Here is a 72,089-nt window from a genome sequence, read left to right on the forward strand (position 1 = left end):
AGTCCTGGTTTCTTTTATGTTTAATTATGTGTATGTGTGTGTCAGCATGTTTGTGTGAGTCCAGAAGAGGGCATCTCTCCAGCCCCTGACTAGTGCTGCTGGCAGTTCATCCCTGGTAGCCAACCAACTTGGTTGAAATGGCTGAGCAGACACTTCCTCAGGGAGGCTAGACTAAGTCTAATTCCCTGAGACCAGAATGGCTCCACTTGATGATTTCTAGCATCTTCATCTCAAATCACGAGAGTGGAAATTTCTGATAGAACATTTCTCTGTAATTCATTTCAAAAAAAGAGCAGAATATGGAAAGGCAGGTTAACATGTCCATGAGTGTAGAGGAGAGTCTCAAGAGAGGAGTTGTATCAATACACAAGACAACATTCACTAAGCAAAAAGGCAGTGCACATGAAAAGATGTTTCTCCCAAGCAATGATGATGTTCCTTCAAGGACAGGACAATCAAAATATGATCTACTTTGAAGGCATTTGAAATATCATCCTGATAGGAAGCCTTGCATAAAAAACAATTCTCATGAGTTCAGATAATCTGTTGGCTCTAATTCATGCAAATCTATAGAAAAGCAATTTGAATATAATGCCTGTGGAATGTTACTCAATTCCAAGCCACATCTGAGGATCCATAATAGAGAGAAATCCTTTAAATGTAATAAATGTGGCAGAGCATTTAAAATGCTGTGAAACCTGAGTTAGCACTAGAAAATTCATTCAGAGAGAACAGTCTGTAATTGTGATGAGTGTGGAAAAGCCTACAGGCAGAATATCAATCTCATTCAGCATCAGAAAATTCATACCAAAGAGAAATGGTATAAATGCCAAGCTTGTGAGAAAGCCTTCTTGTGGGTGTCATCTTACAGTAATCACTAGAAAATGCACAAGGATGAGAAAGCCTATGAGTGCAATGTATGTGGCAAGTCCTTCAAACAGATCTCAACCTTTAGTCAACATAGGTGGTGGCGCACACCTTTAATCCCAGAATACAGGAGGTAGAGGCAGGCGGATCTCTTTGAGTTCGAGGCCAGCCTGGTCTACAGAGTGAGATTCAGGAAAGGCACAAAACTACACAGAGAAACCCTGTCTAGAAAAACCAAAAAAAAAAAAAAAAAAACCACTCACAAGGAGCAGAAGCCTTACAGATGTAAGGACTGTATAAAATCTTTTATTTTCAGGTCTGCTCTTGTGAAGCTGCAGAGAGCACACACAGGGGAGAAACTCTACAAATGTGAACTGTGGGAAAAGGCTTTTGCCTACAAAGCAAATACCATCAATAATGAGAAAATCCATGCGGGTTCAGGGCTTATGGGTGTCATTTCTGTGACATGGCTTTTCTCCAGAGTAAAAAAACTTACTCAACAACAACTACAAAAAAAAATCCACACTGGAGAAAAATCATATGAATGTAATAGATATGGGAAAGTCTTCTCTCTGAAGTCAAACCTTCGAGTTCATCAGAAAATTCACAGTGGAGAAAAAGCCTATGCATGTAATGAATGTGGAAAATCCTTCAGCAGCAAAGGCGCCTACATAAAACGCTCCACATTAGGCAAAAACTTGAATGTGGAAAAGCCTTTGCTGAGCAGCCATATCTTGATGGACACCAGGAAAGATTTCACACTAGGTAGGGACTTTTAGCATTCAAAAATATGGGAAACTTCTTGTACAGGATGGCATGGAATAGTCATGTTAAAAATTTTGATTTCAAAATGGCTGCAATTTTGAGTCTATTACAGAGAACATGGAGAACATCAACTCACTGAGACTATTCTTTTAAGATAGGATTAGTTCATTCCTTCACAGACAATTGTTTTGTCTTTTTAAAACATGTGTCCTTGAGTGTATATGTTATGGGTTTACAAGTGCCTGGTGTGTGTGGGCCCACAGAGGCTCCTTAGTAAGACCTTTCTCAAGGTCAGAGAATCTGAGCTTGCTTTACCCAACAGGGCTGCAGATTGGGATAATTTGGCTACAGGCATAGTTTCCAGGTGTTTTGAAGGGTATACATTTGGCTGCATATTGTGCTTTGATCTTGAAAGTGGGAGGTCTTTTGCCTCTCCTTTTGGTACTGTATAAAAAACCACTTAGAATAAATCTCAAGGCAGCTGTTTATTTACCCAGGGCCCACCTGAAGCTATCATGTATCTCTGTCTTTGTCTGCATCTCTACCTATATTTTATCTAATATTTTCTCAATCCTCTCACCTCCCCACAAGAACCTTTGGATAGGTTGGAGCTATACTCCCACACCGGTGGAGCCAAATGATGACTTCAGGTCCCATGGAGATGCAGGTGGTTGTGAGCTGCCTCAGTGGAGTGCTGGGAACTGACTTCATTCCTTTGGAAGAACATCAAGTGTTCCTAAATGCTAAGTCATCTCGCTAGCCTCCTCTTTCATTTTTAAAAATTATATATGTTTATATTGTGTTCTCTTTTGCCTGCATGTATGTATGTACCACATGTGTTCCTGGTGCACATGGAGGCCAGAATAAGGTATTGGAACTCCTGGGATGGAGTTACAGATGGTTGTTACTGCCGTGTAGATAATGGAATTTGAACCCAAGTCCTTGGAAGAACAGACAATGCTATGAGCTCTTCTACCATCTCCAGCCCTTGTTTTGCCTGCCTCCCACCTCAAAGGGATCTGATGTTCTTTTCTGGTCTTAAATGTATCCACAAATAAAGCATACACAGAGGCCCACTGACACAAATAAAGAGAAAACCTTGGCTTTTTTAATCGCGGGGAAGTTGAGGAATGGGGAGGCATGATTTTCTGACTTTAAGGCTCTGGCCTACACCACCTCATTTGATTTTTCCAGAGAGAATAATTTATCTAAACTGCTGTCTTGGAGGAAAAGCAATGCATAATAGTGACCCCCAACCAATTAGAGTTTCCTGTAGATTTTTTGTTGCTGTTAGTTTATTTTCCAATCTTGCAAGATTTGTTCACTGGAACTACTCCTTGTTGGACCCCAAAATTTAGGGTCTCAATTGGGCACCCCAAGAACCTAGACTCTAGTCCAGTTGATGCAACAGCACGAGAATTTTATTGACACTTCTGTACTAAGCACTTGGGAGGCAGAGGCAGGCGGATCTATGTGAGTTCAAGGCCAGCCTGGTCTACAGAGCAAGATCCAGGAAAGGCACAAAGCTACAGAGAAACCCTGTCTTGAAAAACAAACAAACAAACAAACAAACAAACAAACAAACAAACAAGACTCTGATTCTTCTTAGTCCATCCAATAAACTGTCATTCAAATTTAAATAGCAGAGTCAGCTAAAATATTTAATGGCTGGAAAACATCTAATTAAAGGTGATTGATTATAGCAAGCTTAGACTTTTGAGCTATATCACCTAGATGGGTACAATCTTTGATGAACATATGGAATTGATATATAGAATACATGTCCCTTGTCCTTTTAAAGTCATCTATAAAAGCATTAAAAGCAGTATCTATTAGATCTTAAAATCCTGAATCTATAGGATTTTTAGATCTAATTTTAGGTAATATGCATAGTGCATCTTTACAAATTTTAAGAGAGAAAATTGTAGATAATTATCTATAGAATCCAAGTAACATGCTAATGCAACCTTTCAGTAGTTACCAGTGTGAAACAAACAATTGACCTGTAGTTTATCTAGTGGCACAAGTGTTACTATAGGCTCTCTATCAGTGATGGATTATTTTTGATTTACCACTTTAGCAACCACATTATTTGATAAATTAGTAACTTGTTCTGCTTTCAATGTTACATTTGTTGTAGAAATTAACTGAGAGCTTTCAAAAACCAACTTAAAGAAGACAGACAAATCTCTAGTAGTGATAGATAAGAGTTTTCCTAATGATATGACCCCGAAATTATAGACTGTGCTCTTACCATGAAAGTTAAGCATTTATTTCAACATTAATTAGATGATCAGGAGAAGATAACGTCCTCCATATAATATGGAGTCATATTACATATGACTAATAACTCTAGAAATTTAACTGCATTGTCTTAGTGCTTTATGCTCTGATTGCAATTGTCTCTATACTATAAGTTGGGCTTCTTTTAAATTTTTTCTCCCCTGAAGGGATCATTGTTAACCAGTTATTCCCACTATGAGAGAATAAAAAAAAAAAAACATTCTCCATAGAGGGACTTTAAACATTGAGTTATTTCTCCTATGAGGAAAAAACACAAAACATTTAACAAAAATCAAGCAAACAAATAAAAAAACAACCCTTAAGTTCTGGGGCAGTCAAGCTAGCTCATGTTGCAGTGTTGGAGTTCCACAGGTCATTCCTGGGCACTCAATCTGTTCCACAGACCCTGGCAGCCCTAAAAGCTGCAGGCTGGAGAGCTTTGAGTTCCAGCCAGGTCACTCATTAGGGTGAAAGCCCCAATATGGTTCTATGACCATGGGGAAGCCTGATTGGCTGGAGTCTCCTTTGGCCAACTATGGGCCAGAAATATTCTCATTCTCTCTCTGTCTCTGTCTCTCTCCCTCTCTTCTGCCCTCCCTCTTTCCCTCCCCCTCCCTCTTTCCCTCCTGTTTTTCCTCATGAGAGGTTCCAAGAATTTTTTTTCCAAGACAGGGTTTTTTTGTGTAGGTTTGGAGCCTTTCCTGGAACTCACTTTGCAGATCAGGCTAGCCTGGAACTCAGAGTTTCACCTGACTGTGCCTCCCAATGCTGGGATTAAAGGTGTGTGTACTACCTCCTCCTAGCCTTGTCTTGTGCTATTGATCTTAGCCTTGCTAACAGGTAAAAGATAGAATCTCAGAGTTGTTTGACTTATATTTCCCTGCTGGCTAAGAATATTTAAAGTTACTTTAAGTGTTTCTCAGCCATTTGAGTTTCCTCTTCTGCAAATTCTTTTTATATCTGTACCCCAGTTTTTAATTGGATGTTTTCTTGATGTTCAGTATTCTGGGTTGTTTATTTTTATTTTGGATATTAGCACAGTATCAGATGAGTTCTTGATAAACACCTTTTTCTACTCTGTAGGATGCCAATACTTTTTCTCTCTGTGTGTCTTTGTTTCTTCAAGACACCGTTTAACTGTACAGCCTTGGCTGTCCTGGAACTCTCTTTGTAGACCAGGGTGTCATGGAACTCATAGATCCATCTGCCTCTGCCTCTGGAGTGATAGGTTTAAAGGCATGGGCCACCACCCTGGTTTTTCTACTTCTTAGGAGCAAGGCTTGCCTGGAACTCACTGAGTTTTATGTCTGGGCTGTACCTACTGAGTGTTGGGATTAAAGGCATAGACCACACGCCCAATGGAGATTTATTTTCATTTTATACAACTCTGTGAGCACATGTCTTGTTCCTTCTAAAGGCATCAGATTCCTGAGAGCTGGAGTTGCCAACCATTGTGCACTCCCACTCACCCTGCAGAGTGGGTGCTAGGACCCAACACTGGTGTCTTTTGGAAGAGCAGCAAGTGCTCTTCAACACTGAGGATCTCTCCAGCCTCTTTTCTGTATCTTCTTTCTCACTCATCATTTTTTCTCTCCCCAATCCCTATTCTTAAGAGATGATGACGTGAGAGGTGTGCGTGGCCTTTTTTTAGTACTCTTTAAATTAAGCTACACCTTTTGCAGGAGTCTTTAGGTAGCAGCCTGCCACAGGATTGACCCTTTCATTAGCAGCGTGCAGTAGGATCATGAGTAACAGCTGTGACATTCTGAGTGGGCCTGGGTAAGTAAAGCCTTATTTCCTTGTGATTGGGTATATATTGATAATTTGTATTTCTTCTTCTGTCTGTTCTGACTGTTGAGTGCATTTGCTTATTCATTGATTGGATACCCTGTTCTGTTGTTTGCTGTTTATTTTTGAGGTCTTTATATATTCTGGATGTTGTTGATCCCTTGTTAGAGAAAATAGCTGGCAATGATTTTTCTCCCATTCTCTAGACTTTCTCTTCACTCCAATCAGTGCTCTTTCTGCTGTTCAGAAGTTTTTGAATTTGGAGCAATTTGACTCTTCAGTTCTTACAGGTATATCCTGAGTCATAAGACTCATTTCCTGATGCTTCGTGGGCATGATCTGGGTCTCATATAGTCCTTTCTGGAACTCTTGTCTCTTTGGTGGAGGATAATCTTGACATTCTGATCCTCCTGCCTCCACTTCCTAGAGTTAAATGACAGGTGCAGACTACTAAGCTCCATTTTGTAGTGCTGGGGATCAAACCCAGGTCTTTATACAAGGTGAGCAATCACAGGACTGACTGGGCTATACCTGTAGCTCCTGTGGTGCTTGTTTTTGAAACTTGGTCTACTGTGCAACTCTGGCTGGCCTGGAACTCAAGAGATGAGCCTGTATCAGGTCCTCTCCTACTAAAATTAAGGGTATGAGCCACCATGTTAACACTGAGAAGTTTTCTTTTTTTTCTTTTTTATTTTTTTTCTTCGAGACAGGGTTTCTCTGTGTAGCTTTGCAGCCTGTACTGGAACTCACTCTGTAGCCCAGGCTGGCCTCAAACTCACAGAGATGCGCCTGCCTCTGCCTCCCGAGTGCTGGGATTAAAGGAGTGCGCTACCACCGCCTGGCGCCTGAGAAGTTTTTTGTTTGTTTTTGACAGGGCTTCTCTGTGTAACAGCCATGGCTGTCCTGGAATTTGCTTTGTAGATCAGGCATGCCTCAAACTCAAGTCTTTTTGTTTTGTTTTGTTTTTTTGTTTTTTGTTTTGTTTATTTAGACATGTTTTCTCTGTGTAGCGTTGCGCCTTTCCTGGATCTTGCTCTGTAGACCAGGCTGAACTGGAACTCACAAAGATCCATCTGCCTCTGCCTCCCGAGTGCTGGGATTAAAGGCGTGCACCACCACTGCCCGGCCAAACTCAAGTCTTAAACTCACAGAGATTCTCCTGTCTCTGCATGTTGAGTCCTAGCATTAAAGACATGCTCTAGGACACGTGGCTTGAGAAATCTCTCTCTCTCTCTCTCTCTCTCTCTCTCTCTCTCTCTCTCTCTCTCTCTTCTTCTCTTTTGCTTTTAGTAATTTTGAGACACGGTTTCTCTGTGTAGTCTAGGCAGCCCTGGAACTCTCACTGTAGACCAGGCTGGCCTCAAACTCAGATCTTTGTGCCTCTACCTCCCAAGTGCTGGGATTAAAGGCATGTACCACCATGCCTGGCTTAAAGTATTCTTGTCTTTCCTTTTTAAAATAATTATTTATTAGTATTTTATGTACGTTGGTGTTCTGTCTGTGTGAAGGTGTCAGGTCCCCTGGAACAGGAATTATAGACCATTGTGAGCTGCCATGTGGTTGCTCAGACATGGACTTGGGTCCTCTGGAAGAGCAGCCATCAATCCCAACCACTGAGCCATCTCTCCAGCCCCAAGGTTTTTCTTTTTAATGGAAGCCTTAATGTCACTAATTTACTGTGTCCTAAAGGTTCTGGAAAGCAGTGGTTTGTTCTCTCTAGTATTTGGAATTGAGCCTATGGCATACTTGGCTCCAGCTTTCTGAACTATACCCCAACTCCTCACAGTACTCTTTATTTCCCAGGTTAGCCCAGAAGCTGCTCTGCAGACTAGGAAAGCTTTGAATTTGTATTTTCCACCAACATAACATTTTTATTGACTATTTAGAGTTCACATAATGCATTCTGTTCACAGTCACTTCCCCCAGCCCTGGTGACCTCCCCCAAAGAAAACAAGAGTATAGAAATGAAACCAAGCCCAATTTGTGTTACTCATGTATTCACTGGAGCATAGTCCAATGCTCAGTGTCCAGTACCTTCAAGAAAACAGTCCTTGCCCACCCCCACCAGAAGTCATTAACTGTAAAGAGTTACACTTCAGGATCCCTATCCCAATTTTAAGAGTTCTTTTAAGTGGCTTACTGTCTAGACTGTTTTCTTTTTAGGGTGGGTGGGGCAGGGGAGAGGTTGTCACAGAAGTCTTCTATGTTTCTTATTTTCAACTGAGTCTGCAGTCATCAATACCACAGCAAAAGAAGCTTCCTTGCCCCTCCCCTCTTTTTGGGACAACCCTGGCTCTCTGGAACTTACAATAGAAACCAGGCTGGTGAACTCAGGCCTCTGCCTCTTGCCCACCAGTCTTTGAATTTTGGATTTTCCTGCTTCATCCTCCCAATTAGCTGAAATTACAGGCATGAACCACTAGGTCCAGATATATTTTTGTTTTTGTTTGATTTTAGAAATAATATTTAATTTTGTTAAGTTTTTAAGTTTTTATTTTATATGTATAGTTGTTTTGTCTACATGATTTGCATTTGCCCTGCTGGATTTCAGTGTTTCTTTGTTCTGATAATTCCTTACTATCACTTCCTTCTTCATTTTGGAATTTGGAATGTTTATTCTGTGGTGGGGCTGTGTGACAGAAATATGTAACTTGTTTGGTTTTCTTTTTTTTCTTTTTTTTTTTTTCCTTTGGAGAAAGGGTTTGTCTGAGTAGCCCTAGCTATCTTGGAATCAATATGTAGACAGGCTGATCTTGAATTCAAAGATCTGCCTGCTTCTACCTCTCCTGCTGAGTGCTGGGATTAAAGGCATGCACCACCACCATGTGGCAGAAATATGTGACTTTACCAGGAGCTGCCAATGTAAGTACTGCCTAGAGTCTCAGTGTTTGAATGGACTTTGGACTCATTATTATTACATTTACTTGGTGTGTGTGTGTCTAACACACATGGGTGTTGTCATCAGAGGACCACTTACAAGTGTAGCACCCTAATAAACTTATCTGGAGTCAGAGAACAGAACAGCCACTAGATACTGAGGCCAGGAAAATGGTGCCACACATGCCTTTAAATCTTAGTGTTCCAGAGGCAGAGATCCCCCAGGATCTCTGAGTTCAAGGCCACACTGGAAACAGCCAGGCTTGGTAAAAGAGCATTTAATCCTAGGAAGTGATGGCAGGAGACAGACAAGTATTTAAGGCATGAGGACCAGGAACTAGAGCTGGTTAAGCTTTGAGGCTTTTGAGAGGGAGTTCAGCTGAGATCCATTCAGATGAGGACACAGAGGCTTCCAGCTTGAGGAAACAGGATCAGCTGAGGAACTGGCGAGGTGAGGTGGCTGTGGCTGGTTCTGTCTCTCTTATCATTCAGTATTCACCCCAATATCTGGCCCTGGGTTTGTTTGTTTGTTTTTGTCTCTTTTATATTTTATTTATTTATTTATTTATTTTTCTATTATCAGCTTGATACAGTGCAAATTATTATCCAAATAGTGAAATGTTTCACTATATCTTACCCAGTGATTGGGTAAAACCAAAACTTATTATAAGCCACAGTCATCCTAGGGTCCCCCCTGCTAGGTAGCCTCTCTGGTTCTGTGGGTTGCAGTCTGATTGTTCTTTGCTTTATATCTAGAATCCACTTATGAGTGAGTACATACTATGTTTGTCCTTCTGGGTCTAGGATACCTCACTCAGGATGATATTTTCTAGTTCCATCCATTTGCCTACAAATTTCATGCTGTCATTGTTTTTCTCTGCTGAGTAGTACTCCATTGTGTATATGTACCACATTTTCTTAATCCATTCTTCAGTTGATGTGCATCTAGGTTGTTTCCAGGTTCTGGCTATTTCAAATAATCCTGCTATGAACATAGCTGAGCATGTATCTTTGTGGTATGATTGAGCATTCCTTGGGTATATGCCCAAGAGTGGTATGGCTGGGTCTTGAGGTAGATCTGATTCCCAATTTTCTGAGAAACCACCATACTGAATTCCACAGTGGTTGAACAAGTTTGCACTCCCACCAACAGTGGAGGAGTGTTCCCTTTGCTCCACATCCTCTCCAACATAGACTGTCATTAGTGTTTTTGATCATAGCCATTCTGACAGGTGGTGTAAGATGGTATCTCAGAGTCATTTTGATTTGCATTTCTCTCATGACTAGAGATGTTGAGCATTTACTTAAATGTCCTTCAGCCATTTAAGGTTCTTCTTTTGAGAATTCTCTGTTTAGCTCCATAGCCCATTTTTTAATTGGATTGTTCAGTATTTTGATGTCTAGTTTCTTTATATACTTTGGAGATCAGTCCTCTGTGAGATGTGGGGTTGGTGAAAGTTCTTTCCCATTCATGTCTTATTGACCATGTCTTTTGCTCTACAAAAGCTTCTCAGTTTCAAGAGGTCCATTTATTAATTGTTGCTCTCAGTGTCTGTGCTACTAGTGTTATATTAGGAAGTGATCTCCTGTGCCAGTGCGTTCAAGAGTACTTCCTACTTTCTCTTCTATCAAGTTCAGTGTAACTGGATTTATGTTGAGGTCTTTGATCCCCTTGGACTTGAATTTTGTGCATGGTGACAGATATGGATCTATTTGTAATCTTTTACATATTGACATCCAGTTATGCCAGCACCATTTGTTGAAGATACTTTCTTTTTTCCAATGTATAGTTTTGGCTTCTTTGTCAAATCAGGTGTTCATATGCATGTGAATTAATGTCAGGGTCTTCAATTCGATTCCATTGGTCTGTATGTCGGTTTTTATACAAGTACCAAGCTGTTTTTATTACTATAGCTCTATAGTAGAGCTTGATGTCAGGGATGGTGATGCCTCCAGAAGTTGCTTTATTATACAGGATTCTTTTAGCTATCCTCGGTGAGTTTGTTTTCATTAATAAGAACTTTTAAGATTGGTGCTACATACAAGAGTTGGTTCTCTCTCTCCATCACATGAGTCCCAGGGATGGAACTCAGGTCCTCAGACTTGGTGGCAAGTGTGTTCACCTGCTGAGGCATCTTGACAGGTAGGAATTTGTGCCTTTAGTCAGTGTGGGAATAGTTAATGGCTACAGAACTTTTGCAATTGGACTGAATGCATTTTGTGTTACTAAGTGTCTGAACATATGAGAAAGAGGAAAGGAAACTTAAAGCTTCAAGGTGATGGTTTGGGTGTCAGATTGACAAGAGGTAGAGCTGGGATAATTAATATTGCTAACTCTAACATTAAGCAGGAGACCAGTCTCTGAGGAGAACCATGAGGATTTGTTAGATAAGTAAACCTCTCTGCTAGTCCATGATTGTCTATGCTATTTAAAATGGGAAGACCCACCTTAATTGTGGGTGACATCATATCATGGAAGAGGTCCTGGACTGAATAAAAAAGGAGATGTATTTACTATTCATTTTTCTGTAGTCTTAGAATCCTACCAACATTGCATTGTGGGAATTCTTTTCTGCTCATTCCTATTTAGGCTTCTAAATGCCTCCTGTGTTTGGATATTAGTATTTATCCTTAGTTCTGGAGATTTGCTGGTATAACTGAGGGTCAGTTTGCACTACAGAACCAAAAGAGCAAAAAGAAACATGAAGGTGATAAAATGCCAAAGGCTTTGGCATGCTAATACATACTTGTAATTCCAGCATTAAGGAGGCAGATAAAAGAACTGCCTCCAGGTCAAGGTCAGTCTGGTCAATGTAGTGAGTTCTTGGCAATCAGGGGTATACCAGGACTGTGTCTCAATGAGATAAGAGAGAAGAAAAGGAGCAAGTAAGATAGGCCTGGGAAAAAGAATGTGAATCAACATACAAGAAATACCAGGGGCTAGAGGAGAAAACTAACAAGTCATGGTGGTGCCCTGCACTTTAACCCAGTACTCAGGAGGCCCAGGCAAACAGATCTCTGTCAGTCTGAGGCCAACCCTGAGATACACAGTGTGATCCTTTCTAAAAGGTAAATGAAGGAAACAGCAATAAAAACCAACAAATACTATTATAGTAATTGACCACTCCCTTGATGAGATATGCATGGATTTTCACCCCACCAGTAGGTTTCCTGTCTTTTCAAGCATTACATATATATGTATCTTATTACAAAGAGGAGCATGAACTTTGAGGAATAAGAATACATAAGGAGGGTAGTGGTGGCCCACACCTTTAATCTCAGCATTCTGGAGTCAGAGGCAGGCAGATCTCTGAATCAAGGCCAGCCTGGTCTACTACCAATTTAAAGGACAACCAGGGATACACAGGGAAACCCAGCCTCAGGGCTGGAGAGATGGCTCAGATGTTAAGAGCACTGGCTGTTCTTCCAGATGTCCTGAATTCAATTCCCAGTAACCACAGGTGGCTCACAACCATCTGTAATAATATCTGGGCTCTCTTCTGTCCTGCAGGTGTACATGAACACAGCACTCTCAAGTTAAAAAGAAAGAAAGAAAAAGAAACCCTGTGTAGAAAAATATAAACAAACTAAAGTGTCTAAGCTGCTTGGGAATTCCAAGGACATGAAATGGCCTCTCCTGTGAGAGACTCGTTTTGGGTTTTATGTGACTGGAGGGAAGATGGTAGACAGCTTCCAAAGAAGTATGCTGCCTTTAGGTCCCAGTGGTTCTTTTCTATTTGGACCCAAGGTCCAAATGAATGTGATCATGTCCACTGTAGATGCTTTGTTTTATTTTTGAGATAGAATACCATAGTACATAGAACTGGTTCACCTGGAACTCACCATGTAGGCCAGGCTAAGCCTCAAACTCACAGAGCTCCACTGTCCTCTGTAGCCTAGTCTCCTGCAAGAATTTAAAGAAAGGTCTATATGAAATGAAACCTTCTGAATGAACTATGTGGATCAGATTTAGTGTGGACAGAATGAGAACCAGTATGGTGGTGCATGCTTTTCTTCCCAGCACACAGAAGGAGTCAGATCTCTTTGATTTGGAGGCCAGTGTGGTCTACATAGTACTATGTCAGTCAGGGAAAAAAGATTTCTTGGGAAAGTTCCATTTCTTGGGCTTCATTGTCTCAACACTGTGATAGGAAGATGAAGGGCCTCAAGTGCCTCTTTAGAACATCTCATCAGGAATTTCCTTTATCTCAGCACTCAGGAGCCAGAAACCGTGAATCTCCGAGTTCAAGGTCATCCTGGTCTATAGAATGAGTTTCAGGACAGCCAGGACTACAAAGAGAAAGCCTGTCCTGGAAAAAAAAAATCCAAAAAAACAAAAAACAAACAAACAAATTAAAGCAAGCAAATAAAAAAGAGAACATATCTCCATTCTTGCTAGGATATTTGTAAAATCTTAGGTTTGAGCGAAGTTATCTCCTGCACTACTGTCCACAGAAGTTTTGGATGTGAACTCGTGTGTACCAGTGGAGGAGCAGGGCTTTGAGCGTTGGCCATAACTGCCACACCTTCACTCTATGCAAGTGTTTGATTAGTTTCAATCCCCAAACTCAAGCTAGACCTGAGAGTTTGTACTCAGATGTCCACTTGCATGCTCTGCCAATCTTAAGAATCTCTTTTTGAAGCAGGGTGTGGTGGTGCCTAAAACCTGTCTTTCTATTGTCAGTTGTTGGATCTGTGGATCTCAAGGCTTTCCTCTGCTCTTTGCTTGAGGTCTCACTGAGGATAAGTCTGTGTGTTCCCTAAACCTTTCCTCACTGTTCTATAATAGGGTTTTTAGTTTCCTTTATGAATTCTGGGTTCAGGGGCCAGAGAGAGGGCTAATTTGATCCTAGCCCCTAAATGCTAACTCACAACCCTCTCTGGCTACAGTTCCAAGGGATCTGACACCCCCTTGTGGTCTCTGTGGGCACTGCATGCAAGTGGTGCACAGACAACCAGGCAGGCATCACCCACACACATGAAATTAAAAATAATTTTGAAGTTGAGTTTATTTGTAGCTTTCCTATCATGTACCTTCTTTTTCTCCTGGCGATGCAGCCCAGTATAACCTCCAAGTCACAGATCCTGCTGCCTCTCCAGTACTGAGATCAAAGATGTATGTGTCACTACAGGCAGACTAAAAATAAATCTTAAAAAGTCTTGGTTCAGCCTCTCTAGTGCTGAAATTATAATCATATATGCTGTGGAATAATCACTTTGTACACTGTGAAGATCTGTCACTGTGATTGGTTTAATAAAGAAGCTGACTGGCCAATAGCTGACCAGAATCAGGTTAGGCAGGAGAGCCACACTAGGAGAACGCTGGGAGGAACATGAACAGAGTCTGGAGTCACCAGCCACACAGAGATGGAGTCCATGAACCTGCCATGTTAATAAAGGTACCATCACAAGGCAGAGCTTAAATAAGGAATATGGGTTAACTTAAAATGTAAGAGGTAGTTAGCAGTGAGCCTGAACTATTGGCCAAGCATTTATAATTAATATAAGTCTTAGTGTGTTTATTTGAGAGTGTCTGTAGGACAGAAAACCTCTACCTACATATACACAGTCACATAGAGCAGAATTGTTTGTGTTTGTTTCTAGGGATTGAATTCACAGTCTTGTGTATACCTGGTCTTTTAATTTCTAAACTCTATATTCAGTCCTTCTATACATTAACATTTGTACTCCTTGATTTTATCATGACCACGGCAGGTCGGTATATCTGGATCTGGAGCCTGCAATCAAAAAGGCCAGCACCAGAGGTGACCACTCAGGCTCATCTTCCTAACTGTTGCATTTGCATGAGAGACTAGAATTTGACCAGAACTTCACTGTCTCAGCATCATCAGAGGGACAGAGAAGAGCAGAGGCACCAGTGAGACCAGACGTGCACTGTCACCACAGTTTACTTAAGGTACTTGCAGTTTTCATTTCTTTTGCTATGATAAAAACACTCTGGAAAACCAAACTAAGGGAAACTTAGGATGGTGGGGGTGGGGGTGGGGTTATTTCAGTTCACAGTCACATGTTACAGTCCATCACTTTGGGGAGTCACAGCTGCATGAACTTGAAACAGCTGGTCACATGACAGCCGCTGCTAGGAGCAGAGGGAAAATGAATGCATGCAGACAATTTCTCTACCCTTATATACTTTAGTCCCCCAAGCAGTGAAAAGTACCATACACTAAAGCAGGGAATAGTGCCACAGACTCTCATTTTGGGTCTTTCCATGCTAATTAAGGCAACCAAGACAATCCACCAGGCCAACCCAATCTAAAAAAACTTCATGAAGCTCAATTTCTAGGTGCTGGTAGCTTGTGACATGTTGACAAATAGAACAAATCATCACAATTAATCATTGGGACAGAAAAAGAGAAAGCAAACACTCTGAGCATGTCTTCCAGAGAATGGACACAGCTTCAATAGCTCAATGGTTGAAGCGTGTACTTGAGAATGTAATGGAACAACTCAGTGGTTAACAGCATACATTGCTCTTACAGAGGACCTGAGCTCAGTTTCTAGCCTCTCCACTGGGTGGATCAAAACTGCCTGTAATGGTAGTTCTAGGGACTCTGATCCCCTCTTCTGGACTCTGAGGTCACTGCACTCACATGTGCAAAAATACACACACTTATACATAATTAAATAATTTTTATTTAAAGGATATAAGTAACTCCAGTTTCTGCTAATTGTAATTGATAAATCATAATTGTAAATATTTAAAGAAAATGTAAGCTTTCCCATATTGTTGTACTTGAGGCATGAAGAGAGAAATAAAAGCCAATTTTGGTCAGTTAGAGTTTTACATAAACATTGTGATCAATACATTTTGACTCACAACCTCTGTAATGTGTTTTTAGTTTGTTTTTAGATTATATGAGTTTTGTTTGTGAAAAAGAATGGCTCCTCCAAAGCTAAATGGTTTTGTCCAAATCTGAAGCAAGAATGGCAGCAAGCACATCCGGGCTTCTCAGTGGAAGAAGCAGTCATCCAAATAGTAGAAAGAAAACAGAAGGTTAATCTGGTGATTTCCTTTCAGTTGGATGGAAGGAGCAGGGTTTTTCAGCTGGGTGATAATGTTGCAGGTGTAGTGGTTAGTTGTTTTGAGACAGGAGTGCATCATCTGCATTAACTCTGAAAGATGACACTTTCTTACACATTGACAAGTTATCTTCCATAGATGTTGAAAGGTTGAAGTATTTCCTGGATTCTTTACATGTATCTGAATCCCAACAACTCGAGGAACCCAAGAGTAATCAGCATATTCCTAAAAGCAGTGATCCATTTTGCAGGAAGCACCAGGAGCTAGTTTGTGGATCCATGAATACTACAGAAGAAAGTGGGACTCCACTCCCCATGAAGATGCCAGTTTCAGAGACAAACTCCAGCAGCAGTCATGTTGAAAAAGAGAGTGGAGAAACACAGAGCAAAAACAGGAGGAGAAAATCAACATCCACTGTAGAAGTGAATGAGGACATTCTTGAAGAAAGTAATCCTGATCCAGAAAAGAAATCCAAGATTTATGACTCCAGGAATGAAAGAAACGAAGAAGAGAAACCAATGGCTTTAAGAGATCAGGAAAAGCTTGACATTTGGCAATTTGTACCTTCATTCAATCCCAACACCTGCTTGGGTCCTAACCTAGATAACATTGTTCTTCCAGCACTAATATGGTCTGAAAGTGGATTAAAGTTTAGCCAGGAGACCCAAATACATACATATAATGAAGTCCAGCCTCCTCTTGAGACTTATGCAAAGCGACTGAACCGTGAAGGCTTTCCCAATTTGGGAAATACCTGTTACATGAATTCCATTTTACAATCTGTCTTTGGGATTCCAACCTTTGCAAAGGACTTGCTCACACAAGGTATCCCATGGGAGAAAGTTTCAGATGATGATCTTATTAAGCTCTTAAGGCAACTGCTTGCCTTGAAAGATATTGAGGATATAGAGATGAAAGGAATGTTACTCATGGATGTGAAGAAATCCATTTCGACGGTTGCAAAAACATTCTTGGGCAATGAACAGAATGATGCCCTTGAATTTCTAAGTCACTGTTTAGACCAGTTGAAAGTGAACATGGAAAAACTGAACACCACGTGGGTCACTGAGAAGGATAATGAAGCTGAGAGATCATCTCCATCAACATATGCTGGGACTGCCATCCCCAAAAGGTTTGTTTGTCCTGTCAGTGCTAATTTTGAGTTAGAGCTGCAGAGCTCTATTGTTTGTGAAGCCTGTGGTGAGGCTACACTCAACACTGAAGTGAATAATTACCTCTCTGTTGACCTGCACCAAGGGATAAGAGAAGAGCCTCTGTCTATTCAAAAGTCTCTTGATCTTTTCTTTACACCAGAAAAAATTGAGCATAATTGTGCGAAGTGCAAGAACAAGAATTCTGTTCTCATGTACACTTTGAAGAGGCTCCCCAGGGTCCTCATTGTTCATCTGAAACGCTACCACTTGACCGCTAATGGGTTGTTGGTGAAGAGTCAACAGCCAGTTGAGATTTCTCAGTATCTAAATGTATCTTCCCACTACAATGAAAACAAGAAACCACCATTTCCCTTGACTGATAAGGTCCCACTTGACGACTGTGATGTCCCAAATGTCCCTGAAGAGATGATGCCTCTCAACCAGTCAATACCATCTAGTGATGTGAAGAACTATGAGAAAATTAATGCAGATGGAATGTCAGATCATCACATTACCACTAAGGATGTCAATTATTGTGATCTTAATGAAGAAAAGATTCTTGAAGGATCTCAAAAAATGGTGGAACAGCTGCTCCCTAATTATGGGAATAGATTCGACAAGGAATTCCTTCCTCAGGCATCACCTCAAAGTGTTGGGGGTACTCAGGAGGACACAGAGAAGGATCTGAATAAGTCTTCAGAATTGAGAGATCAGAAAGATGATGAAAATTCCCTTGGTGCATCAGAGAATCCTAGAAATAACAATGTTCCAGGAAGTTACAACACAGTAGATGCTGTTGATGAGTCAAAAAATGTATTGGGAGGTGATCCTCAGAATTACAGACTGGTCAGTCTTGTCAGCCATGTTGGGAGCTCCCAAGATTCAGGTCATTATGTAAGCAATGTGTATGACTTTGAAAAGCAAGCATGGCTCCTGTACAGTGATGTCCAAGTATTCGAGATTCCAGAGGCCTTGATTCAAGAGACTGATCTTCACACTGGATACATTTTTTTTTACATGCATAAGGAGATATTTGAGTGGCTGTTGAAAAAGGCATCAGAGTACTAGTTACTTGGAACATCTAAAGAGCAAAAGACGAATGTGGATCTTTTCTCACCATTGCTTAATGGCTATACACACGTCCTAGAAGAATCCATTTTGAAGACTCATTTAGGTCAATTGAGAACTCAGCAAGCAAAACAAAACAAACAACATATTAGGACAGAAACCCATACATCCGTGATGCAGGCTATATACCATTTTCTCCTACAAGACTATAATGATGCTTTTTACATTTTGTTTGTTTGTTTTTGTTTTTTTGAAACAGTATTTCTCTGTGTGGCTCTGGGTGTTGTGGAAATCACTCTGTAGAGCAAGCTGGCCCCAAACTCAGAGATGTAACTTATTTAGCCTTCCAATTGCTGCTCTCTAAGGTGTGTGCCACCACTCCCCCAGGATGGGAGGATATTTTAAAAAATATTTTTTATTATTATTTAATGTGTTTTTCCTGCATGTATGTCTGTGTGAAGGTGTTGGGTTTCCTGAAACAGGAGTTAAAGGCAGTTGTGAACTGCACATGGGTGCTGGGAATTGAATCCAGACCCTCTGGAAAAGCAGCCAGTGCTCTTACCCACTGAGCCTTTTTCTCCAGACCTAACACAATGGTTTTTTAGATGTCATTCTGTAACAACACAACATAGCAAGGAACTGACTAAATGTCCCAATGTTAGTATCCTACATCATAATGGGTTCAGAACAAGTACTGATGGACTTAAATGTTTGAGAAGTGGTGTATAAAATGTCTTATTTTATTAGTGTGTATATGATTTGCTCATGTCATCTGGAGAGTTTTCATGATATTGTTTGCTTTCCCTAAATTCTTGTACACCATTCTATTGTGAATTTATTAAAACCATTGTTTTCTGTATGTGTTCGTGACTCATTTCTGATGAAATTATCTAGCTGCCCACCAACTGGTTTTGGGCTTCCTTCTCAGAATTGCAGGGCATAACACCAGGGTTGCACAAGAAAAGAATTAGATAGAAATGTAAATTTTCTAAATTCAAAAGCTCTCTAAGGGCTCAGTGGATGAAAACACCTGCCACCAAGGCTGATGACACCAGTCCTGCAAGCTGTCCTCTGACCTCTAGAGGAGCTAGCACGTGTGCACATATATGAGTAAATCAACGAGTGAAAAATCTAATACGTTTTTGAATCTCACTATGTAATTTTCTCTGGCTTGGTACTGTATTTAGATCTTGTATTCTACAAGACAGATGTGCCCTTGCTTTGCCATCTGAGTGCTGGTTTTTAAATGTCTGGACCACAATGCCTAGCATAATAACATTTTAAAAGCACTTAAAAGAATTTTTTTTCAGGGCTTAGGACCAAACCCAGGGCCTTGCGCTTGCTAGGCAAGTGCTCTACCACTGAGCTACATCCCCAACCCCTAAAACATTTTTGAAGTGCCAAATATACTTGTTATATTCAAATCCTAATGATATGAGAAAATGGAGGGGTTCAAGGGACAGGGGGTCTGAGACAGTCCTTTAGGTGAGAGCCCCATATATTAACACAAACAGCATGGTGAGGTTTTAAAGAGAACATTTCAGTTCACAAGACAAAGCACGGTTCCCCTTAGTTCCCAAGAGATAGAAGAGACCCAGCGCCAAAAGGCAGCAGACTTCCTTAATACATAGCCCAAAGGGCGTGCTTGTTTTCAGCCTGTTAACCTGACACCTGGGTAGCAAGGGGAAAGGAAAACCAGCTGGTGTTGCTGGCTATGAGGTGTGCAGCCTGATCTGAGATGCCCACACCACATCTGTTTCAGACGCACAAAAAAATAGTACTGATCCTCTGAAGGGTCTGGGGAGATGGTTCAGTAGGTCAGAGCACTTGCTGTGTCAGCAGGAGGATTCGAGTTCAAATCCCCAGCACCCACATAACAAGCTCCTCATTGCTGTGTATGCTTGTGACTCAGCACTGGGGAGTAGACAAGGGTGGATTCTACAGCTCACTAACCAATCAACATAGCCAATGGGAAGTGTAAGGTTCAGGTGTGGGACATTTACCAGAGAAAACTGCTGGGGCGATGTGCTAAGGTCTGGGGCCCTGTTCCACAGTTAGATTGTATTTCAAAAAGGAAACATGTGGAAAGTGATAGAAAACACTCCATGTCCTCTGGCCTTCACATGTGAATGCTCACAGGTGGAAACACCACACAAATGGTATTTTCCGAATTCCACTTTTTGGCTGCAGAAATGGTTAAGATCACTTGCTACACTTTCAGAGGACCAAGCTTCTCTTCTCAGTATCCACATGGTGGTTTCCACCCTCTGTAACTGCGGATACAGAGGATCAAATGCCCTCTTCTGGTTTTGTTGTATGCAGACAAAACACTTCTACATTATAGCACTGCCTACTTCCACCATCAAAAATTCACAACACAGCTTTGTGGCTAATTTAAAGATCTTATACAATTCCCAGTAATATACTGTGTAAGAACATATACATAAGTTAGCAATTTGAGGGTAGAAAAAAATTCTAAAAGCCTGGTAATGTATAAAATATGGGGCAAAATTAAGTGAGGGTTACAGGCGAAAGAAGAGATTAGTTAAGAACAGTGGTTCAAAATACCCAATTTTCGAATTAAAAAACTGGGTGCAGATCTAAACAGAGACTTTTCAACAGAAGAATATCAAATGGCCAAGATATACTTAAGGAATTGTTCAACACCCTTTGTCATCAGGAAATGCAATTATTTATTTCACCTTGGTTTTTTTTGTGTGTGTGCTTCTGTCTCTGTACAACATGCATGCAGTGCCCACAGGGACCACAAGATCGAGGCAGATACCTTGGAATCGTAGCCAGAGAGAATTGTGAGCCACATTTAGGTGCTGGAGCTTAACAGCCATCAATCTGGACCCTGAATTTAGAATTCATAAAAGAAACTAAAGATCCTAATGTAGAACAGATAGGAAAGCTTTAAGGAATAGACGCTTTAGCTGGAACACAGTACTCGACTCCTTGGCTTCCGTGAAGATGGTGGTCATGGGGCCCCGGCCTTGCCCTGTTAACTCCCTTATCATCTACCCCCCCCAAACTCAGCCCTGAGCCCCTCACACCTGTCATAAACTTTGATTTTAAGCAAACTTTGTTTTTACTTATTTGTCCTAGGCTTAACCGTGAAAATAAATATAGAAGGTCAATGCTGCTTTTTAAATGGTTCATATTTGTATTTAGAATGACTATAAACTTAGTTTTGAGCACATTAAAAATATGATCATTTATAAAGTGATTGACCATTAATTTGTATGTTTTAACTATTTTAACCATTTACAGCAAGTTAATTGCTTTCATATGATTAGGATTTTACAGTTTTATACATACATTTCCAAATTAATTATTGTTAACCTGAGTATACCTTTACAACCTCAGGAATTTATCATACAAAAATAGATTCTAAGCCAAAATATCTTGGAGACTGGTCATTGTTTCTTTAGTCTAAAAGGCAGATAGTATGATTAAGTTTTTTTGGTTTGTTAATATTTTTTTTTTTTGTATTTTGAGACAGGGTTTCTCTGTGTAGTTTTGGTGCCTGTCCTGGATCTCACTCTGTAGACCAGACTGGCCTCTTACTCACAGAGATCCCCCTGGCTCTTCCTCCCCAGTGCTGGGAATAAAGGCGAGCATAACCACCGCCCGGCAAGACTAACTTTTAACAGTGTTATCTTAGTTGGTTTATATCACATGGTCATCTTAAGGTAGTGATGAAATTATGTGGCATGTATTTTAACCTTAGTAAAGATGGCTACCATGCACACTATCTTTTTATCCTCAGGAGGCATCAGCTAAGATGAAGAAAAACTATATGGCTGCTATATAAAACTATCCATTTTATATAATGTTATAGCAGATGTAATTTTTTATATAAGACTAGAATCATAGATATGTGATATATAATCATATATATATGCTATAGTAAATTAAAATCACATATGTGTAGCTCATTTTCTCTTCAGCCTTTTATTACAAGTTTTAAGTTAAATTAAAAAAAATGTGTAACAGGAGACTTTACAGACTTTTTAACCATATCCAATGATCTTATAAATCTTGAGATAAGGAGTATATTGAACAGAGAGATACCTCTATTCTCTATTTAATAATTTATACATGACTTCAGTTAATATTGAGCCATGATGTTTTTCAGGATACCTATTTTGGGTGAGGGTGTGCAAACTGGGCATCCAAAGCTGTCCATTTATGATCAGACAACTCTGATTCTTCTAAATCCATGCAATAAACTCTCATCCAAATTTAAACAATGAGCAAAGTCAGTAAAAATATTTAATGGCTGAGAAGCATCTAATTAAAGCTGATTGATTCTAGCAAGTGTGACTTCTAAGCTATATCACCTGGGATGGGTACAAGCTTGAGGAGCATGTGGAATTTGTATATAGCATACATATTCTTGTCCTTTTTATGTCATCTCTAAAAACATTAAACACAATCTCTATTGTTCCAGAGAGGGTTTCTCTGTGTTATCCTGACTGTGCTGGATCTCCCTGTAGGCCAGACTGGCTTCAAACACACAAAGATTCGCCTGTCTTAATTAAAGGCCAGCATCACCACCACCAGGTTGCTAAAAAATTTTATTTCTGAAATCTGTGGATTTTTAGATGTAATTTTAGGCATGACACAGAAGGTAATTTTAAAATTCTTAAGAGGGAAAATTGTGGGTAATTATCTCTAGAATCCAACTAACATGCTACTGTTATTGTAGGTGTAAAACAAATAATTGACCTGTATTTTATTTAGAGGCACAATAACTTCTATAGGCTCTTTAGCAGTAAGGGATTTACCACTTTAGCAACCATATTATTTGATAATATGGTTTAAATGTTACATGTTGTTGTAAAATTTAACTGAGAGATTTTAGAAAGCTAGTTAAAAAGCACAGACAGGTCTCTAGTAGTGATAAGCAGATTAGAGAGTTCCTATTGATATAACCCCAAAATTTTAAATTTTGCTCTTAGCCTGAAAGTTAAGCATTTATATAAACATTAATTAGATGATCAGGAGAAGATAACATCCTCTGTATAACGTATGACTAATACCTCTAGAAGTTTATACCTCATTGCCTTAGTGCTTTATGCCCTGATTGCAATTGTCTCTATACTCTAAGTTGGGCTTGTTTGAATATATTTTTCCCCTGAAGGGAACATTGATAATGAGTTATTCCCATCATGAGGGAATAACTAAAACCTTCTCCGTAAAGGGGGTTTACTTTTGAGTCATTCCACTATGAGTGAAACACACACACACACACACACACACACACACACACACACACACAAAACATTTAAACAAAAATCAAGCCAGCAAACAAACAAACAAACAAAAAAACCCCTAAGTTTTGGGGTAGTCGAACTAGCTCATGTTGCAGTGTTGGATTTCCACAGGTCATTCCTTGGAACTCACTCTGCTCCACAAGACCATGGCAGTCCCAAAAGCTGCAGCCTGGAGGGCTTTGAGTTCCAGCCAGGTCACTCATGAGGGTGAAACCCCCAATATGATTCTGTGACCATGGTGAAGCCTTGTAGGTGGAGTTACCTTTCACCCACCCTGACAAGACCTGTGAAGATGTGTGGCAGAAAAATTATTTTCTCTCTCACCCTCTTCCTCTTTTTCCCCCCTGAGATGTCCCAAGCAGTACATTACTATACTCCAGCTTGTAAAATGATTAACATGGAGTTTACCTCCTTTTTCATGGGCTAAGCATATGAAGTTGTAGAGCTGTTGCTCTGAATATTTTGTTCCTTTACATCTTAACAAATCTCTCAATAATTGTGCAAATGCTTTTTCTCAGAGGACTGAGCAGAACCCATGTTAACTTTCACTCTGACCTACAGTCGTGACCCCTTGGGTGAGAAGACCGAGTTTCCCAATCACCTAAGTCCATTTAAAGAAAACTTTAATTCCCTTCTCTGATAGTTGTGAGTCCCGCTTTGCAGAGCCAGCTCTGGTGCTTTCCCTGAAGGCTTTACAGGAGCCAGGGGAAAAAGGAGCCGTTCTTTCTTCAAAGACAGCTCCTGTAATCTAAACACATGAAAGGAAAAGCACAATACACACTTTAACTATTGACCTGTTGAAGCTGTGCCCATTCTTTGGAAGACACATTCAGATACACTTTGCTTTCTCTTTTGCTGTCCTAATATGTAATTGTGATAGTTAGTTCTATTTATTAACTTCCAACCACCTACCATCACCCGGAAATTTAGTCTCAATGCCTTTTTCCTTGATCAGTTTGGCCTTGGTGACTGTCTTTGTTGCCTTATTTAGTATGGAAAGACCCACAATGAAAGTGTGTGGCACAATTCCCTGCTGTAGGGTACAAAAGTACATAAGAGGAGAAAAAGATGTATCTAATGGTAGAGAAAATGTCTGCATGCATTCATTTTCCCTCTGCTCCTAGCTGTGGCTGTTATGTGACCAGCTGTTTGAAGTTCCTGCAATTGTGACTCCCCAAAGGGATGGACTGTAACATGTGACTGTGAACTGAAATAAACCTTCCCTCTCCCAAGTTTCCCTAATATTTTTTCCAGAATGTTTTATCATAGCAAGAGAAATGAAAACTACAATTATCTCAAGTGAAATGTGTGACAGTGCACATCTGGTCTCACTGGTGCCTCTGTTCTTCTCTATCCCTCTTATGATGCTGAGACAATGAAATTCTGGTCAAATTCTAGTCTCTCATGCAAATGCAACAGTTAGGAAGATAAGTCTGAGTGGTCACCTCTGGTGCTGGCCTTTTTGATTGCAGGCTCCAGATCCAGATATTCAGATCTGCAGTGGTCAGATGATAAAAATCAAGGAGTACAAATGTGAATATATGAAAGGTTGATGACACAGCTCAGTGGTTAAAGCATCCGGTATGCACAAGATCCTAAATTCAATCCCTAGAAACACAGACAAACAATTCTGAGCTTTGTGACTGGATATCTATAGGCAGAGATTTCCTGTCCTATGGCTGCTCTCAAACACAATGAGGCTTATATTACTTATAAATGCTTGGCCAATTGCTCAGGCTTATTGCTAACTAGCTCTTACAATTCTAAGATAAACCATAATCCTTATTTACTCTCTGCCATGTGAAGGCACCTTTATTAATTAACATGGCAGTTTCATAGTCTCAATCTCCATCTAGATGGTGTCTCCAGAGTCCACCCTTCTTTCATCTAGCTTTCTCCTAGTGTGGCTCTCCAGCCTAACCTTATTCTGTTCAGCTACTGGCCAGTCAGCTTCTTTTATTAAACCAATCACAGCAATCCATCTTCACAATGTCCAAAATGATTATAACTCCAGCACTGGAGAGGTTAAACCAAGACATGGAAGTGTGAGACAAGAATGAAGTATGTAGTAGACCAAAATCTCAACAAAAGAAAAAAAAAAAGAAAAAGGGAGTAAGAAACAGTACCCAAACCAAAGTAGGAAGAGAAGGGAGTTAACCTGAAGCTAACCAAGGCTACAGTAGACCAGTGTCAGAAACTAAACACTGCTGGCAAAAGGGTTAATGGTGCTTGCTGCCAAGCCTGACACCCCGAGGTTCATCCCTTGCACCCACATGTGGAAGCAGAGACCAACTCTTACAAATGGTTCTCTGATATACACACTTCAGCTATGGTGTGCAAGAACACAAGCATATACCAATAAATAGAATTTAAAAACTCGAACTCCATAGGCAAGGCATGACACACACCATTAAACCAGGAATCGGGATGCAGGCTGAAGGATCTCTTGAGTTTGAAGGCAGCTTTGTAGACACACAGAATTCCAAGACAGCCAGGTCTACAGAGAAAGACCCTGACTCAAAACCACAAAAGTATAGGGGAAAAAACACAAGGAACAAACTCTAGTGGAGAAGAGACAACCAAAACTCTTTGATTCTCTATGAATCTGAAATAAAACATGGACATATGTTTTCAAGGAGAGGTGACATGTGGAGAGGACAGTTAGATACCAGATGAGAACTAGAAATATGGAACTTTAATTGTTTTTAAGATTTATTTTCATGCTTGCTGTGGTGACACACACACACAAACCTTTGATTTCAGTACTGGAGAGGGAGGAAGATCTTTGACTTGGAGCTTAACATGGTCTACATAGACAGTAGAAAAAAGCAGCATAACAGGATAGCTACATAATAAACTCAACCTCAGAATTATTTTCAATTTCATGTGTGTGAGTTTTGCCTGCCTGCCTGTACATCACTTATATGCAGTGCTCAAGGAGGCCACAAGAGGGTGACAGATCCCTTGGAAGTGTAGACAGAGAAGGTTGTGAACCACCATTTTTTTTTAAGGTGCTGGGACCTTAAAAGCCATTTCTCTGGCCCCTGAACTTAGAATTTCTAAAGGAAACTAAAGACTCTAATATAGAACAGTAAAAAAAGCTTTAAGAGGCAGACACTTTTATCGTCACGGAGACCTCAAGCAAAGAGCAGAGCGAGGCCTTGAGATCCACAGATCCAACAACTTACAATGTAAAAACAGGTTTAATGTACCACCACATTCTGCTGCAAAAATATCTTCTTAAAATTTGCAGAGCTCCGCCTATGGTAGTGACACATGCCTATAAACCCAGCACTCTGGAGGCAGAGCCTGGTGGATCTCTGTGAGTTCGAGGTCACCCTGGTCTACAGAGTGAGATCCACCACAGGAAATAAAACTACAGAGAGAAAACTTATCTCAACAAAACAAAACAAAACAAAACAAAAAACAAACAAAATAAGATTGGCAGACCATGCAAGCAGACATCTGAGAAGAAACATGCATATCTCTGCCTTGAGTTTGGGGATTAAAATAAATCAAACACATATATGGAGGGCAGAATGGCAGTTATCTCCAATTCTCAACCTCCCATACCTCCACTAGCCACCGATGAGGCCACCATGACTTGGCTCCGGCCTAGGATTTCCACAACTATATTGGCAGAAATGGAGTTATTCTCTTATTTGTTTGCTTGGGTTGTTTTGTTGAGTAGGTTTTGTTTTGTTTTTTTTCAGCACAATGTTTCTCTGTGTGGCTCCGGCTGTCCTGGATCTCACTCTGTAGCTGGCCTTGAGTCCCCTGTTTCTGGCTCCTGTGTGCTTAAAGGAAAGCCCTGATGAGATATTCTAAAGAGATGTTTGTGGGCCTTCATTGGCTATCACAGAGTTGAGACAATAGACCCAAGAAATGGGACTTTCTCGAGAAATCTTTTTTTCATGACTGGCATAGTACAATAGAAACCACACTGGCCTCAAATTCAAAGAGATCTGACTCCTTGGGTATGCTGGAAAGAAAGACATGCACCACCATACTGGTTCTTATTTTTGCCATGCTAAGTCTGACCCTCATAGTTCATTCAGAAGGTTTCATTTCACATAGGTCTTTCTTTAAATTCTTGCAGAGGACTAGGCTTAAGGGAAAAGTGGAGTTCTGTGAGTTTGAGGCTTAGCCTGGTCCACAGGTGAGCCACTTCTACGTAATATTGGTATTCTATCTAAAAATCAAAACAAAACAAAACAACACAAAACAGTCAGAAATCTACAGTGGACATGATCATATTCATTTGGACCTTGAATCCAACCAAATAGAAAAGAATCATTGGGACCTAAAGCCAGCATACTTCTTTGGAAGACTCTTTCAATCTTCCCTACAGTCACATAAAAGTCAAAACGAGTCTCTTACAGGAGAGTCCGTTGCATGTCTTGGAATTCCCAAGCTGCTTAGACAGTTTTGTTCATTTTTGTTTTTCAAGACAGGGTTTCATCCTTCCTTTCGTTCTTTCTTTCGTCCTTCCTTCCTTCCTTCCTTCTTTCTTTCTTTCTTTCTTTCTTTCTTTCTTTCTTTCTTTTCTTTCTTTCATCTTCTGTCTTCATGTACACCTGCACAACAAGAAGAGAGCACTAGATATCTTTCAGATGGTTGAGAGCCACCATGTGGTTGCTGCAAGTTGAATTTAGGACCTCTGGGAGAGTTTCCAGTGCTCTTAATCTCTGAGACATGTCACTATAGTCTACGCATGGTTTTTCTATGTAGCACGGGGTGTCCTTTAACTTGGACTGTAACCTTAACCAGGCTGGCCATGATTCAGAGATTTGCCTGGCTCTGCTCCCCAGTGCTGTGATTAAAGGTGTGAGCAACCACCACCTTCCCTTCCTTAGCTGTTCCTATCCCTCAGAGTTTAAGTTCTTTTATAATAAGATACACACACATCTATAGACACACGTATATATAAGTATTTATCTGAACATACTTGAAAAGACTGGAAATCTACCGATGGAGGTGAAAATCCATACATATCTCAATAAGGGAGTGATATGGATTAATGGAATAGTGTTTGTGGGTTTTTATGGCTGTTTGCATTATTTACTTATCTGTTTTTTTTAAAGAACCTGACTGTATATCCATGTCTGTCCTCAAACTTGTAGAGATCCACCAGCCTTTCTGCCTTATGATTGGTGGGATTAAAGGTTTGCACTATCACTGTCCAGCCCTTAAAATTTTTGAATGTTGATTCATATTCTTTTTCTCAGTCCTATCTTACTTGCTCCTTTTCTTCTCCCTTATCTCATTGAGACACAGACTTGGTGTGTATCCCCAATTCCCAAGAACTCACTAGATTGACCAGACTGATCTTGAACTGGAAGCAGTTCTTCACTCTGCTCCCTTAGTGCTGGAATTACAGGTGTGCAATAGCATGCCAAAGCCTTTGGCATTTTATCACCTTAATGTTTCTTTTTCCTTTTTTGGTTATGTAGTGCAAAAAGACCCTCAGTAATCCCCAGACCTAAGGACACATACTAACATCCAAGTACAGGAGTCATTTAGAACCCCAAATAGACATGAACAGTAAAGAACTTTCCTACAGTGCAATATAGGTAGGATTCTAAGACCATGGAGAAATGAATCAGCAGTAAATCCATCACTTTATTCAGTGTAGGTCATCTTCCATGGCACGGTGTCCCCACAATTAAAGTAGGTCTTCACACCTTAAGTAACCTAGGATAGATAATCATGGACTTGCCTGGAGGTTTATTTATCTAAATAAAAATCCTCATTGCTGTGGTCTGTAGCTGGAGAATTTCTCTCCAGCTCCCGCCACCAAGTCCCGCCAGTCCCAGAGCCCACTTATAAAATAAACATACAGACTCTTACATTATTTAAACTGCTTGGCCATTAGCTCAGGCCTGTTATTGTCTAGCTCTTACTCTTATATTTAGCCCATTTCTATTAATCTTTACTTTGCCACATGGCTCATGGCTTACTGGTACCTTACATCTTCCTTGTCCTGATGGCGGCTGGCAGTGTCTCCCTCTCAGCCTTCCACTTCCCAGAATTCTTTTCCTTGTCCCGCCTATACTTCCTGCCTAGCCAATGGCCAATCAGTGATTTATTTACTGACCAATCAGCAACACACTTGACATACAGACCATCCCACAGCAGTGGTCAGAGACTGGTCTCCTACTTGATCCTAGATTTGGCAATATTAGTCATCCCAACTCTACCTCTTGTGAACTTGACACCAAAGCACATTGCTTTGAATCTATAATTTTCCTTCTTTTGTTTTCCTGTGTTCAGAGACTTAATTATACAGAATGCATTCAGTCCAATTGCAAAAGATCTGTACTCATTAACTATTCCAACACTATCTAAAAGCCCAAAGCCCAAGCTGACCAGATGGCTCAGGAGGTGAAGGTACTTGCCACCAAACCTGTGGACCTGAGTTCCAATCCTAGGACCCATGTGATGGAAGGAGAGAAAAAACTCTTGTAAGTGGTCCTCTGATGACAACACCCATATATGTTACACACACACACACACCAAGTAAATGTAATTATAATGAGTCCAAAGTCCATTCAAACACTGAGACTCTAGGCAGTCCTTACATTGGCAGCTCCTGGTAAAGTCACATATTTCTACCAGGTGGTGGTGGTGCAAGCACTCAGCACCTGAGGCAGAAGCATGCAAGTCTCTGAATTCCAGGCCAACCTGTCTATATAGTGAGTTCCAGGATAGCCAGGGTGACTTAGAGAAACACTTTCTCCAAAAAAGAAAACCATACAGGTGACATTTTTCTGACATATAACCTCACCACAGAATGAACATTTCAAATTCTGGGATAGTAAGGAATTATCAGAAAAATGACACACTGAGATCTACCAGGGCAGATGCAAAATCAGGTAGACAAAACCACTATACAAACAAATTAAAATAAAAAAATAAAATTAACAATCATTTCTAAAATCAAATGAAAACAAAAATATATCTGGACCTAGGGTCAGGTCTGTAATTCCAACTACTTGTGAGGCTGAGGCAGGAAGGTCCACAATTCCAAACCAAGTGGGCAAATTCAGAGGCAGGCTCAAAAAGAGGGGGAGGGGCAAGGACGCTTCTTTTGCAGTGGTATTGATGACTGCAGACCCACAAGTGAAAATAAGAAACATAGAAGGCTTCTAAGGCAACCTCTCCCCCACCCCTCACCCTAAAAAGAAAACAGACTAGAGAGAATGATAGAATTTCTAGTGAGACTTTCAGTGCCTTAATTCCTACCTAATTCCTGGGCCTCTTGGTCTCATAATATGTGTGCAGCATGATCACATAGGCCTAAGCATCCTCTTCTGTCTCCTTCCACAAGGAAACTATTTTTTTTTTTACAGGATTTCTCTGTGTAGCTTTGCCCCTTTCCTGGAACTTACTTTGTAGCCCAGGCAGACTTGGAACTCAGAGGCCTCCTGGAGTGCTGGGATTAAAGGCTTGCTCAACCACCACCAGGCTAATAAACTCTTACTGAGTACAGCAGGCAGTCTAAGATGGTGGCCCTTTCCCTAAGATGGAGCCTGTAAGGTGTGGTCTAAGTTGGTGGACTTTTCCCTAGGTTGGAGCTTGTAAAGTTAAATCTAGACCTGCCCGGTAAAGAGAGCACCTTTGGGGAACCCATCTTTCAAAGACTCTGGAATCCCATTGAAACAGTTAACTGGGCCTTTTTGTGTGTGTTGAGAAAGGAGCCTCAGTGGCTCCTGGAAGTGGCCAGAGATTCCCAGTGAAACTGTGGCGTTTCTTCTCTGAGTTTTCCCAGGGTGGTCCCCCATCCCTCCTCCTTGATCAGCCTTTGGTGAAGCCACAGCCCCTAGAGATCTGGGGAGCACGGCCCAGGTGTTAGAAGGGAGGCATGGTGTGGAGCAGCTTCAGCTTTGGCAGCACTGACTGCAGAGAGAGGCCACCTGGCCTAGGTGCCATGTCAGAGCAGACTCTGGCTGAGGCCAGGGCTCTGGGGACAAGGGAGGACACCTGTCAGGTTTATCATTCCATGATGGAAGACCTGACCTTCAATACCAACCACACATCAATATGCTGACCATGGTAGCCTAGGAGAACCTCCTGTGTGCCAAGAAGATCCTCTCTCATTGAGGCCCAAACTGCCAAGTTTCTTTCCTCAGAGAAGCTTCCTCTTATGTACGTTATGGATTCTATTGGGAAAAACAATGGAAGAGAGTATCTCACTGCCTTCACTGAAGATCTAGTTGCAACATTTATTTGTGTGTTTGAAAAGGTGGATGAAAATACTAGAAAAAAATTTTATTTAAATTACATTCCACATGGGATGAAATATTCCCTTTGAAGAAACTTTGTGCCTTGGATGTCAGAGTCAATTCATTAGATCCTGCTTGGCCTATTAAACCTCTGACCCCAATGTGCAGACATCTAGCATCTACCTAAAGCCCACGTTTTTAAATAAATCACCTGAGGAGCCTTCAGCACCTGGCACAGTGGTCAGCTCCCCCAGTATCTCCACTCTGATTGTCCCTGACGTACAAAAGAATCTTACTGAAGAACAACTAATAAGGCAAAAGTTGTGGTGACATTTTATTTGTGCTGAAATGTGATATTTTATTTGCATATTAATCAAAAAAGGTTTGTCTAGAGACCGGAGGTCACAAAATGAGCCATAAAAGAGCAGTCAGTCAGTGGTAGACACGCCCTTAATCCCGATCACATGATAGGCAGGGTCTCTGTGACACACCCTTATTTCCAGTACCAACCATAGAGTCCTGAAGGTCTGTATAGATAGGCAGTGACGAGGAAGTGATGTGGCTGGGCTTAGAGCCAATGAGAAGGCAGAACAGGAAGCTTATAAAAACAGAGGTTAGACAGGAAGAAGCTCTCTTTGTGAAAGCTACAGCGTGCAGGTAAGGTAAAGCTGCTCATGGCTTTTTGTTATTTCTCTATCTCTTCGGCTATTACCCCTGTATTTGGCTCTGTGTTACTTATTTAATAAGACTAAGTATTTCTTAGTGATCAGAAGGAGACAGCCAACTTGTGTGTCACCTAAGGTCACCTAAGTCAATTAAACGCAGGAAACAAAAAACTAACAACAGCATATTAGGACAGAATCCCAAACATTTAGAAGCAGGGTGTGCACCATTCTCTCCTCCAAGGTTATAGTGATGCTCTTCATGGTTCCATGTTTGTTTTCTGTGTGTAGCCCTGGTTCTGGAAGTCACTCCATAGAGCTGGCTGGCCTCAAACTCAGAGATACACCTTCCTTTGTCTCCCAAATGTGGGGATGAAAGGTGTGTGATATGACCTCTCACCAATTTTTAAAAATTTATTTATTGTTATTTACTGTGCACTGCTGTTTTGCATGCGTGTATGTCTGTGTGAGGGTCTAGACTTAACTTCACAGGCTCCATTCTAGGGAAAGGGCCATCATCTCAGGATCCAGTGCTCCTGGAGAGCTGGAAGTGGACAGAGATTCCCGGTGAGGCTGTGACTTCCCTTCCCTGAGGTTCCACCGGTGTCATTCCCCACCCTTAATCCAAGGTCTGCATGCAGTGAAACCCCAGCCTCAGGAGAACCAGGGAGCAAGGCCTAGGCTTAAAAAGGGAGGGGGTGTCCAGCACTTCACCTTAGGTAGTAGCAGACCTTGGAGAGGGGCTTCGGCACAATGTCAGGGCAGATGCCGGCCAAGGCTGGGGCTGCCGGAGCCCTGGAAGACATCTGTCGGGATTATCAGTCATCACTGGAAGACCCGACTTTCAATAGCAAACCACACATCAATATGCTGACCATTGTAGCTGAGGAGAACCTGCCCTTCACCAAGGAGATCGTCTCTCTCATTGAGGCCCAAATGGCAAAGGCTCCTTCCTCAGAGAAGCTTCCTCTTCTGTACCTTATGGATTCTATTGTGAAAAACATTGGAAAAGAGTATCTCACTGCCTTTACTAAAAATCTAGTTGCAACATTTATTTGTGTGTTTGAAAAGGTGCATTGAAATACAAGAAAAAGTTTATTTAAATTATGTTCCACATAGGATAAAATATTCCCTTTGAAGAAACTTTATGCCTTAGATGTCAGAGTCAATTCATTAGATCCTGCTTGGCCCATTAAACATCTGCCCCCTAATGTGAAGACATCTAGAATCCATGTGACTCCCAAATTTTTGAAGAAATCGCCTGAGGAGCCTTCAGAACCTGGTACAGTGGTCAGCTCCCCCAGTATTTTCACTCCTCCAAATGTACCTCATGTACAAAAGAATCTTACTCAAGAACAACTAATAAGGCAAGAGATACTTGAAAAACAAAAACAGTTGTTAGAACTTCAGCAGAAAAACTTGGAGCTTCAGAAGGCTAAAGATGAGCACATAAAATCATCTGAACACAGGCTGATTGGAAGTAGAAGTGAAATCATAAATGGCATTGTGCAAAAACAGGGCATAGTTAAAGAAGAATTAGAAAAACAGGAGACAAAACCAGGGAGATCAAGTCCTCAAAAGAGATCAAGATCGAGGTCACCTAAGTCTTGGTCACCCAAAGGAAAGCAAAGAAGTATGTTTTCAACAATGGCCCCCAAAGCTGGAAAGACGGTCAGTCAGGACTTACACAATCACATATGGAAGAGTTCCCAGCACCTTCTAGGGAAGAAAGAAATGTTAAGAGAAGTACTAAGCAGGGTGTTCGAGATCCCAGACTGCTGAAAAAGATGCATGAAGATCAGCCTCAAGAAACTGCAAGTAAACATTCTATGAAGTCAGATGCTGAGCCAAAAGAGAATATAGAGAATTGGCAAAGCTCCAAGTCTGCCAAAAGAGGGAAATCTGGTTGGGAAGAAAGTCAAAGCTTCCAACAGTGTGATGAACATAGTAAAGCACCTCATCTAAGGCATAGGGAGGGCCAGTCAAGCACTAAAGGAATCTTGTCACCTCGAACCCCAAAGCAGCACCATCAACCAAGGGTAGATGCCAATCTTCAAATTCCTAAAGAGTTAACACTTGCAAGCCAAAGAGAATTCCTTCAAAAGGCGAGTGAACATTTAGCTTCTGGTGAAATTACACAGGAAGAATTCCTTGGTGTTGTGCATCAAATTCGACAACTTTTTCAGGATCAAGAATGTGGAGGAGAGGAGCAGAGATCTCCATTCAATGGTCATTTTCCACTTAAGTGACCTAGATGTGAAGATTCAGATAAACCATTTGTAGATGGCCCAGCATCAAGATTTGCTGGCCTTCAAACAAATCAGCAGCTTACAGCTTTAGCTGTAGACCGACCATTATTTGATGGGCCTGGTAGGCCATCTGTGAGGAGAGATGGCCCAGCCAAGATGATTTTTGAAGGCCCAAATAAATTAAGTCCTAGAATGGATGGACCTCCTACACCAGGTTCTGTTTGGTTTGATGGGTCACCAGGACAAATGAGGGGAGGAGGCCCTATGAGATTCGAAGGACCACAAGGTCAGTTAGGAGGTGGGGGCCCTTTGAAATTTGAAGTTCCTCTAGGACCAGTAGGAACAACTCTGCGGTGTGAAGGGATAATTGGTCAATGAGGAGAAAGAGACAGTGTTCAATCTGAAGGTTCACCTAGTGTGAGTTTTGTGGGATCTACAGGTGATATGGCATTTGAAGGACCCGGGAGGTAAGCCTGTGGGTGGTCTGAGGTCTGAGGGCCCTCATGGACAACCTGTGGACAGTTCAAGATTTGATAATCCTCGATGTCAGCCTGTAGGTGGACTTAGATTTGAGGGGGGTCATGGTCTATCGGGGAAGAAATTAGGTTTGATGTGGTTCATGGTCAGCCAGGTGGTGCTATCAGATTTGAGGGCCCTTTGCTACAGCAAGGAGTTGAAATGAGTTTTGAGGGTCCCCATGGTCAGATTGTAGCTGGTCTAAGATTGGAAGGACATAATCAACTAGGTGGGAACCTTATGTTGGAGGGACCACATTGCCAACCAGGGCTTGGGATCAGGTTTGAAGGACCTTTAGTTCAACAGAAAGTTGGATTGAGGTTTAAGCGTCCTGTACCAGGAGGTGGCCTGAGAATTGAAGCACCTCTGGGTCAAGGTGGTCCAAGATTTGAAGGTTGTCACTCTCTAAGGTTTGATGGACAGCCAGGTCAGCCATCACTTTAGAACAAGATTTGATGGATTACATGGCCAGCCAGGTCCTAGATTTGAAAGAACTGGTCTGCCAGGTCCACAGAGATTTTCTGGGCCACCTGGACAGCAGGTTCCACCGAGATTTGACACTGTACCTCAAAGATTTGATGGGCCACAACAGCAGCAAGCATTAAGATCTGACATTCCTCTTGGTCTGCAAGGTCCCCAATATGACAGTCATCCTTCACAAAAGCTTGAATCTTTCAATCAGACTGGCCCATATAATGACCCACCTGGCAATGCTTTGAATGTTCCATCGCCAGGACTACAATTCCATAGACATGAACAAATATTTGATACACCTCGAGGACCCAATTTTAATGGATCTCAACGACCTGGAAACCAGTATTTCCCAAATGCCCTTAACAGAGCTTCAGGACACTATTTTGATGAAAAGAATCTTCAGAGTTCTCAGTTGGGAAACTTGGGCAATTTACCTAGTCCAATGTCAGTAGGAGATATTCAGACATCTCAACAGGTTCTGACTGGTGTTGCTCAGGCAATAGCATTTGGCCACAGACAACAGTTTTTACCAGTTCATCCACAGAATGCTGGAGCTTTTATTCAAAATCCTTCAGGAGGTCTTCCTAAGGCATATCCTAATCATCATCTCAGTGAGGTGGATGTACATGAATTGTTTTCAAAACTGCTAAAAGCAGGACTACTCAAATTGTCACAGCTTGATTCAACTGCAATACAGGAAAAGGAGGCTGATGCTCAGCCTCCCTCTGAAGAGGCAAAGGATCAGAATGAAGATCAAGATGTTCCAGATCTCACTAATTTTAAAACTGAAGAATTGAAACATCGTTATGACAGTATTATAAACCGGCTATACATGGGGAATCAGTGTTCTTGTGGAATGAGGTTTCTGACATCCCAGAGAGACGTTCATGCAGAACACTTGGACTGGCATTATCAGCAAAACAGAACTGAGAAAGATGTTAGCAGAAAGGTCACTCATAGACGTTGGTACTGCAGTTTAAAGGACTGGATAGAATTTGAAGAGATAGCTGATCTGGAAGAACGTGCAGAACACCAGTGTTTTGAAAAGGTTCATGAACAGGTTGTCCTCAAAACTCAGGAGCCTGCTAAAGCAAAGGAGTTCCAAAGTGTCCCTGCTTGACCATTTGGAGCACTTGAGTGTTGTGAAATCTGTCAAGAACAATTTGAACAGTACTGGGATGAAGAGGAGGAGGAACGGCACTTAAAGTATGGTATTGGAGTAGACGGAAAGATTTACCATCCATCGTGTTATGCAGATGACCAAAGTACATCTTCTTTTGATTGTACACCATCTCCAATCAAGACTTCAGTTGAAAATCCTTGGAACCTTGGGTTGAACCTTGTCAAAAACGAACCTTGTGAAATTCCCAAAGTTAAGGTAGAGCAAACTGATGCCCTACCAGCCTGTTCAGAAGAAAGTATAGCAACACCCACTGACATTAAAACAGAAAATAATACAGTTGAGTCAGTTTAAATAAATTGAGAAAGCATGGTTTTGTTTTTGTAACAAAAGCTGCTGTTGGATCTTGAAAGTAAAGATTTTTATATGTATATATAGAAATCTATCTGTATGAATGTCTAGCTGAGGCAGGGCCTTCAGCTATCATTTGGTTTATAAATAGGATTTAGTATTTGCATTTCCTAATGCCTGCACAGTTTCAGGTACTGGTTGTGTGAAAGTTCTGTAGATGAGTGCAAATTTAACAAAATGAAATTGTATGTGTAAAAATGTACGATTTTCACTTGTGAATTGTAAATTATAAATAAAAATATTTTGTTATAATAAAACAGTTGAGTTTATGTCCTCATCCTTGAGAAGCTCCAACATTCCCCAATCCCAGCCCTCTGAAGAAGCTGTGACACTACATTCTCACATAAGTGTTTGGTACAAGTCTCATCTGTGCTGTGAGCTCACACACATCTCCCTCCAGAGGCTGAGGCAGTGTTCATCCTGAGGACAGGCCACTGTCCCTGTCCACACAGGGCAGACCAGTCTCTCGGGTCCACCCATCCCTCAGGTGGCCAGACACATCCAAGTTTGGGATGACAATTGTCTGCATTGACTGCCTCTGCACTGTGTTGTCCCTGAACAGTGGGGACTGTGTGGGGATACTTCCTGCTAGACACAGCCATGTTTCTGCCCCTTGGCCTGGACCTTGTCTGCTGACACCAATGTGTCTTCTGGTATCTGGAGGGTAGAATCTGGGGCAGATCTAAAATGCACAGAATAGCTCACAACAGCAGATTCTCCTACGCAATGTCTATGGCCAAGGTGAAGGCCAAGAAGCCTTGACCTGGACAAAATGAGATCAAATAACCATCAGATTTCCCTTGGTCTCTGGAGAATTCTTTGTTTGATCCAAAGTTTATTTTAAATTATTTAAGTCACAACAACAGCAACAACAAAAAAACAGTAATAGGATAGAGTAGATTTTCTTGATCATTGAATCTTGGATGCAGAAAGCAGCATCCAGAACTGAGTAGCCCCTGTGGACTTAGCAGTCCCAGAATGAGCAGAACTTTAAAAGCTCCCACTGGGAGCAGCAACAGCTGGAGAATCAGAACTGGTGAGACAGGCAGGGCATCATTACATCACAGGTAGCAGATACCCCAGAGGGCCAGCTTGAGCACCAAGGGTCTGTGCATTGTCTGCTGTGAAGAAGCCACAATGAGGAGATCACAATCAGTCAGAGTGTGTGTGGGAGCTGGACCGAAATGGTTTGAGGCTATGTTCTACAACCTTGAGGGCAAAGTGGAGATGCCATGGGAGAGGTGAATGACAGGCAGTGATGGTGGCTTGGAGATTGCTGCCAGAAGCTTTGGACCATAGCACCAGAGTATGTCTGTCAGCAGCCAGGGGAAGGTGATGCCAGAGGGTGCACCCCACATGGGCCAGGGAGCAGGTACCTTCCAATCTGAGTGTGTATGCATTTAGGGAACACCAAGTTCCTTGTGGAGATGAGGCAGCATCCCCAAGAATGGAAGCCTGGTGGAAGCAGTGCTGTAGATGGAAGGCAGACTGCTGGTGAAGGGTCCAGGTATGGAGAGAAAAGCAAAGCTTTTGTGCTCAGAGTCTGATTCCCAGCAGCAGCACATGAACTGGTAAATGACATTACTCCAGGATGAATGTCAGATGACCATAAGGCAGCACACAGAGGATGCAAGGCCACCAGCAGTGCAGGTAACAGGACCAGCATGCAAATGGAAGGCTCATAGGGACAGGGAGGCAACTTGAGCCCATGCAGCAAAGGAGATTGAAGACCCTCAGGCCCAAGGGATGGTACTGTAAAACCAAAAGGGTTGGAGTCAGTAGCCAAAGCCATGCAGCCTGTGTTTCCTGTCTGTGAACAAATACATGGCTCCCTTAAGAGACAGCTTCCTGGTTCATTCTGGCCGCACAGAGAGCCATTTGGAAGAGGTCTGTAGCTACTCAGCTATGGTGACTCAATCTTTGTCCCATTGGGAAAAATTTCTTTAGGGCATCGCTAGCAGGCCATAAAGTGCCTCTGAAGCTGAGAGCAAAAATTTTAGAGACTCTTGTGTGAACTGGGTTGTTGCATTCAAGGGAACTGCAACAAATTTTTGGTTGTGGGTCTCTTTATATTTAGAACTTTTTGCTTCAGATTCATTATGACTTGGACAGCTCTACAGAAATTTCACGGCAGCAGAGGAGCCAGGCCCATTTCTTGAGATTTCAGTGGAAATTTTACGGTAGTATGAAAACTGACTGTTTGAACTTTTCAGAGTTAAGAAATGGATTGAAAAAGAGTGGTTCATTGCAATGGGACAGTTTTGACTTCACACACACACACACACACACAACACACACAAAATCAACTGTGATGACTTACAAACTGTTTTGTGTAGAAATGTAACTGTTTGTGTAAAAATAAATCTGTTTTTTGTAACAATAGAGAAGTTTGTTTTTTCTGCCCAGGCTCAAGATGAAGCTTCAGAAAATATAATGTAAAAGAGATTTGTTCTATTCTTCAGTCTATTTAATTTTAGAAAATGTACTGATGAGTAGAAGTTGGGATATAAAATATTTGCTCTTGGATTAGAGCAGCTCAAATGCAAAAACACTTTCTTGTTCTTTGTATGGATAATGTTAGCCTGTATTAATGTACCCTATGTTTTGTTTGCAAGAAATACAAAAAGTTCTGTTCGATGTTTGGTATATTTATGAAGTGTAAATAGTTCTATTAAGAGTTTCCTTCTGGATGTAAGTTTGTGAGAATTGTATTTGTGTATAGTAATATTCATATGAGAATTGTAATGTCAACCTGTTAATGTGAATGGTGATGCCAAGGATTCCTTAGATTTGATGTGGTTACATCAGGGGTTTACTGATTTTAAAAAGTGCTTGATGTAGGTAAAACTGCTATAGACATCCTAGACCTGTTGAAAACAGCCATTCTATCTTGATCATCCTCTACTCCTTTATTAGGAGGCATAGCAGCCCTAAAGGAACAGGTGTATTGCTGTGATTATTCCAGCTACTTATAAGCTCTTAGGGAATGCTGACTAGAGTCGAGTTCTGCACCCTCACTTAAGATCTTTGTATTATTAAGAAGGGGGAATTTGTAGGGGCTACTGAGGCTCCCTTGGTGAGACTTTACTCAAGGTCAGAAAATCTGAGCTTGCTTTAACCAGCAGGTCTGTAGAATGAGATGCTTTGCCCACATGGGAGGTTACCAGGTATTTTGCAGGGTCTACACTTGGCTGTACATTGTGCTTTGATCTTTAAAGTGGAAGGATTTTGCCTCTCCCCTTGGTAGTCTATAAATTACCAGTATAATAAAACTTGAGGAGACATGGTATTGACTCTGGCCCACCCAAAGCTATTCTGTATCTCTGTCTTTCTCTGCATCTCTGCCTATATTTCTATCTAATATTTTCTCATTGCGCTACCTCTCCCAAGAACCCTTCAACAGGGTGGAACTATCCTCCCACATTGGTGGAGCCAATGATGACTTCAGGTGCCATGGAGTTGCAGGTGGTTGTGAGCTGCCTCAGTGGAGTGCTGAGAACTGACTTCATTCCTCTGAAAGAACATCAAGTGTTCCTAAATGCTGAGACATCTCTCCACCTCCTGTTTCATTTATACATTGTGTGTGTGTGTGTGTGTGTGTGTGTGTGTGTGTGTTCTGTTTTGCCTGCATGTATGTATGTACCACATGTGTGCCTGGTGCATATGAAGGCCAGAAGAAGGCATTGGAACTTCTGGGATGGAGGTATAGATTTTTGTGCCTGCCATGTAGATAATGGAATTTGAACCCAAGTACATAGAAGAACAGAAAATGCTATGAGCTCTTCTATCATCTCCAGCCCTAGTTTTGCCAAACTCCCACCTCAAAGGGATCTGATGTTCTTTCTGGCCTTAAATGCATCCACAAATAAAGAATACACAGAGGCCCACTGACACAAATATATAGAAAGCCTTGTTTTTTTTAATGGAAGGGAAGTAGAGGAATGGGTAGGCATGTTTTCATGACTTTAAGGCTCTGGCCTTCACACCTCATTTAATTTTTCCAGAGAGAATAATTTATCTCAACTGCTGTCTTGGATGAAAAGCAATCAGTAATAGTGATCCACAACCAATTAGATTTTCCTGTAGACTTTTTGTTGTTGTTAGTTTATTTTAGATTATTTTCCAATCTTGCAAGATTTGTTGACCTTAGTTACTCCTGAATGTTTTTTCTTCTGACAAGTCTCTTACCCGACTAAGCCATCGTCAGAAAGTCTGGAATGTAAGATAGCCAACAGATGCCATTTGACTTAGTCTTGTCTAGGGCTGGAGGTAGAGATGAGGGTCTCACACTAACACAGGTTATCCTGGAACCTGCCTCCTGAGAGCTGGGGTTACAGGCATGGACTACAACATCTGGCTAAGGCATTCAGAAAACAAAGATTAGCAGATGGTTAAAATAGGTGTTTAGTATACTAAAGAAGGGTAAAGTGCTAACTACCCAAATAAGAGGCCTTGCATTATAATCTCATATATGTAACTGCACCCATATAGAAATCTGGGCACACTCCTGTGTACTTGTAATTCCTGAGCTGAGGAAAGGGAGACAACAGGATCTAGTAATTTTCTGGTCAAGGAGTCTGGCTGATTCAGAGAGATCCAGATTCACTGAGAGACCTTGTCTCCAAAAGATTAAGGTGGGGGGAGAGAGAGAGGAAGATACAAAACATCAACCCAACCTCACACACACACACACACACACACACACACACACACACACACACACACACACGAACATGCATACATTATACACAGATTGCTCAAAAAGTTCTGGGAACTGAAAATAATATCCATTTCAAGTACAGTATTTGATTTTCAGTTCATAAAAGTCCTAGATAAATAAAATCATGGGTTATTTTGTGTGGATTCATTTTGCTTATATATACATACACATGAACAAGCATATCATAATCTTTTTTTTTTTTTTGACACAGAGTTTCTCTGTATAGCCCTGGCTTCCATCAACCTCACTGTGTAGAAGAGGGTGGCCCCAAACTAAGATCCACCTTCCCCTGCTTCCCTAATACTGGGATTAGAATTTTAACACACCACCCTCAGCCAACCTTTTTTATTTTTCATTTTACATTTTTATTTGGGGTGGTGGCATGTGGAGGTCAGAGTAAGGACTACTTGTGGGCTACTTGTGGGAGTGAGTTCTGTTCTTCCCCCATATGGGTACCTGGGATGAAACTCAGATCCTTGGTAGCAGATAGATTTACCTACTGAACCACTTGAAAATGCAGCAAACAAAACAAAACAAAAAAACCCAACATATTAGGACAGAAACCCATACATCCGTGATGCAGGCTATGAATCATTTTCTCCTACAAGATTATAGTGATGCTTTTCATGTATTTTTTTGTTTTTTGGTTTGTTTTGTTTTTTTGAGACAGCATTTCTCTGTGTGGCTCAGGGTTTTGTGGAAGTCACTCTGTAGAGCAGGCTGGCCCCAAACTCAGAGATATAACTTCTTTGCTTTCCATCTGCTGCAATCTAAGGTATGTGCCACCACTCCCCAGGGATGGGAGGATTTTTTAAAAACTAATTTTTTTTTATTTAATGTGTTTTTCCTGCATGTATGTCTGTGTGAAGGTACTGGGTGTCCTGAAACTGAGTTACAGGCAGTAGTGACCTGCTTGTTGGTGCTAGGAATTCAATCCAGAACCTCTGGAAAAGCAGCCAGTGCTCTTACCCACTGAGCCTTTTCTCCAGCCCTAACACAGTGGTTTTAGATGTCATTCTCTTCCAACACAACACAGCAAGGAACTGACTAAATGTCCCAATGTTAGTATCCTACATCATAATGGGTTCAGAACAAGTACTGGTGGACTTAAATGTTTAAGAATTATTATATAAAATGTCTTATTTTGTTAATGTATATATGTATTGCTCTTGTGATCTGGAGGATTTTCATGTTATTGTTTGCTTTCCCTAAATTCATGTATACCATTCTATTGTCAATTTATTAAAACCGTTGTTTTCTGTATGTGTTCGTGACTCATTTCTGATGAAATTATCTAGCTGCCCACCAACTGGTTTTGTGCTTCCTACTCAGAATTGCATGGCATAGCATCAGGGTTACATGGGAAACGAAATAGATAGAAATGTAAATTTTGCAAATTCAAAAGCTCTCTAAGGGCTCAGTGGATGAAAACACCTGCCACCAAGCCTGATGACACCAGTCCTGCAAGCTGTCCTCTGACCTCTAGAGGAGCTAGCACACACATAGTTCATATATATGTATAAATCAATTAACGAAAAATCCAATATTTTTTTGAATTTTACTATGTAGTTCTCTCTGGCTTGGAAATCCATTTAGATCATGTAGTGTAAAACATAGATATCCTCTGGCTTTGCCACCTGAGTGATTTTTTTTAAATTTTTAATTTTTTTTTATTTTTATTTTGCAATACAATTCAGTTCTACATATCAGCCATGGATTCCCTTGTTCTCCCCCCAGCCCTCCCCCCCATTCCCACCTCCTCCAGGGCAAAGCCTCCCCCGAGGACTGAGATCAACCTGGTAGACTCAGTCCAGGTAGGTCCAGTCCCCTCCTCCCAGGCCGAGCCAAGCAACCCTGTATAAGCCCCAGGTTTCAAACAGCCAACTCATGCAATGAGCACAGGACCCGGTCCCACTGCCTGGATGCCTCCCAAACAGATCAAGCCAGTCAACTGTCTCACCCATTCAGAGGGCCTGATCCAGTTGGTGACCCCTCAGCCATTGGTTCGTAGTTCATGTGTTTCCGTTTGTTTGGCTATTTATCCCTGTGCTTTATCCAACCTTGGTCTCAACAATTCTTGCTCATATAAACCCTCCTCATTCTCGCTAATTGGACTCCCAGAGATCCACCCGGGGCCTAGCCATGGATCTCTGCATCAATTCCCTCAGTAGTTGGATGAGGTTTCTAGCACGACAATTAGGGTGTTTGGCCATCCCATCACCAGAATAGGTCAGTTCGGGCTGTGTCTCAACCATTGCCAGCAGCCTGTTGAGTGCTGGTTTTTAAATGTCTGGACCACAATGCCTAGCATAATAACATTTTTAAAGCACTCTTTTAAAAATGTTTGAAGTGTAAAATATACTTGTTATATTCAAATCCTGATGATATGAGAAAATGTAGGGGCTTAAGGGACAGATGTTCTGAAACAGAGAGTCCTTTAGGTGAGAGCCTCATATATTAAAACAAACAGCATGGTGGGGTTCTAAAGAGAATATTTCAGTTCATAAGACAAAGCAAGGTTTCCCTTAGTTCCCAAGAGATAGAAGAGACCCAGTGCCAAAAGGCAGCATACTTCCTTAATACATAGCCCAAAGGACAGACTTGTTTTCAGCCTGTTAACCTGATACCTGGGTAGCAAGGGGAAAGGGAAACCAGCTGGGGTTGCTGGCTATGAGGTGTGCAGCCTGATCTGAGATACTCACACCACATCAGTTTCAAATATGCCAGAAAATAGTACTGATCCTCTGAAGGGACTGGGGAGATAGTTCAGTAGGTCAGAGCACTTTCTTTGTCAGCAGGAGGATTCGAGTTCAAATCCCCAGCACCCACATAACAAGCTTCTCACTGCCATGTATGCTTGTGACTCAGCACTGTGGAGTAGACAAGGGTGGATTCCACAGCTTACTAACCATTCAATATAGCCAATGGGAAGTGTAAGTTTCAGGTGTGGGACATTCACCAGAGAATCTGCTGGGCCGATGTGCTAAGGTCTGGGGCCTTGTTCCACAGATTGTATTTCAAAATAGAAATGTGGAAAGAGATAGCATACACTCAATGTCCTCTGGCCTTCACATGTGCATGCTCACAGGTGGAAACACCACACAAATGATATTTTCCAAATCCTCATTTTGGTTGCAGAAATGGTTAAGATCACTTGCTACACTTCCAGAAGACCAAGGTTAAATTCCAGGTATCCACATGGTGGTTTCCACCCTCTGTAACTCCAGATACAGAGGATCAAATGTCCTCTTCTGGTTTTGTGGTATGCAGACAAAACACCTCTACATTATAGCACTGCCTACTTCCACCATCAAAAATTCACAACACAGCTTTGTGGCTAAATTTAAAGAGGTTATACAATTTCCAGTAATATATTGTGTAAGAATATATACATAAGTTAACAATTCGAGGGTAGAAAACTTCTAAAAGCCTGGTAATGTATAAAATATGGGGCAAAATTAAGTGAGGGTTGTAGGCGAAAGAAGAGATTAGTTAAGAACAGTGGTTCAAAATACCCAATTATTCAATTAAAAAACTGGGTGCAGATCTAAACAGAGACATCTCAACAAAAGAATCTCAAATGGCCAAGATATACTTAAGGAATTGTTCAACATCATTTGTCATCAGGAAATGCAATTATTTATTTCACTGTGTTTTTTTTTTTTTTTTTGTGTGTGTGTGTGTGTGTGTGTGTGTGTGCTGCTGTCGCTGCACAACATGCATGCAGTGCCCACGGTGACCACAAGATGGGGGTAGATACCTGGAATCATGGCCAGAGAGAATTGTGAGCCACATTTAGGTGCTGGAGCTTAACAGCCATCTCTCTGGACCCTGAGTTTAGAATTCATAAGAGAAACTAAAGACTCTAATGTAGAACAGATAGGAAAGCTTTGGGGAACAGACAGATTTATCCTCAGTGAGACCTCAAGCAGAGCAAAGGGAAGCCTTCAGATCCACAGATCCAACCATTGACAATGTAAAAACAGGTTTTAGGCATGACCACACCCTGCTGCAAAAAGAGATTCTTAAGTATGGTACAGCATGCAAGTGAACATCTGAGAAGGAACCAGCACATCTCTGCCTTGAGTTTGGGGATTGCAATTGATCAAATCCTTGTATGGAGAGAAGGTGTGACAGTTATATCCAATGTCAAATACCCACCCCTCCACAGGCTAAGAATGAGGCCACCTCCAAAACCTCTATGGACAAGAGGGCAGGAGATGACTTGGCTCAGATCTAAGATTTTACAACTATCCCGGCAGGAAGAGAGATTCTCTTTTTTTTTTTTTTTTTTTTTATTGGCTGGCTTTTTGAGAAAGGGTTTCTCTATGTAGCCCTGGCTCTTCTGGCATTGGCTCCATAGACCAGGTTAGCCTTCAATTAAGAGAGTTGCCTGTCGCTGCCTCCCAAGTACTAGGATTAAAGGCATACACCACCATTACCCTGCCTTATATCTCCTTATTCTTTAATGTACATGTTCTTCTCTGTAATAAGCCCCTAATATACATGAACATGTTAAAAAAGAGAGGAAACCTACTGGTGTGGGTGTGGATAAACACACCAGCATGTCCAGACAAGGTGGACACTTTTTGGTCCCTGAACCCATCCACCTTGTCTAGAGTTGGTCTCCAGATGTATCACTGAAACATAAAATTCCTGGAGTCTTTTCTTTTACCATGACTCAGTAAGATGGTTGCATGAATTAGCCTCAGGGTTTTGATTAGATTGCATAATATTTAAAGGTTCAATTTGTTTTCTGCAAGAGTATAGTATTCAGTGATCCCTGCACACAAGGCCATGGAATACATTTTATTTTTCTAGGCTTTAGAATCCATTGGAATCTTTTTGTTAAGAGTTTTGTTAGTTTTGTCTAGTTTTTTTTTTTTTTTGTTTCAGTTTTTGTTTTTTGAGACAGGGTCTCCCTGACTAGTCCTGGCTGACCTGAAACTCACAATATAGATTCCCAGGCTGGCCTCAACCTCACAGAGATCCACCTGCTTCTTCCTCCCGAGTGCTGGGATTACAGGTGTGCACCACAAGCCCAGCCTTGTTATTATTTTGAGACAGAGTCTCACACTGCACTGGAACTTAGTATCTAGCCCTGTTTGGCTTCTAACTCACAGCAATCCTCCTTCCTCAGCCTTCTGAACACTGAGTTTATAGACATTAGGCACCACACCTGCCTTCAGTGATGGATTCCTACAGATGGGGATTTGCTGTTACAGGGGAGAGTGACCTTTGAGGACATCACTGTGAACTTCACCCCAGAGGAGTGGCAGGGTTTGAACCCTGAGCACAGAAACTTGCATAGGGTCACAACCCTCATGTCCTGTGTTGTGGAGTCTTGTGAGCTGACTCCTGAGCACCTAGGTAGGCCCAACATGGTGCCCTAAGTGTAAGATGGAGTCACCCTTCTGTAGCCAACACTTTGCACAGGACAGGACCCAGGGTTATGGAACACCTATGGGAGGTGCCAGCTCTTAGGGAAGACACCCACTTTGGAGGCAGACAATTATTTGTGGCTTGGATAAGCTCCTTTCTATTAGCTTAATGCTCAGTAAAATGGCCAAAGGAATCCAGAAGTTCTAGACAGCCAGGATGAGTTACCAGAAGAGTTACAGACCCTTAAAACTAGAAGGCAGGAGAAGGGAGGCAACCTGAAGTCAGGTGGGTGTTCACATATGTAACACCAGAAGATGGCGCTAGTCAGCCTGGACTACATAGTGAACCCCTTGCTCAAAAGCAAAATCAAAGGCCATCAAGATAATTCATGTGAGGAAGGTGCTTGCTGCCAAGCCTGACAACCTGAGTTCAATCCCAGGGACCCACATGCTGGAAGAATTTCGGTGACTCCCACGGTTGTCCCTAACCTCCACACATGTGCACATAATAAATATAGTATATATTTTTAAAAATACACAAATGAGCTGGGTGGTGGTGGTGCACGCCTGTAATCCCAGCACTTGGGAGGCAGAGGCAGGTGGATCTTTGAGTTCCAGGCCAGCAGTTCTACAGAGCTAGTCCGGGACAGGCTCCAAAGCTACAGAGAAACCCTGTCTCGAAACCCCTCCCTAAAAAAAATACATAAATGAAAATCTGCAACCTGGTACCTGGGCCAGGTAAAAAAGAAGATTTGTCCTCAACCCTCCCATTCCCCAAGCCATCTGATAAACAACCTACACACTGCTTTTATTGGTGACATTCAAAGCCAAGGTGTAGGAGGGAGAAAGACAAGGGGAATGGAAGGAATGAAGTGACCTAAGGCCACACATTCCCATGATGGGCGGCAATGCTTCATGACCAACACTGAGGGTGTGTTTCTGGGCTGCTTGGGAGGTCTCCCACAGACTGTGCTATCAGCAGGCAAAAATGCCATGTAACAATTCATGGGGATAGAGGAGAGGAGAATTGGTACCTACCTCTCCCCTTCCTCCCCTCCACTGAAGTTCTCCCCATGAATATTAATTTCCTCACAAGGCTTGATTTTGGTGGCCCTATTGAATGTCAAATGCCCTGTCCTACAGTGGGGCACACCATAGAAGACTTGGGTAGAGAAACTCTGGGTGTCTGAGTGGTGAAGGCTTTTTCTCAAAAGCAAAACCAAACCAAAGCCATTATGATGGTTCATGAGAAAAAGGTGCTTGCTGCCAAGCCTGACACCCTGAGTTCAATCCCAGGGACCCACATGCTGGAAGAATATCAGTGACTCCCACGGTTGTCCCTGACTTCCACACATGTGCACATAATAAATATTATATATTTTTTTAAAAATACATGAATGAAAATCTGCAACCTGGTACCTGGGCCAGGTAAGGAAGAAGTTATGGTGAGATTTGTCCTCAGCTCTCCCATTCCCCAAGCCATCTGATAAACAGCCTACACACTGCCTTTATTGGGGACATTCAAAGCCAGGTATAGGAGGGAGAATATCAAGGGAAATGGAAGGAATGAAGTCACCCAAGGCCACACATTTCTGTGATGGGCATTGCTTGATGACCAACAATGAAGGGTGTGTCTGTGGGCTGCTTGGGAGGTCTTCCACAGTCTATCAGGGGGCAAAAATGCCTTGCAACAATTCCCGGGGATAGAGAAGAGAATTGCTACCTGCCTCTCCCCTACCTCCCCTCCACTGAAGTTCTCCCCATGAATACTAATCTCCTCACAAGGTTTGATTTTGGTGACCCATGGAATGCCAGATGCCATGTCCTGCAGAGAGGCATTCTGTAGAAAACTTTGGAAGAGAGATTCTGGGTGCATGAGTGGTGAAGGCCAGAGAGAGTCTGATGTAGAGCATGATGTGTCTAGTACCTTCTAGCACTAAGATATCTTTCCCATGGTCTGGCCCTGGAAACTGTGGAATACCCTGGGAGAGAGCATGGGTTGCATAGTGTAGGTATGACAGTGTTTCCTGCTAGGGATTGACAAGAGAAAAGAACTTCTAATTAATCCAGTCTATGGCTCCATCTTCTCATCTGGCTAAATGGCGGAAGTGAGTAATCCCTGAGAAGCGAGGGCACCAGAGTTTGAGGAATTCACGATGGTGTCAAAAGCTTCATGTGGGCTTCCCCATCACTTCCTGTCTCCATCTGAACTTTTACCTACCCCAGAGATGACCCAGTCTTGGGCAACAGGGTTTTGGGTTTGAGAATCCAGGAAAGGGAGCTAAAGCCACTGACCAGAAGCAAGAGGACCACCTCTCTGTCCATCTGTCGGTCCACTGTTGGTCTTAGGTGTTGGGAAATCTGGCACGCGCTGATGAGTGTGAAGAGTTTTTTGGTGTTGCTTGAGATGGTAAGATCTCATGAACTGCTGGCCACAATCCTTGAATTTATGTGGTCGATATCTGGTGTGGATCCATCCATGTCGTCCAAGCTCATCAGAGCGGAAGAAAGACCATGTATAGCCCACCCCCCAGTCAAATATGTAGGGCTGTGAAATTTACTTCACTCCTTTCCTGTATCACAGAAATCACCATTGATCCAGGAACCCAGAACATGAAGATCAGATAGGAGAAAAAGATTAGCATCACAAGAAGTAGTTATATGGAGGAGACTGTGACATGTGCATGCCATAAAGCATGACCTTGGGACATGTAGGCATTTCTGCCTTGGTCCTCTAGAGGCACGCACAGCAGAAGATCCGGAGGGGAATGCAAGGAGGGTTGGTGGTCCACAATCTTGGGTCCTTCATCTCCTGTTTCTGCTGGCAGCATGTCAGGCATCTTATATGCCATCCCTGGCAAGGAGGAGTACCCCTCACAATGCGCAGGTAGTGACATAATGAACTGTGACACCCCTTCACCCTCGTTCTGCCTGGATTCCTCAGCAGATAAGATAAAAGGCCTTGACATCCTTGATAAATGTTGAGTGGCCTGTGACTGATGAACTCCACTGTTTCCAGGAGACACATGCAATGCTGGTGTTGACTGCTCATTATCCATGGAAGACTGATGCATAGCTGGCCACCTATTTTCTTGCTCCATGTAAGCCCAGACCTCACTTCAGACCAAAGGGGAGGCTGACCCGGCTTGTGCTATCATAAACGAGTGTGCCAACACCACCACTATCCCCTTTGACTGTATTGGGGACCAGGTCTCTCATTCACTCCTGAATACAACTGACCAGCTGGTCCACAAGCCTTTGGGAATTCTCCAGTCTCTGCTTTGCTGACAATACAGATGTGTCCCTGCCATGTCAGTTTATACCTGAGTTCTGCAGATTCAACTTAGTTTTAACACTCTCACAGCCAGGACTTTACCCACTGATCCATCACCACACAACCCATTTATTGTTGTTTTTGTTTAAGGGTAATTTTTCTAAATTTAGTGTGTGTGTGTGTGTGTGTGTGTGTGTGTGTGTGAGTATAGGTCATGTGTATTCATGTGGTCATTAAAGTCTTAAGAGGGCATTAGATCCCTGGGATCTGGGATTGTAAGAAATTATGACTAAGAGGAAAATTCATAGCATTAAATGCACACATAAAGAAGTTGTAGAAATCTCATACAAGTGACTGACTTAACAGCACACCTAAAATCTCTAGAACAAAAAGAAACAAATATATCCAGGAGGAATAGACACCAGGAAATAATCAAATTGAAGGCTGAAATCAACGAAATAGGAACAAAGAGAACAATACAAAGAATCAATGAAACAAAGAGTTGGTTCTTTAAAAATCAACAAGATAGACAAACCTCTATTCAAATTAACCAAAAGGCAAAGAGAGAACATCCAAATTAGTAAAATCGGAAATGAAAAGGGGGACATAACAACAGACAATGAGGAAATCCAGAGAAGCATCAGGACATACTTCAAAAACCAGTACTCCACAAAATTAGAAAATCTGAAAGAAATGGACAATTTTCTGGATAGGTACTACATACCAAAGTTAAATCAAGACCAGATAAACTATTTAAATAGACCAATAACCCCTAAGGAAATAGAAACAGTCATTAAAAGTCTCCCAACCAAAAAAAGCCCAGGACCAGATGGTTTCAGTGCAGAATTCTACCAGATTTTCAAAGAAGACCTAATTCTAATATGCTGTGGGATGTTCTGTATGGCAAATGTGTTGCTAATTAGTCAATAAATAAAACACTGATTGGCCATTGGCTAGGCAGGAAGTGTAGGCGGGACAAGGAGGAGAATAAAGCTGGGAAGTGGAAGGCTGAGAGAGAGAGAGACACTGCCAGCCTCCACGATAAAAAACAGCATGTGAAGATGCCGGTAAGCCACGAGCCATGTGGCAAGGTATAGATTTATGGAAATGGATTAATTTAAGCTGTAAGAACAGTTAGCAAGAAGCCTGCCACGGCCATACAGTTTGTGAGCAATATAAGTCTCTGTGTTTACTTGGTCGGGTCTGAGGCTGTGGGACTGGCAGGTGATAGAGATTTGTCCTGACTGTGGGCCAGGCAGGAAAACTCCAGCTACAAATGGCGTCCAACGTGGTGGCAAGAGTTTCCACCTAAAAACTGAGAAAAAGGTTCTAAAATGGAGCTAAAAACAGTTCCTAATTGTCTCTCTCAAATGAGCAGCAGCTGCAGATTTGAGCTACTTGTGGGTTCCTAGCGTGCATGCTCGACCTGCAGTATGGCAGGAATGAGTCCTCTGCAAGTGGCACATTAAGCTGCATGGTGGATTTAGACTTTGCTAGTACAAAAAAAAAAAAGAGGTTTCTGGACTACACGCTGCTTGGATAAAAGCATAGACCCACGAAAGCTCCCAGAGCCGGTAGTAAATGTAGCCATGTTGGGAAGCTGAGGTGGGCAGAGCCAGCAGCCACAGCTGCTGCAGTTTAAAGCAATAGATTCACAATAAGACAGTTTCAGATGTAATAGTTTACAATGTGTGTAAAAATGTACGTAGTTTTGAAAGAGAAAGAAAAAGGAATATATACAGTTATATAAAGAAATAGTTTTTAAAAAATAAAGTCTTTAAAGAGACAGTAAAATTAATATAAAAAATAAGCCACATGAAGATGAATATTACACAGAGAATCTGGATTGTGTTGTCTTTGGGATTTTTAACTGCAGAAAAACATTTGATTGTAAAAGCTGTTGAGTTATGCCAATATGTATATTTTAAAGATATCTTGACTTCAAAGTTTGGATGTAAAGATGTGTTGCTTTGGAAAGGAGACTCTGCTTTTGTTTCCACAGAAAGCCAGAGACTATGGATTTGTTCCAGATTAAGATACATCAGGTTTGACCAGCCAAGACCCCCTGAAAGGTCTCCGATGACACCATGGCCCAGATGATCCAACATCCAGAACCGTTTCAAGGTGACTGGCTCAGATGATACACCCTCATGGACTATTCCATAATTCTAAAATTTTCTTTGTATCCCCATAAGATACAGCGCCCCCCTCCAGCAGGAAGTAGTAAGAGAAGCTACGCCCAAATTCCCAAATTATATGTAATTTTACTGTGTTAAGGTTAAAACCTTCCTTTTTGAAAAAAAAAAGGGTGGGGGAGTGCTGTGGGATGTTCTGTATAGCAAATGTGTTGCTGATTAGTAAATAAAGCACTGATTGGCCATTGGCTAGGCAGGAAGTGTAGGCGGGACAAGGAGGAGAATAAAGCTGGGAAGTGGAAGGCTGAGTCAGAGAGACACTGCCAGCCGCCAGGATGAGAAACAGCACGTGAAGATGCCGGTAAGCCACGAGCCACGTGGCAAAGTATAGATTAATGGAAATGGATTAATTTAAGCTGTAAGAACAGTTAGCAAGAAGCCTGCCACAGCCATACGGTTTGTAACCAATATAAGTCTCTGTGTTTACTTGGTTGGGTCTGAGTGGCTGTGGGACTGGCAGGTGAGAGAGATTTGCCCTGACTGTGGGCAAGGCAGGAAAACTCAAGCAACACTAATACTCTTCAAATTGTTCTACACAATAGAAAAAGAAGGAACATTACCAAACTCTTTTTATGGCTACAGTTACCCTGATACGCAAACCATACAAAGATACAACAGAAAGAGAATTACAGACCAATCTCCTTCATGAACATTCATGCAAAAATACTCAACAAAATATTGGCAAACCGAATCCAAGAATACATCAAAAAAATTATCCACCATGACCAAGTAGGTTTCATCCCAGGGATGCAAGGATGGTTAAGCATATAAAAATCTGTCAATGTAATATACCATATAAACAAACTGAAAGAAAAAACCTAGGTTGGGGATTTAGCTCAGTGGTAGAGCACTTGCCTAGCAAGCACAAGGCCCTGGGTTCGGTCCTCAGCTCCAGAAAAAGAAAACAGAAAAAAAACCAACAACAAAAAACCACGATCATCTCATTAGATGCTGAACAAGCCTTAGACAAAATCCAACATCCCTTCATGATAAAGGTCTTAGAGAGATCAGCAATACAAGGAATGTACCTAAACATAATAAAGGCAATTTACAACAAGCCAACAGCCACCATCAAATAAAAAAAAGAAAAACTCAAAGTGATTTCACTAAAATCAGGAACAAGACAAGGCTGTCCATTCTCCCCATATTTATTGAATATAGTACTTGAAGTTCTAGCTAGAGCAATAAGACAACAAAAAGGAGATCAAGGGGATACAAATTGGAAAGGAAGAAGTCAAACTTTCACTATTTGCAGATGATATGATAGTATACATAAGTGACCCCAAAAATTCTCTTAGAGAACACCTACAGCTGATAAACTTCTTCAGTAAAGTGGAAGGATACAAGATCAACTCAAAAAAATCAACAGCCCTCCTCTACACAAATGATAAAAGGGCTGAGAAAGAAATCAGAGAAACATCACTCTTTATAATAGCCACAAATAATATAAAATACCTTGGGATAACACTAACTAAATAAGTGAAGAACCTGTATGATAAGAACTTTAAGTCTCTAAAGAAAGAAATTGAAGAAGATATCAGAAAATGGAAAGATCTCCCATGCTCATGAATAGGTAGGATTAACACAGTAAAAATGGCAATATTACCAAAAGTAATATACAGATTCAATGCAATCCCCATCAAAATCCCAATACAATTATCCACAGCCTTGGAAAGAGCAATACTCAACTTCATAAGGAAAAACAAAAAAATCCAGGATAGCTAAAAGAATCCTATACAATAAAGCAACCTCTGGAGGCATCACCATCCCTGACTTCAAGCTCTACTATACAGCTATAGTAATAAAAAAGCTTGGTACTGGCATAAAAACCAACATACAGACCAATTTGAAGACCCTGACATTAATCCACACACATATGAACACCTGATTTTTGACAAAGATGCCAAAATGGTACAATGGAAAAAAGAAAGCATCGTCAAGAAATACTGCTGGCATAACTGGATGTCAACATGTAAAAGATTACAAATAGATCCATATCTGTCACCATTCACAAAACTCAAGTCCAAGTGGATCAAAGACCTCAACATAAATCCAGCTACACTGAACTTGATAAAAGAGAAAGTAGGAAGTAGTCTTGAACGCATTGTCACTGTAGATCACTTCCTAAATATAACACCAGCAGCACAGACACTGAGAGCAACAATTAATAAATGGGACCTCTTGAAACTGAGAAGCTTTTGCAGGGTAAAAGACATGGTCAATAAGACAAAAAGACAGCCTACAGAGTGGGAAAAGACCTTCACCAACCCCACATCTGACAGAGGACTGATCTCCAAAGTATATAAAGAAGTCAAGAAACTAGACATCAAAATACTGAACAATCCAGTTAAAAATGGGCTATAGATCTAAACAGAGAATTCTTAAAAGAATAATCTCAAATGGCTGAAAGACATTAAAGGAAATGCTCACCATTTCTAGTCATGAGAGAAATGCAAATAAAAATGACTCTGAGATACCACCTCACATCTGTCAGAATGGCTATGATCAAAAACACTAACGGCAGTCTATGTTGGAGAGGCTGCAGAGCAAGGGGAAATTCCTCCACTTTTGGTGGGAATGCAAACTTGTACAACTACTGTGGAAATCAGTATGGTAGTTTCTCAGAAAATTGGGAATCTATTTACCTCAAGACCCAGCCATATCATATAACCAAGGAACGTTCATTTATACCACAAAGATACATGCTCAACTATGTTCATAGCAGCATTATTTGTAATAGCCAGAACTTGGAAACAACCTAGATGCACATCAACTGAAGAATGGATTAAGAAAATGTAGTACATATACACGATGGAGTACTACTCAGCAGAGAAAAACAATGACAGCATGAAATTTGCACGCAAATGGATGGAACTAGAAAATATCATCCTGAGTGAGGTAATCCAGACTTAGGACAAATATGGTATGTACTCAATCGTAAGTGGATACTAGTTAAAAAGCAAAGGACAATCAGACTGCAACCCACGGATCCAGGGAGGCTACCTAGCAGCGGGGACCCTAGGATGACTGTGGCTTATAATAAGTTTTGGTTTTACCTAATCACTGGGCAAGATATGGTGAAACATTTCATTATTAGGATAATAATTTGTACTGTATCAAGCTGATGAAAGAAAATACTGGCTGTACTTTTAGGAGGGGAGGCTAAAATATTTTTAGAACATGGATTAGCGTATAGAAAAATGTCTACCATAAATCAAACAGTGGAGGGGAAGATGAATAGAAATCTCACACAACTTAAGTAAAACATAGCTCTTTGAACAGATGAAGATAGGTTTATTCTGTATCTCAGAATCTAAGCAATATTTATATGTATAATTCAGCTCTCATTTGGCTTAAAAGGGCTTATTGGGAAATGTTATCATTTTTAGTATTTTTCTACAGAGAAAATATTTCAATGTTTAAAGTAACCCTGGAATTTAAATTATAGCCTATGTTTATGATCAAACTATCTGAGTATTATTTCTCCTGTAGTTGTACATAAAATGTTTTTATGTTAAAAAAGGACAAATACTATAGAATTGTATTACATGAAATATATAGAATATACAAATTCATAGGGACAGAAAGATTAGACATTATCTCAAGACAGAGAAGAAAGGAATATAGAGCAATGATTTCCTAAGTACAGAAGCTCTGATCAGTGTGATGGAAAAACCCCACAAATGGACAGTAATATCAGGACACAATATCATGAATGTAATAAATCAAAAAAATTAATGTAATTAATAAATATCATAAATACAATTACTGAATGAATACTGCAAATGTAATCAATGAATATGACAAATGTAATTAATATCACTAGTGTAATTAATGAATATCATGAATGTAATTTTAAAAAATTAATTAAAATTAAAAAAAAATTAAAAAATTATGAGTGACCAGAAGTGGGTGCTTAGAGTCTAACTGGGGTCCTCTGGAAGGGTAACAAGTGTTCTTAACTGCTGAACCTCCTCTCCGGTCCTGGTTTCTTTTATGTTTAATTATGTGTATGTGTGTGTCAGCATGTTTGTGTGAGTCCAGAAGAGGGCATCTCTCCAGCCCCTGACTAGTGCTGCTAGCTGTTCATCCCTGGTAGCCAACCAACTTGGTTGAAATGGCTGATCAGACACTTCCTCAGGAGGATAAACTAAGTCTAATTCCCTGAGACCAGAATGGCTCCACTTGGTGATTTCTAGCATCTTCATCTCAAATCACAAGAGTGGAAATTTCTGATAGAACATTTCTCTGTAATTCATTTCAGAAAAAGAGCAGAATATGGAAAGGCAGGTTAACATGTCCATGAGTGTAGAGGAGAGTCTCAAGAAAGGAGTTGTATCAATACACAAGACAACATTCACTAAGCAAAAAGGCAGTGCAGCGCACATGAAAAGATGTTTCTCCCAAGCAATGATGATGTTCCTTCAAGGACAGGGCTCTCAGAATATGATCTACTTTGAAGGCATTTGAAATATCATCTCGATAGGAAGCCTTGCATAAAAAACAATTCTCATGAGTACAGATAATCTGTTGGCTCTAATTCATGCAAATCTATAGAAAAGCAATTTGAATATAATGCCTGTGGAATGTTACTCAATTCCAAGCCACACCTCATAGGCATCTGAGGATCCATAATAGAGAGAAATCCTTTAAATGTAATAAATGTGGCAGAGCATTTAAAATGCTGTGAAACCTGAGTTAGCTCTAGAAAATTCATTCAGAGAGAACAGTCTGTAAATGTGAGTGTGGAAAAGCCTACAGACAGAAGATCAATCTCATTCAGCATCAGAAAATTCATACCGAAGAGAAACGGTATAAATGCCAAGCTTGTGAGAAAGACTTCTCGTGGGTGTCATCTTACAGCAATCACTAGAAAATGCACAAGGATGAGAAAGCCTATGAGTGCAATGTATGTGGCAAGTCCTTCAAACAGATCTCAACCTTTAGTCAACATAGGTGGTGGCGCACACCTTTAATCCCAGCATACAGGAGGTAGAGGCAGGCGGATCTCTTTGAGTTCGAGGCCAGCCTGGTCTACAGAGTGAGATTCAGGAAAGGCACAAAACTACACAGAGAAACCCTGTCTAGAAAAACAAAACAAAACAAAACAAAACAAAAAACAAAAAAAACAAAAACAAAAACAAAAAAAAACCACTCACAAGGAGCAGAAGCCTTACAGATGTAAGGACTGTATGAAATCTTTTATTTTCAGGTCTGCTCTTGTGAAACAGCAGAGAGCACACACAGGGGAGAAACTCTACAAATGGGAACTGTGGGAAAAGGCTTTTGCCTACAAAGCAAATGCCATCAATAATGAGAAAATCCATGCGGGTTCAGGGCTTATGGGTGTCATCTCTGTGACAGGGCTTTTCTCCAGAGCAAAAGACCTTACTCAACAACAACTACAAAAAAAATCCACACTGGAGAAAAATCATATGAATGTAATAGATATGGGAAAGTCTTCTCTCTGAAGTCAAACCTTTGAGTTCACCAGAAAATTCACAGTGGAGAAAAAGCCTATGCATGTAATGAATGTGGAAAATCCTTCAGCAGCAAAGGTGCCTACATAAAAAACTCCACATTGGGAGAAAACTTGAATGTGGAAAAGCCTTTGCTGAGCAGCCATATCTTGATGGACACCAGGAAAGATTTCACAGTAGGTAGGGACTTTTAGCATTCAAAAATATGGGAAACTTCTTGTACAGGATGGCATGGAATAGTCATGTTAAAAATTGATTTCAAAATGGCTACAATTTTGAGTCTATTACAGAAAACATGGAGGACTTCAACTCACTGAGACTATTCTTTTAAGATAGGATTAGTTCATTCATTCACAGATATTTGTTTTGTCTTTTTAAAACATGTGTCCTTGTGTATGTATGTTATGGGTTTACAAGTGCCTGGTGTGTGTGGGCCCACAGAGGCTTCCTAGTAAGACCTTCCTCAAGGTCAGAGAATCTGAGCTTGCTTTACCTAACAGGGCTGCAGATTGGGATAATTTGGCTACAGGCATGGTTACCAGGTGTTTTCAAGGGTGTACATTTGGCTGTATATTGTGCTCTGATCTTGAAAGTGGGAGGTATTTTGCCTCTCCTTTTGGTACTGTATAAAAAACCACTTAGAATAAATCTCAAGGCAGCTGGATATTGACCCAGGGCCCCCCTGAAGCTATCATGTATCTCTGTCTTTGACTGCATCTCTACCTATATTTTTATCTAATATTTTCTCATTCCTCTCACCTCCCCCCAAGAACCTTTGGATAGGTTGGAGCTATCCTCCCACACCGGTGGAGCCAAATGATGACTTCAGGTCCCATGGAGTTGCAGGTGGTTGTGAGCTGCCTCAGTGGAGTGCTGGGAACTGAGTTCATTCCTTTGGAAGAACATCAAGTGTTCCTCAACGCTGAGTCATCTATCTCTCTAGCCTCATTTTTCATTTTTAAAAATTATATATGTTTATATTGTGTTCTCTTTAGCCTGCATGTATGTATGTACCACATGTGTGCCTGGTGCACATGGAGGCCAGAATAAGGCATTGGAACTCCTGGGATGGAGTTACAGATGATTGTTACTGCCGTGTAGATAATGGAATTTGAACCCAAGTCCTTGGAAGAACAGACAATGCTATGAGCTCTTCTACCATCTCCAGCCCTTGTTTTGCCCGACTCCCACATCGAAGGGATCTGATGTTCTCTTCTGGCCTTAAATGCATCCACAAATAAAGATTACACAGAGGCCCACGGACACAAATAAAGAGAAAACCTTGGCTTTTTTAATCGCGGGGAAGTTGAGGAATGGGGAGGCATGATTTTCTAACTTTAAGGCTCTGGCCTTCACCACCTCATTTGATTTTTCAAGAGAGAATAATTTATCTAAACTGCTGTTTTGGAGGAAAATCAATGTATATATAATAGTGTCCCCCAGCCAATTAGAGTTTCCTGTAGATTTTTTTGTTGCTGTTAGTTTATTTTCCAATCTTGCAAGATTTGTTCACTGGAACTACTCCTAAATGTTTCTTCATCATCCAGGTCTCCCATGAATGGACCTACCTGGCCAAGCCAGGGTCACAAAGTCTGGAATGTAAGCTAGTCAGCAGATACCATCTAGTCTAGTCTAGAACTGGTGGTAGAGATTAGGATCTCACTAACCCAGGTAAGCCTGAAACCTGCCTCCAGAGAGCTGAAATTACAGGCGTGAACTACAACATCTGGCTAACGCAATCAGAAAGGCAAACTTAACAGATGGTTAAAAATAGGTGTTTAGTATACTAGGGGAGGGTAAAGTGCTTACCACCCAAATATGAAGCCTTTAGTTATAATCCCATATCTGTAACTACACCATATAGAAATCTGGGTACACTCCTGTGTATTTGTGATTCCTGAGCTGAGGAAGGGGAGACAAGGGGATCCAGGAATTTGCTTGTTAAGGAGTCTGGCTGATGCAGTGAGCTCTAGATTCAATGAGATACCTTGTCTCCAAAATATTAAGGTGGGGAGAGAGAGGGTCGGATACCAAACATCAACCCAACATCACTACACATACATATGTCACATACACGTACGCAGACACATGTACATGCATCCATAATAAACTAATTGCTGAAGAAGTTCTTGGGAACTGAAGGTAATATCCATTTCAAGTACATTATTTGGTTTTAAGTTCATTAAAATCCTGGCTAATTAAAATTGTGAGAGGCCGGGCTGTGGTGGCACACACCTTTAATCTCAGCACTCGGGAGGCCGAGGCAGGCAGATCTCTGAGTTCAAGGCCAGCCTGGTCTACAAAACAGGTTCCAGGAAAGGCACAAAGCTACACAGAGAAATCCTGTCTCGAAAAACTGAAAAAAAAAAAAAAAAACCAAAAGGAAAGGCACTCACACCTTTAATCCTAGCATTCCAGAGGTAGAAATCCCTCTGGACCTCTGAGTTCAAGGCCACATTGGAAACAGCCATGCATGGTGACACATGCCTTTAATACCAAGAAACGAGCCTTTAATCCCAGGGAGTGATGGTAGAAAGGAAAGATATATAAGGCATGAAGACCAGACACTAGAAGCGTTTGGCTGGTTAAGCTTTGGCTGGTTAAGCTTTGGCTGGTTAAGCTTTGGCTGGTTAAGCTTTCAGGCTTTGGAGTAGCTCAGTTCAACTGAGAGCCATTTGGACACAGAGGCATACAGTCTGAGGAAACAAGATCAGCTGAGAAGTTGGTCAGGTGAGGTAACTGTGGCCTGTTCTGTCTCTGATCTCCCAGTGTTCACCCCAATACTTGGCTCTGGGTTTGTTTTATTAATAAGACTCTTTAAGATTCATGCTACACATAATCTTTTTTTAGGATAGCCATTTTGGGTGAGGGTGTGCAAACTTGGAATCCAAAGCAATCCATTATGACTATAAGACTGATTCTTGCGGGCGGTGGTGGTGACACCTTTAATCCTAGCACTTGGGAGGCAGAGGCAGGCGGATTTCTGTGAGTTCAAGGCCAGCCTGGTCTACAGAGCAAGATCCAGGAAAGGCACAAAGCTACACAGAGAAACACTGTCTAGAAAAACAAACAAAAAAACAAACAAAAAATCCAAAAACAAAACAAAACAAAACAAAAAAAAGACTCTGATTCTTCTTAGTCCGTCCAATAAACTGTCATTCAAATTTAAATAGCAGAGTCAGCTAAAATATTTAATGGCTGGAAAACATCTAATTAAAGGTGATTGATCATAGCAAGCTTAGGCTTTTGAGCTATATCACCTAGATGAGTACAATCTTTGATGAACATGTGGAATTGATATATAGAATACATGTCCCTTGTCCTTTTAAAGTCATCTATAAAAGCATTAAAAGCAGTATCTATTAGATTTTAAAATCCTGAATCTATAGGATTTTTAGATGAAATTTTAGGTAATATGCATAGTGCATCTTTACAAATTTGAAGAGGGAAAATTGTGGATAATTATCTATAGAATCCAAGTAACATGCTAAGGTAACATTTCAGTAGTTACCAGTGTGAAACAAACAATTGACCTGTAGTTTATCTAGTGGCACAAGAGTTACTATAGGCTCTCTATCAGTAATGGATTATTTTTGAGTTACCACTTTAGCAACCACATTATTTGATAAATTAATAACTTGTTCTGTTTTCAATGTTACCTTTGTGGTAGAAATTAACTGAGAGCTTTCAAAAAGCAGCTTAAAGAAGACAGACAAATCTCTAGTAGTGATAGATAAGAAATTTCCTAATGATATGATTTTAGATTGTGCTCCTACCATGTGAGTTAAGCATTTATTTCAATATTAATTAGATGATCAGGAGAAGATAACATCCTCCATATAATGTATGACTAATACCTCTAGAAATTTAACTGCATTGTCCTAGTGCTTTATGACTTGATTGCAGTTGTCTCTATAAGTTGGACTTCTTTTAAATTTTTTCTCCCATGAAGGGATCATTGATAATCAGTTATTCCCACTATGAGAGAATAACAAAAAAAATTCTCCAAAGAGGGACTTTAAACATAGAGGTATTTCTCCTATGAGGAAAAAACACAAAACATTTAACAGAAATCAAGCAAACAAATTAAAAAAAAAAACAACCCTTAAGTTTTGGGGCAGTCAAGCTAGCTCATGTTGCAGTGTTGGAGTTCCACAGGTCATTCCTTGGAACTCACTCTGTTCCACAAGACCCTGGCAGCCCTAAAAGCTGCCTCTGCCTCTCAAGTGCTGGGACTAAAAGCGTGCACCACCACCGCCCGGCTAGAATTTCATACTCCATTTCGTACAATGATTAATATGGATTTTAATTTCCCTTTTTCTGGGCCATGCATATAAAGTTGAGTTGTTGTTCTGAATATTTTGCTCCTTTACATCTTTCAAATCTCTCAATAATTGTACAAAATGCTTTGTCTCAAAGGACTGAGCAGAACCCATGTTAATTTTTCACACTCTCACTTATGGTCGTGACACCCTGGGTGAGATTATCGAGTTTCCAAAACCCCACTTTTTATTTAAAAGAAACTTATCTTACATTCTCTAAGGGTTGTGAGTCCCATATTGCAGAGGTAGCTGTAGTGGTTCCTCTGCAGGCTTTACAGTAGGCAGGGGAAAAAGGTCCATTTTTAAGTTCACAATTCAGTGGCATGAATTACATTCAAGATATTAATTACACTCATGATATTCATTAATTACACTCATAATATTAATTACACTTGTGGCATTCATTGAGCACATTCAAAATATTCATTCAATAACTATATTTTTGATATTCATTAATTACATTAATTGTATTGATATAGTACATTCATGACATTATGTCCTGATACTACTGTCCATTTGTGGGGCTTTTCCATCACACAAAACAGAAATTCTGTACTTAGGAAATCATTGCTCTATATTCCTTTCTTCTCTGTCTTGAGATAATGTCTAATCTTTCTGTCCCTATGAATTTGTATATTCTATATATTTCATGGAATACAATTCTATAGCATTTGTTCTTTTGTTGAATATAAAAACATTTTATGTACAACCGCAGGAGAAATAATACACAGATAGCTTGAACATAAAAACAGGTTATAATTCAAAATCCAGGGTTATTTGAAAGTGTAAAATAATTTCTCTGTAGAAAATAGTAAAAATGATAACATTTCCCAATGAGCCCCTTTAAGCCAAATGATAGCTGAATTATACGTATAAATATTGCTTAGATTCTGGGATACAGAATAAACTTATCTTCATCTGTTCAGAGAGCTATGTTTTACTTAAGTTGTGGAAGTGAGATTTCTATTCATCTTCCCCTTTACTGTTTGATTTACAGCAGACATTTTTCTCTAGGCTAATCTCTAATCTAAAAAGATTTTAGCTTCCCCTCCTGAAAGTACAGCCAGCATCTTCTTTTATAAGAACTTCTTTTATACACCAAGCTGGCCTTGAATTTACTGATCACCAGCTCTGCATCCCAAGTGCTGCGATTAAAGCATGTACCTCCATTGTCCCACTGATGTTATTTTCGTTCTAATTTTTAACAGTTGAATAATTCTCCACTGTGTAAATGTCCCACATTTCCTTCCTTCCTTCCTTCCTTCCTTCCTTCCTTCCTTCCTTCCTTCCTTCCTTCCTCCCTCCCTCCCTTCCTTTTTTTTTGGTTTTTCAAGACAGTGTTTCTCTGTGTAGCTTTTGCCTTTCCTGGATCTCGCTCTGTAGACCAGGCTGGCCTCGAACTCACAGAGATGCACCTGTCTCTGCCTCCCAGATGCTGGATTTAAAGGTGTCCACCACCACGGTCCAGCTCTTTTTTTGTTTTTTCGAGACAGGGTTTTTCCGTGTAGCCCTGGTTTTCCCACAACTCACTTTGTAGGACAAGCTGTCCTTCAACTCAGATCTACCTACCTTCCTCTATCTCCCGAATACTGGCATTAAAGGCTAAAGGCGTTTGCTACCAACGCCCAGTACTATCATGTTTTCTTTATCTATTCTTCTGTTAAGGAACATCTAGGTTGTTTCCATTTTGTGGATATTTTGAATAGAGCAGTGATGAAGGTGTCTCTGTGGTAGGATGAAGTGTCCTTTGGATATGTGCCCAAGGGTGGTAGAGCTGAAATTGAGGTCCATCAATTTCAATTTTCCTGAGGAACCACTGCCACTGATTTCCATAGTGGCTGTACCAGCAGCAATATTCGAGTGTTTCTTCACATCCTCTCCAGCATGAGCTATCTTGTGTGGTGTTTTTTTTGTGTTTTTGCTTTTTTTTTTTTTTGAGACAAGCATACTCTGTGTAATCTTGACTGTCCTGGAACTCACTTTGTAGACCATGCTTCCCTGGAACTCAGAGTTCCACCTGCCTCTGCCTCCCAAGTGCTGGGATTAAAGGTGTGTACTACCCCCTCCTAGCCTTATCTTGTGCTATTGATCTTAGCCTTGCTAACAGGTAAAAGATAGAATCTCAGAGTTGTTTGACTTGTATTTCCCTGCTGGCTAAGAATATTTAAAGTTACTTTAAGTGTTTCTCAGCCATTTGAGTTTCCTCTTCTGCAAATTCTTTTTATATATGTACCCCAGTTTTTAACTGGGCTGTTTTCTTGATGTTCAGTAATCTGGGTTGTTTATTTTTATTTTGGATATTAGCACAGTATCAGATGAGTTCTTGATAAACACCTTTTTCTATTCTGTAGGATGCCAACACTTTTTCTCTCTGTGTGTCTTTGTATCTTCAAGACACGGTTTAACTGTTCAGCCTTGGCTGTCCTGGAACTCTCTTTGTAGACCAGGGAGTCATGGAACTCAGAGATTCATCTGCCTCTGCCTCTGGAGTGATAGGTTTAAAGGCATGGGCCACCACCCTGGTTTATCTCTTTCTTAGGAGCAAGGCTTGCCTGGAACTCACTGAGTTTTATGTCTGAGCTGTACCTATTGAGTGTTGGGATTAAAGGCGTAGGCCACCACGCCCAATGTAGATTTATTTTCATTTTATACAACTCTGTGAGCACATGTCTAGTTCCTTCTAAAGACACCAGATTCCTGAAAGCTGGAGTTACCAACCATTGTGTACCCCCCACTCACCCTGCAGAGTGGGTGCTGGGACCCCAACACTGGTGTCTTCTGGAAGAGCAGGAAGTGCTCTTCAACACTGAGCATCTCTCCAGCCTCTTTTTTGTATCTTCTTTCTCACTCAACCTTTTTTCTCTCCCCAATCCCTGTTCTTAAAAGATGATGACATGAAAGGTGGGCGTGGCCTTTTTTAAGGACTCTTTAAATTAAGCTACACCTTTTGCAGGAGTCTTAAGTAACAGCCTGCCACAGGATTGACCCTTTCATTAGCAGCGTGCAGTAGGATCGTTAGTAACAGCTGTGACATTCTGAGTGGGCCTGGGTAAGTAAAGCCTTATTTCCTTGTGATAGTGTATATGTTGATAATTTGTATTTCTTCTTCTGTCTGTTCTGACTGTTGAGTGCATTTGCTTATTCATTGATTGGATACCTTGTTCTGTTGTTTGCTGTTTATTTTTGAGGTCTTTATATATTCGGGATGTTGTTGATCCCTTGTCAGAGAAAATAGCTGGCAATGATTTTTCTCCCATTCTCTAGACTTTCTCTTCACTCCAATCAGTGTTCTTTCTGCTGTTCAGAAGTTTTTGAATTTGGAGCAATTTGACTCTTCAGTTCTTACAGGTATATCCTGAGTCATGAGACTCATTTCCTAATTCTTGGTGGGCATGATCTGGGTCTCATGTAGTCCTTTCTGGAACTCTTGTCTCTTTGGTGGAGGATAATCTTGACATTCTGATCCTCCTGCCTCTACTTCCTAGAGTTAAATGACATGTGCACACTACTGAGCTCCATTTTGTAGTGCTGGGGATCAAACCCAGGTCTTTATACATGGTGAGCAATCACAGGACTGACTGGGCTATACCTGTAGCTCCTGTGGGGTTTGTTTTTGAAACTTGGTCTACCGTGCAGCTCTGGCTGGCCTGGAACTGAAGAGATCAGCCTGCATCAGGTCCTCTCATACTATAAGTAAGGATATGAGCCACCATGTTAAGCCTGAGAATTTTTGTTTGTTTGTTTTTGTTTTTTGTTTTTTGAGACAGGGTTTCTCTGTGTAGCTTTGGAGCCTGTACTGGAACTCACTCTGTAGCCTAGGCTGGCCTCAAACTCACAGAGATCCGCCTGCCTCTGCCTCCAGAGTGCTGGGATTAAAAGCATGTGCTACCACCGCCTGGTGCCTGAGAAATTCTTTGTTTGTTTTTGACAGGGCTTCTCTGTGTAACAGCCCTGGCTGTCCTGGAATTTGCTTTGTAGATTAGGCTTGCCTCAAACTCAAGTCTTTTTTTGTTTGTTTGTTTTTTGTTTATTGAGACAGGGTTTCTCTGTGTAGCTTTGCGCCTTTCCTGGATCTTGCTCTGTAGACCAGGCTGGCCTGGAACTCACAAAGGTCCGCCTGCCTCTGCCTCCCGAGTGCTGGGATTACAGGCGTGCACCACCACCCGGCCAAACTCAAGTCTTAAACTCACAGAGATTCTCCTGTCTCTGCATGTTGAGTCCTAGCATTAAAGACATGCTCTAGGACATGTGGCTTGAGAAATCTCTCTCTCTCTCTCTCTCTCTCTCTCTCTCTCTCTCTCTCTCTCTCTCTCTCTCTCTCTTTCTCTCTCTCTCTCCCCCCCACCCACCTCTTCTCTTTTGCTTTTAGTAATTTTGAGACACGGTTTCTCTGTGTAATACAGGCTGTCCTGGAACTCTCACTGTAGACCAAGCTGGCCTCAAACTCAGATCTTTGTTCCTCTACCTCCCAAGTGCTGGGATTAAAGGCATGTACCACCATGTCTGGCTTGAAGTATTCTTGTCTTTCCTTTTTTAAAGAATTATTTATTAGTATTTTATGTACGTTGGTGTTCTGTCTGTGTGAAGGTGTCAGGTCCCCTGGAACAGGAATTATAAACCATTGTGAGCTGCCATGTGGTTGCTCAGACATGGACTTGGGTCCTCTCGAAGAGCAGCCATCAATCCCAACCACTGAGCCATCTCTGCAGCCCCAAGGTTTTTCTTTTTTTCTTTTTTTTCTTTTTTTTCTTTTTTTTGTTTTTTGAGACAGGGTTTCTCTGTGTAGCTTTGTGCCTTTTTCTGGATCTAGCTCTGTAGACCAGGCTGGCCTCGAACTCACAAAGATCCATCCACCTGCCTCTGCCTCCTGAGTGCTGGGATTAAAGGTGTGTGCCACCACCGCCCGGCAAGGTTTTTCTTTTTAATGGAAGCCTTAATGTCACTAATTTACTGTGTCCTAAAGGTTCTGGAAAGCAGTGGTTTGTTCTCTCTAGTATTTGGAATTGAGCCTATGGCATACTTGGCTCCAGCTTTCTGAACTATACCCCAACTCCTCACAGTACTCTTTATTTCCCAGGTTAGCCCAGAAGCTGCTCTGCAGACTAGGAAAGCTTTGAATTTGTATTTTCCCCGAACATAACATTTTTATTGACTATTTAGAGTTCACATAATGCATTCTGTTCACAGTCACTTCCCCCAGCCCTGGTGACCTCCCCCAAAGAAAACAAGAGTGAAAAAATAAAACCAAGCCCAATTTGTGTTACTCATGTATTTACTGGAGCATGGTCCAACTCTCAGTGTCCAGTACCTTCAAGAAAACAGTCCTTCCCATCCCCACCAGAAGTCATTAACTGTGAAGAGTTACACTTCAGGATCCCTATCCCAATTTTAAGAGTTCTTTTAAGTGGCTTATTGTCTAGACTGTTTTCTGTTTAGGGTGGGTGGGGCAGGGGAGAGGTTGTCACAGAAGCCTTCTAAGTTTCTTATTTTCAACTGAGTCTGCAGTCATCAATACCACAGCAAAAGAAGCTTCCTTGCCCCTCCCCTCCTTTGGGGACAACCCTGGCAATCCTGGAACTTACAATAGAAACCAGGCTGGTGAACTCAGGCCTCTGCCTCTTGCCCACCAGTCTTTGAATTTTGGATTTTCCTGCCTCATCCTCCCAAGTAGCTGAAATTACAGGCACAAACCACTAGGTCCAGATATATTTTTGTTTTTGTTTGATTTTAGAAATAATATTTAATTTTGTTAAGTTTTTAAGTTTTTATTTTATATGTATAGTTGTTTTGTCTACATGATTTGCATTTGCCCTGCTGGATTTCAGTGTTTCTTTGTTCTGATAATTCCTTACTATCACTTCCTTCTTCATTTTGGAATTTGGAATGTTTATTCTGTGGTGGGGCTGTGTGACAGAAATATGTAACTTGTTTGGTTTTCTTTTTTTTCTTTTTTTTTTCTTTGGAGAAAGGGTTTGTCTGAGTAGCCCTAGCTATCTTGGAATCAATATGTAGACAGGCTGATCTTGAATTCAAAGATCTGCCTGCTTCTACCTCTCCTGCTGAGTGCTGGGATTAAAGGCATTCACCACCACCATGTGGCAGAAATATGTAACTTTACCAGGAGCTGCCAATGTAAGTACTGCCTAGAGTCTCCATGTTTGAATGGACTTTGGACTCATTATTATTACATTTACTTGGTGTGTGTGTGTCTAACACACATGGGTGTTGTCATCAGAGGACCACTTACAAGTGTAGCACCCTAATAAACTTATCTGGAGTCAGAGAACAGAACAGCCGCTAGATACTGAGGCCAGGAAAATGGTGCCACACATGCCTTTAAATCTTAGTGTTCCAGAGGCAGAGATCCGCCAGGATCTCTGAGTTCAAGGCCACACTGGAAACAGCCAGGCTTGGTAAAAGAGCATTTATTTAATCCTAGGAAGTGATGGCAGGAGGCAGACAAGTATTTAAGGCATGAGGACCAGGAACTAGAGCTGTTTAAGCTTTGAGGCTTTTGAGAGGGAGTTCAGCTGAGATCCATTCAGATGAGGACACAGAGGCTTCCAGCTTGAGGAAACAGGATCAGCTGAGGAACTGGCGAGGTGAGGTGGCTGTGGCTGGTTCTGTCTCTCTTATCATTCAGTATTCACCCCAATATCTGGCCCTGGGTTTGTTTGTTTGTTTTTGTCTCTTTTATATTTTATTTATTTATTTATTTTTCTATTATCAGCTTGATACAGTGCAAATTATTATCCAAATAGTGAAATGTTTCACTATATCTTACCCAGTGATTGGGTAAAACCAAAACTTATTATAAGCCACAGTCATCCTAGGGTCTCCCCTGCTAGGTAGCCTCCCTGGTTCTGTGGGTTGCAGTCTGATTGTTCTTTGCTTTATATCTAGAATCCACTTATGAGTGAGTACATACTATGTTTGTCTTTCTGGGTCTAGGATACCTCACTCAGGATGATATTTTCTAGTTCCATCCATTTGCCTACAAATTTCATGCTGTCGTTGTTTTTCTCTGCTGAGTAGTACTCCATTGTGTATATGTACCACATTTTCTTAATCCATTTTTCAGTTGATGTGCATCTAGGTTGTTTCCAGGTTCTGGCTATTTCAAATAATCCTGCTATGAACATAGTTGAGCATGTATCTTTGTGGTATGATTGAGCATTCCTTGGGTATATGCCCAAGAGTGGTATGGCTGGGTCTTGAGGTAGATCTGATTCCCAATTTTCTGAGAAACCACCATACTGAATTCCACAGTGGTTGAACAAGTTTGCACTCCCACCAACAGTGGAGGAGTGTTCCCTTTGCTCCACAATCCTCTCCAACATAGACTGTCATTAGTGTTTTTGATCATAGCCATTCTGACAGGTGTAAGATGGTATCTCAGAGTCATTTTGATTTGCATTTCTCTCATGACTAGAGATGTTGAGCATTTACTTAAATGTCTTTCAGCCATTTAAGGTTCTTCTTTTGAGAATTCTCTGTTTAGCTCCATAGCCCATTTTTTTTAATTGGATTGTTCAGTATTTTGATGTCTAGTTTCTTTCTATACTTTGGAGATCAGTCCTCTGTGAGATGTAGGGTTGATGAAAGTCTTTTCCCATTCATGTCTTATTGACCATGTCTTTTGCTCTACAAAAGCTTCTCAGTTTCAAGAGGTCCATTTATTAATTGTTGCTCTCAGTGTCTGTGCTACTGGTGTTATATTAGGAAGTGATCTCCTGTGCCAATGCGTTCAAGAGTACTTCCTACTTTCTCTTCTATCAAGTTCAGTGTAACTGGATTTATGTTGAGGTCTTTGATCCCCTTGGACTTGAGTTTTGTGCATGGTGACAGATATGGATCTACTTGTAATCTTTTACATATTGACATCCAGTTATGCCAGCACCATTTGTTGAAGATACTTTCTTTTTTCCAATGTATACTTTTGGCTTCTTTGTCAAATCAGGTGTTCATATGCATGTGAATTAATGTCAGGGTCTTCAATTTGATTCCATTGGTCTGTTATGTCGGTTTTTATACAAGTACCAAGCTGTTTTTATTACTATAGCTCTATAGTAGAGCTTGATGTCAGGGATGGTGATGCCTCCAGAAGTTGCTTTATTATACAGGATTCTTTTAGCTATCCTCGGTGGGTTTGTTTTCATTAATAAGAACTTTTAAGATTGGTGCTACATACAAGAGTTGGTTCTCTCTCTCCATCACATGAGTCCCAGGGATGGAACTCAGGTCCTCAGACTTGGTGGCAAGTGTGTTCACCTGCTGAGGCATCTTGACAGGTAGGAATTTGTGCCTTTAGTCAGTGTGGGAATAGTTAATGGCTACAGAACTTTTGCAATTGGACTGAATGCATTTTGTGTTACTAAGTGTCTGAACATATGAGAAAGAGGAAAGGAAACTTATAGCTTCAAGGTGATGGTTTGGGTGTCAGATTGACAAGAGGTAGAGCTGGGATAATTAATATTGCTAACTCTAACATTAAGCAGGAGACCAGTCTCTGAGGAGAACCATGAGGATTTGTTAGATAAGTAAACCTCTCTGCTAGTCCATGATTGTCTATGCTATTTAAAATGGGAAGACCCACCTTAATTGTGGGTGGCATCATATCATGGAAGAGGTCCTGGACTGAATGAAAAAGAAACCCTGTGTAGAAAAATATAAACAAACTAAAGTGTCTAAGCAGCTTGGGAATTCCAAGGACATGAAATGGCCTCTCCTGTGAGAGACTCGTTTTGAGTTTTATGTGACTGGAGGGAAGATGGTAGACAGCTTCCAAAGAAGTATGCTGCCTTTAGGTCCCAGTGGTTCTTTTCTATTTGGACCCAAGGTCCAAAAGAATGTGATCATGTCCACTGTAGATGCTTTGTTTTATTTTTGAGATAGAATACCATAGTACATAGAACTGGTTCACCTGGAACTCACCATGTAGGCCAGGCTAAGCCTCAAACTCACAGAGCTCCACTGTCCTCTGCAGCCTAGTCTCCTGCAAGAATTTAAAGAAAGGTCTATATGAAATGAAACCTTCTGAATGAACTATGTGGATCAGATTTAGTGTGGACAAAATGAGAACCAGTATGGTGGTGCATGCTTTTCTTCCCAGCACACAGAAGGAGTCAGATCTCTTTGATTTGGAGGCCAGTGTGGTCTACATAGAACTATGTCAGTCAGGGAAAAAAGATTTCTTGGGAAAGTTCCATTTCTTGGACTTCGTTGTCTCAACACTGTGATAGGAAGATGAAGGGCCTCAAGTGTCTCTTTAGAACATCTCATCAGGAATTTCCTTTATCTCAGCACTCAGGAGCCAGAAACAGTGAATCTCGGAGTTCAAGGTCATCCTGGTCTGTAGAGTGAGTTTCAGGACAGCCAGGACTACAAAGAGAAAGCCTGTCCTGAAAAAAAAAAAACCAAAAAAACCGCAAAAAACAAACAAACAAACAAACAAACAAACAAATTAAAACAAGCAAATAAAAAAGAGAATATATCTCCATTCTTGCTAGGATATTTGTGAAATCTTAGGTCTGAGCGAAGTCATCTCCTGCACTACTGTCCACAGAAGTTTTGGAGGTGGACTCATGTATAGCCAGTGGAGGAGCAGGGCTTTGAGCATTGGCCATAACTGCCACACCTTCACTCTATACAAGTGTTTGATTAATTTCAATCCCCAAACTCAAGCTAGACCTGAGAGTTTGTACTCAGATGTCCACTTGCATGCTCTGCCAATCTTAAGAATCTCTTTTTGTAGCAGGGTGTGGTGGTGCCTAAAACCTGTCTTTCCATTGTCAGTTGTTGGATCTGTGGATCTCAAGGCTTCCCTCTGCTCTTTGCTTGAGGTCTCACTGAGGATAAGTCTGTGTGTTCCCTAAAGCTTTCCTCACTGTTCTATAATAGGGTCTTTAGTTTCCTTTATGAATTCTGGGTT

At 41.1% G+C, this 72,089-nt stretch overlaps 1 protein-coding gene and 1 pseudogene across 1 annotated transcript; both read left to right on the forward strand.

Moving 5' to 3' along the window:
* The first annotated feature begins 15,482 nt into the window (after positions 1-15,482).
* LOC131902490 (ubiquitin carboxyl-terminal hydrolase 29-like) lies at positions 15,483-24,682 on the forward strand. The gene is given in 5 exon segments (XM_059253498.1): positions 15,483-15,558; positions 15,561-15,707; positions 15,710-17,515; positions 17,567-18,018; positions 24,602-24,682. Coding segments are annotated over 5 exon segments (2,562 nt in total).
* Positions 24,683-32,769: 8,087 nt separating this feature from the next.
* On the forward strand, positions 32,770-36,729 carry LOC131902596 (pre-mRNA cleavage complex 2 protein Pcf11-like; annotated as a pseudogene).
* Positions 36,730-72,089: the final 35,360 nt, after the last annotated feature.

This window comes from Peromyscus eremicus, chromosome 1 (genome assembly GCF_949786415.1).
Source record: "Peromyscus eremicus chromosome 1, PerEre_H2_v1, whole genome shotgun sequence".
NCBI lineage: Eukaryota > Metazoa > Chordata > Mammalia > Rodentia > Cricetidae > Peromyscus > Peromyscus eremicus.